Consider the following 72,089-nt stretch of genomic DNA (forward strand, 5'->3'; position numbering starts at 1 on the left):
ATCCCTCCCACCGCCGGCTCCCTCAGGGCCCTTACTGCATGAACCTCCCCATGACCCAGGCCAGTGATCCCGCCGACCGGGATGATGAAGACCGAGGATCGACTCTCTATGTCATGGACCTGTCAAGCGACGCCAGGATCCACGACCGCTTCCAGGTCCTCGCCTGCCACCAGGGCGACGGGTGGCGCTGGCATGCTCTGCCGGCGCCGCCATTCGTCTCTAGCTACCCTTACAGCTACGGAAGCACGACTTGCTACACAGTGGTCGACAGCTCCACCATCTGCATATCATCCATGAAAGGGGACTTGGGCACATACGCCTTCGACACGGCGAGGCACGTGTGGAGGCAGGTCGGCAAATGGGCGCTGCCCTGGTGTGGCAAAGCTGAGTACGTCCCTGAGCTCAAGCTCTGGCTGGGCCTCTCGCTCCCGGCCGGCAGCCCCCCTTTGGGCCACTTGCTCCCGGTCTGCAGCCCCCACTTTCCCAGGTTATGCGCCTTGGACCTCTCCGCCATGGACGCCGCCGAGCAGCCACCGACGCCGCAGGGTACTTGGGATTATCTTGACCTGCCCGAGGATGACAAGAGGAGGATGATAGCCGAGCTCCATCTGGTTAACTTGGGCTCTGGCATGTTCTGCGTCGCCACGGTCCTTAGGGACCTGGTGCGCCTACCTAGAGTATGCGACCCATGGACCAATGATGAGGACGGCTCTCCTTGCACTTCAAATGAGGACGATATGATGGATCTCCTTGGCGACGAGATTGTTATCTTAACTGGAGTGAAGGTGGAGAGATGCTGCAACGACGGCGAGGCTCCTCTTCGGATCATCAAGCACAAGTCTAGACGTTACGATTTAAAAGAGTATACCATGAAGTCCGTGCTATAAGGCCCCTATTCCTTTTGTGTCAAATGAATGCTATTAAGTTACAGACAGTCCTAACTTCCACACGTACTGAAGTAACAGATCGGCACTATTCCTCCCTTGCTTGCATGCATGCATTAGCTTCATCTTTTTTTTTTCTTTTTCTGTGCGTGTCCACCGTCCATTAGCAGTTAATTAGCAGCTACTAATCATATACATGCAGAAAAAACGAAATTGATGATGTCATCAAAGATTCTTTCCAATGCAAAAATTTAAAATATTTTGTAGCTCAAACCGTTGGTCCGATTAAAATACTGTTTTCACATAAAGATTTGCCGCGATGAGACCTTCAAAAATAGATCCCATGTTTGTATTTCGACGATATTTTTTCGGGTCAAAAGTTATCACACGTGTGCTACACAAGTTATCATGCGGTTGTATATAAGTTATCATGTTATTTACATAGAAATTACTGGGACATAAAAGATAGTTCTTGTAATTTTCTCTTCACATGCACATGGATGCATGCATTAGAAGGGAAAAAAATGGATGCATCCTTAATTCTATATATTTCAAAATTTTAGAATGTATTATAGGTTAAAGCATCCATCTGATCAAAAAATCGTTTTCACATAAAAAATCAGTTGCGACGAGACTTACGAAAGTAGATCCCATATTGATATGTTCTGACGACTTTTTTTCGTGCAAATAGTTACCATGCCTGGGCTAAGTAAATCAGCTCGGATGTGTGTCTATTATCATGTTATTTACACATGAGTTACCGTGGTACATTTTCAACAACTATTTTTTTGGGACAAATTTACCGCGGTATTTGTGCGCGAGTTACCATGTCTATGGTTCATACATTACCATGTTATTTATGCATAAGTTATCGAGATTATGTTTTCAAACAACTTCCTCCCCAAGGTCAAAGTTATCACGGTGTTTGTACATGAATTATCAAGTCTATGGTACGTACATTATTGTGACATTTGTACGGAAGTTATCGGGAGGGGTATGTTTTCAAACTACTTTCTCCCCTCCCACCACCCCGGATCAAAGTTGCCGTGGTATTTATGCATAAGTTATCACGTATAAGGTGCGTACAGTACCAAGCTATTTACACGAAAGTTCCCGGGGGTGTTTTTAAACACCTTCCCACATCCCACACCCGTCGCCAAAGTTACTAAGACTAGGGTACAAAGGTTGCCAGGTTTGTGCTGTGTGAGTTACCCGCGGGGTATATTCATCAACCCCCTGCCACCCCCCCCCCCCACCTGGTCGCCAAAGTTACCAGGACTGGGGTACATAAGTTATCATGTCTGCAACGTGTGAGTTACCGTGGGTATATTTCATCACCCCCTTCCTCCCCTGCCCCCCAAAGCTACCAGGACCGAGGCACATAAGTTATCAGGTCTGCAACGTGTGAGTTATCATGCTATCCACACAAAAGTTACCGGGGGGTATATTTCATCAACCCACTCCCCACCCCCCCTCCCCGGTCGCCAAAGTTACCAGGACTGGGGTCATAAGTTATCATGTATGCGACGTGTGAGTGCACATAAGTTATCACGTCTGCAATGTGTGAGTTATCATGCTAATCACACAAAAGTTACCGGGGGGATATTTAATCAACCCCCACCCCCCATGCCAAAGTTATCAGGACGCGATACATAAGTTATTAGGTTTGTGGTGTGTGAGTCACCAACTTAACATGCTATTCACATAAAAGTTACCACGGGGATATTTTATCACCCCCCAGCGCCACAGTTACCAGGACCGGGGTACATAAGTTATCAGGTACGCGATGTGTGAGTTACCGTGCTATTAAGCTTTGCTAACTTCCGATCGTTCCGCTTGTAGTAAACGGATCTGAACGATATGCAGTCAAACAATGCGTATATTGCCATGTTATTTACACGAAAATTATCGGGAGATGTTATCAACATTTTTTCATTGGATCAAAGTTACCGCGGTGTTTGTACAAAACTTATAAGGTCTACGGTTCATAAATTAGCATGCTATATGCACAAAAGTTACTGGAAGGTCTATTTTCGGGTCTGCGATGTGTAAGTTAGCATATTATTTACACATAAGTTCCTCAGATCAAAGTTACCACGATGTATGTAAGTCAATTAACAGGCATGGGGTACATAAATTGCCGTGCTATTTACACACAAATTACCGAGGGTGTGTTGTTTCAACAGAAAAATCCCATGTGAAAAATCATGTACATATGAGTTTTCCGTTTACGTGTATATTATATAGCCAGAAGGGTCAATGAAAACCTAGGTTGATGTGTTTTTTTTTCAAGTTCGTATCTATGTAGTTACTGAGCTCCCATGATTTTCCTGGCCTCTGGTGGCTCGGGGGTTGTGGAGGGCATTTCTTGGCCCGTTTGTCATTGTGTACCTCCCTTTTTCGTTTTTTTTTGTTTGACACTAGCGGCAGGACGTGTAGCAACCTTACAACGCTCCTTCTCACTACACCACATACTGCATAGTCAATAATTAACAACTCAATTTACTGCATGAACCACTTAATGCTGCTATTAATGCTTAATTAAAATAGCAAAAACAATAGATTATCTTATGCTTATAAGTGAATTTATAAACCGGTCAAGAGATGCCTCACCAGACAAAATCTCTTCGTCTGCGTACTATACCAGTAGGATCGTGCCTTGTGTTTTTAGAACATCTTCAATAGAAGATGCAGATGAAAAAACAACTAACTTTTGCATCTTCGAGGCTCAAAAAGCCACCTCCAACAGATGATGTAGATGTCAAAAAATTACATCATCTGGCCCAAGTGATGTAAAATACAGCACCTGAAGATAAATGACTGGTCACGTGCCAACCACTATTCACTTATTTTCCTCCACCGCGCATCTTGTTCCTCCCGCCACCCGTCGCACTGTCGCCACTGCTCGCCCACCCACCGCCATCGCCCCACGCTAGATCCGGCTGCCAACCACCCCGTTGCCGGTTCCGTGACTTCGCCGCCGCCGCCCGCCTCGAATCGGGTTTGATTCGCCACCACAAAGCCCCCTTCCTGAGCCCCCACCCCACCGCTACCCGCGACCAGGCCCCCGCCCTGAGCCCCTACCCGACCGCCGCTCGCCACAAAGCCCCCGGCCCGAGCCCACGCCCCACAGCCGCTGCCCAGATTTGACCATCGGCAGCCCCCCTCCCCCCCCCTCCCCGGGTTGTCGCCATGCCACCAAAGAAGATCCCGAAGGCAAGACGGGGTTATTCAGCGTGCGGGCGAAGCCGTCCGACAACTTAGGCATGGAGTTCTACGACGAGGGACACCACTTCTGGCTTGGCACGTACCCCACCGCCGACGAGGTCGCGCGTGCTTACATTGGAAGCAAGGAGTCTATGGGAAATATGCAAAGTTAGCAATTTACTCTCTTGCATCCAACGAGAGTGTAACTATGATTAGATTTACCATTCTATTCTTTCATTTTTCTATATTCTGCGTCTAATAAGCATTGAGCAAGAAATTAATCTCGGTCGTATTGAACGAAGCTCACACAACAATTGTTATTAATTCAGCTAGACGGATACTTTTATAAAAATGTTTAAACATGATTGTCACTACTATATAGCACAATTAAATGACAATCACATACAAAATAGTTTGGCCTAGGACTTCCAAACACGTCATAAGCTAAACCCGTACTGACAAATAACCAACCCGCAATGAATAGGGAAGGTATAGTAATGCTATGAATAACCTAGTATCGAATACTGGTAATAATATCAGCAAAAGAACATTCTCCCGTGCTTCCAGACATGCTGAACTCCTAAAAATTTTGTACATTCAAAAAAGGAATTGATTCCGTAAAAGATGGGATCGACCAGTAAATAGAAAATTACTGATATTTCATCCTTGTGAGATTGTCAATTTTATACCAAAGGTGTATTCTGAGTATACCGAATTAGTATAGCTATCCTTCCAGAACTTAACCCACGACCGAAAAATAGGCGCAGCAAAGCGCGCGTCATGCTCTAGTTTGAAATGATGTACAAAAAGTACCTATACCTAGTCATAAGAGAGAATTAGTCAAGCTGGTCGCGATCCTGGAACGTCATCTAGTATGCTCAAATCCCACTAGCTGTTTTTTTCCTTTTCTTTTTCACTCGCATTTAGTATTGATACAAGGTCAAATAAAGTACTCCCTTCGTCCCGTAATATCACTAGTGTCAAAAACGTTCTTATATTATTGGACGGAGGGTTACTTGCCTTTAATAAGACACAAATGAATCGTTGGCCGGGTTGTTATTGACCTCGTGTACGGCGAATCGGCCACAGTTCGAATCCTATGGGGCCCATTTATTTTTTGCAGACGAGGAGATGTGTTCTGTTCCTTGACGATGGAAACCACTCAGGACGTGCGCTCGATATCTGACCGCTATGAGATCCTTCGCGCCTGTTACTAAAATACAGTCGACTGGAAAATAGCTTTCCCCTTAAGTTATTTTCATATCCAGACACCTCTGGTTTATCAACGATCTGGATATCTTCGAAGCGGGGGTGACGCAAAACTGTATCGATAGAGTATAGACTATGTTCCTGCTGGGTTTTCGGCGATTCTGGCATCTACTATATACTTCGATTGTAAGTATGTTATTAGCACGTGTTTTGCAAGAGTTGTTCTCCGGTAACCTCTAATGGTCCACATCTATCCGAAAATTCTACATCTACGAAAGAAAGCTATGAAAATTGACCTACATGACTACGTGTCCTGGCCTCGCTCGGGCGACTCGGGTGGGATCGCAACCCTAGTCGCCGGGGGCTTCCCGCCCTTCCATCCCTCCCTCCGCCACCGTCGAAGGACGCCGCCGGCCTATAGCCCGGGGGCTGACGTCGGTGGCGGGGGCCTTCTCTCTCTCCTGCGCCATGGGGGCGGTGCGGAGCCCCGCTGCGTGTGGTGACACGGCCGATCTGGCCTTGGTGGCGTGGCGGGGCTGCCTTGACCGGCGGCGGCGCGGCGGCCGCCTCGGCCTAGGGCGGCGATGGTGGCGGGTGCGGCGGCCGGCCCTGCTTCGGGCAGCGGCCTTGGTTGTGTTCGACGGGGGCAGCCGGGTCTGTGACGACGGACCATCTGACCTGGGATCGGTGGTGGCGGCATTGGAGGGCCTGGTGGTTGGGTCGACGCCATGCATGGTTTGCCCTCCAGACAGATCTGATCTGGCCGGTGCGGCCTGCTCTATGTGCGGTGGCTTAGATCGGCGGTGACCCGTGCACACGATGCTTGATGGAGGTTTTTCGAGCGGATCCGGGTGAAAACCTCATTCTCGGCTTGATGCCAAGACCGGCGTTGGCGGCACTCTTTTGTGTCTTTGCCTTCTTGAAGGCATCGCCGTGGAGAAACTCCAGACCTCTATCCTCTACCTCCGGGGGAAACCCTAGATCAGTAGATCGGATGACGGCGACGCGTTGGTGTCGTTCCCTCCTTGGGGGCGTCATTCTTGGAGGCGTACACGGGATCAAGGGACCAGTGGGCGTTTTTTTGGTGGAGCGATGCTTCATCCTACACATTGATGACAGCGGATCACGGCGGCGTGGCGCAGTGAAGACTCGGCGCCCGATGCGCGGTGATGGACTCGCGCAGGAGGATGTAGTTGTCAGGCGTCATGGTGGCTTCGATGGCAGAGTGGCCTGACAAGGTAGAAGCCTCAATATCTGCTTGGAAGACGGACTTGTGGATGATGGCGGCGACGACACATGTGAGTGCGTCATACCAGTTTATGCCCCAGATCCGGTATGTGGCTCGGCTGGGGCTTATGGCTTTTGATGATAGGCTTAGGTGAGTGGTCTGGGTATTTGGCCCAGCTAGCACCCCTTCATCATATGGATAAGAGTAATGACATATATTGCCAAGATGGTGGATTCAGACATATTGTTGCAATACTTTGTAAAGTCCTCGAGAATAATTAATAAAGTAGCCGCATCCATCTTCGAGATGCAGAGGCCGAGGATTATCCTCCTTTTCTAAAAAAAACATGACTACGTGTCCAACTCTTCTTAACTATTGTTCATAGGTGCAGTAAAGCTCAGATCTATCAATACTGCGGTAAACCCTCTACAGTATTGGTCGCTGGTTTATAGCATTCAAAGGGCTAAGTTGAAAATTGAAAAATAAAACCCCAAAAGCGAAAGGGCAATGTAGTTTTTCAGGTATGATCGAATGGTGTATCTGATTTAAGTAAATATTGTAAAGTTATCTGAGTTTAAAAAGAATATGTTCCGTGTTGCCTCGGAGTTTATCATGGAAATGGGAAATCATCTACTCCTAAAGGCAACTCCAACGCGCTTCACCAAACGGACGACATCAAATGTCCACGAACACGTCTGAACGTGTCTATGGACTGTGGTAGGGGAGCTGGCCATCCAATCCGGTGCACCAAATAAAGAAAACGGACACTGAATTTCATTAATATTCGGATTTCTTTTACACAGCAAAAGGATCTGACCTTAGTCCACTCTTCGCGGAACGTGGGCACGTGTCGCACGTCCTACTCTTTGTCGGAGTCCATCACCTGGCCGTCGACGTTGTTGGTGGAGAGCCCAAATCCAAGCCGCACGCTTCCTCTTCGTGGACTCCGGCATGGTGCTAACGTCCCGACCCAAGCACCTTCCTCCCGTGCCGCGTGCTTGACCGGCGACGTCGGGGAGCAAGCTCCCGTGCTTCATGACATGTGCCCATCTCCTCCGTGTCTCACCCCCTTTATCTCCCAAGCCATAGCCGCCACCAGAGCTCCATGGACAGAGTGTGGATTTAGACGACTGAGAGGTAGGCGGTGCAAGAGCGGAGTTTGTCCGTACCACAATGTCAGTGACAGCGGGTTGGGGGTATGCGTCGGCGACTGGATCCGGTTCGATGGTTGTCTACAACACGAAAAAACCAGCAAAACCAGATAAACTGAAAAACCACGAATGTGGCATGTCCAGTCAACATCAAAATTGAGAAAAACACTAAACGAGGTATAATGTAGCGTGCATACGTTTGCTTAAATAGGGTATAAGTCTGCGTTCGGTTTCTCTTGGCTCCTTTAACTCCGCTCTCGAAGCGGACCATACTTTAGCTTAATTAGACGGAGCTGCCAAAACCCAGCTCCCCAACTCCGCGGAGCGGGGAAGTTTCGAACAGGGCCTAAATAAGGGATGCTATCTGCCACAAACCGAAAATTAAGGGGGGGGGGGGATGGAATTAACTCACACATAAAAAATGGAATTGTCATTTACTCTGCGGCAAAGGACAGATATTTTGCTACCCTACAAAAACAGCATCTCCACCCTATAGGTGGAAGAGCGCCGACCATCAGGACGTCTTTATACGCAGACGATGCTGCCATCTTTGTTAGACCCATGAGGGAGGATATCCATTTTCTTGCTTCCTCCTTGGCCGCTTTCGGAGAAGTGACCGGTCTGGTTACTAACTGTGCTAAAAGTTTGGTGGCTCCCATCCGGTGTGACAACAAAAATCTAGACGACATTCTACAAGCCTTTCCGGCGGTGCATACCTTTGGGCGGGTACAGGCAAAGTTTCAGGTGGAAAATGCAAGATTAATTGGAATCTCGTCTGCAAACCTAAACAGTTTGGTGGCCTAGGCGTGCTCAATCTGGACAAATTCGCTAAGGCCCTCCGTCTTCGATGGCTTTGGTTTGAGTGGGTGGACAAAAGCAAGCCTTGGATAGGCATGGGATCTCCATGCACCGGAGACGACCGTATCTTTTTTGGTGCTGCTACAACAGTTACAGTTGGAAACGGGCGCACAACAAGATTCTGGAACTCGCCATGGTTAAATGGTTTGTGCCCCCGTGACTTAGCACCAAGCATCTTTGCCATTTCACGCAACAAGAATTCCTCCGTCCAGCAAGCCCTTGCCAACAACAACTGGATTTCTCTCATTGACACCTCCAATGGCTTGTCGCTCATGTTCAACAGTTTGCTAACCTCTGGGAGAATATTTCCATGACCTCTTTGACTGATGACATAGAAGATTCCACTATTTGGAAGTTCACCAAGGATGGGGTGTACTCTACTTCCTCAGCCTACAGGGCTCAGTTCGAGGGTCTCACTTCGTCGGATCTTGTTCACCCGGTGTGGAAGGTTTGGGCCCCCCCCGCGGTGCAAGTTCTTTGCGTGGCTTGTCCTTCAAAATAGGATTTGGACATCGGATCGACTAATACGTCGCGGCTGGCCAAACTGTGGTCTCTGTCCTCTTTGTAAGCAATGTCAAGAGTCGGCCGCCCATCTCCTTTTTCAATGCCGCTACACCACCCGCATTTGGAATCATATTCTTCCGTGGCTTGGAATGCATCACATCTCTATGGCAGCTTGGCAAACAGTGACTTCGGTGAGAGCATGGTGGAACGGCAACCTTCAGATTTGCCTTGGATCCCCTAAGGCGCTTGCCTCCCTGATGATGCTTATCTCATGGGAGATATGGACGGAGCATAATGCCAGGGTCTTCAGAAACATGGCCATCCCTTCCACGGTTCTTATCAGTAAGATCAAAGCGGAGGTGTCTCTTTGGGCGATGGCTGGCGCGAAACACATGAGTGTTGTAATGCCGCGAGAGTAGACCACTTATTGTTTTTTCTTTTAGCCGCTTTGAGGCATTTGTTTGAAACTTCCTTCTTAATCAATGAAATGGCAAATCTTTTGCCTTGTTTCAAAAAAAGAAAAAACCAGGGAGAATGGCGTGACCTAGGATTGCATCCGAATAATCTTACTGCGGCTCCGCCGCCTGTTTTGCCAGACTCTCCAAATTATCTGCTCGTGCTCGCCGCTGCCGAACGCAGCCGGCCGGATCTTCCGCTGTCTATCTGCGTGCCTGCTGTAAAACATATGGTCGTGGTTGCCGGCCCCCTCGCCCTATCCAGGCGCATCGGAGATCAGACTAGATCCGCCGATCGTCTGTAAATCAGCAGATTCAGTTATTGTTCGGTGAAAGCCCCCATCCGGTTCGGTTGTAAAATTTGCTTGATTTACATGTTTGACTGCACACGACTGCCCAGGGGTCATTAGGAATTTTCTTGTTCAGTTTGGAGTTCGGAGAGGATGAATCCTCCTCGGTTCGTGAATCTGATAGTGCAAGACTACAACCATAGCATGTACTCGCTGCACCGCCTGGACCCGTTGAAGTACCTCTTCCACCCGTCAGCACAAGCACGAGAAGCAGCAGCACAAGCTGCAAAAACGAAGAAAAAGAAGAGTAGTAAACCAGGAGGTGAAAGCCTAGGTCTGATCCGAGCTGGTTATACCTGGCAATGGCGATGTCTTCACGTCGTTATCTTGTTGAAGGCATTGCTTGGATATGCTCAGAGTGATTCTTCAGGATGAAAATCTCGATTGTAGCCATGGTGGTTGGATCCGGTGATGGCGAATTTCGTCGTCTATGTGGTGTCATGAGATTGCTGGTGTGGATATGGTCATTGTTGTAGTTTGTCGATAATAGATCTGATCACTTTGGACTTATTTTCTTTTTCGTCGCCCACGCATAGCTTTGGTCTTATATGACTTTGCTATTGCCGGCGTGTTTTTGTGTGCGTGTGTTGATGTTGGCTGTGTGCATCTTAGTTATGGAGAGGCCGGGTGTGTGCTCCCAAGGTGTGTATTCTCTTGATGCTTCTTTTTGAGCCAATAAAATCCACCTTTTGTCGAAAAAGTAAACCAGGAGGTTGTCATTTGTCAATGATTGAGCGATTGAGGGTTCTGCCTAAGCCGGAAATCAGTTTTCATCCGACGTCTAGCACAACACCTTGTCTCTCTATGGGCCACGATTCGTTCTCTCTACTTGGAAGAGACAACATCGTTTTCAGCGACGACTCCCGTAAGACGCCGCTCTACAACACTGACGAGGGCACCTTCGCGGCCATTGCTCCCATGAATTCACGCAAGTATTATTTGGGATTTGGCATGAGCCTCTCCATGATCCAGCCCGATCCCGCCGCCGATCGTACCGAACAGGGCCGGAGATCGTCTCTCTACGTCCTTGACCTGTCAGGCAACGCCAACGTCAACGGCTCCTTCGAAGTCCTCGCCCGCCACCAAGACGGCGGCTGGAGGTGGCGTGACCTGCCGGGGCCGCCGTTCCTAACGTCCATCACCAAGAGTTGCTACGCAGTGGTCGACAGCTCCACCATCTGCATATCGTCTGCGGAACATGGCATAGGCACGTACGCCTTCGACACGGCGAGCCATGTGTGGAGGCAGGTCGGAAGATGGGCGCTGCCCTTGCGTGGAAAAGTGGAGTACGCCCCCGAGTTCAAGCTCTGGCTGGGCCTCTCGGACTGCAACCCCGAGAGCTCCTCTCCCAGGCTGTGCGCCATGGACCTCTCTGCCATGATTAACACCGCCGAGCAGTCGCCGATGCCGCAGCATGCTTGGGATTATCTTGACCCGCCCGATGATAACAAGACGGTGATACACGGGTTCCATCTTCTTAACTTGGGCTCCGGCATGTTTTGCATCGCCACACAGATTAGGACCATGCTGCGCGTTTCAGAGGAGGACACATCTAGCCGACACTCCTCATGTACTACTTCAGATGGGGACACGTCTAGCCCAGACTATTCAGATGTGGAGATGATCACGGATATTATTGAGGAGGATTTTGTTATCTTAACTGGAGTGAAGGTTGAGAGATGCCGCAACGATGCTGAGGCTCCTCTTCAGATGATCACGCACAAGTCCAAACGTTATGACTTTATACAACATATGATGAAGACCGTGCTTTAGCCCATAATATATTTGAATGCCAAGGGAATGAACTTCATACGAGACTTATCTTTTTTATATATTCGTAACCGTGCAAACGTCTTTACTCATATAAAGAAGTTAAATCAAGCATACCGTTTATATAGGAAATATTTAAAACATTTTTAGTTCATACAAATGAAAACAAAAATGTCCCTTCGGGGACATCTGACAATGAAAACTAAACTAATCTAGGTGGCATGGATAATTCAAGGATTAAAACCGTTGCTTCTGGCAACAAAGGGAAAATCGTTCTAAAGAAAAGTGCACAAGAGAAACCATACATCAATCTCTAAGGCCAAACAAAAAGGAACAACACATGCATGATGAGTTAGCACTATAGGCTCCATCACCATGGTGAGTGCATGTGCAACCACCCAACCCCTTCTCCTTCCTCCTGCCTTGGTACTGGAACCAAATAGGAGGGAGATAATGGGAGACAACTAGAAGTTACATGCCTCTTATAATGATCTAAGACCCATGTTGATCTATCAAGAATCAAGCAATCACAACACGAGCATGGCACTGGTATTTGTTAATAAGGTTTAACGACATGGCTACATCACCAGGACACATGTCATTCGATTTTTTATTTTTTAAGGAACTAGCAGGAGCACTGTCTTTTCATTAAGTAGAGGAAAATATGTACAGTGTGGCATGTTTTAAAGGGGACATGCTGGAAACCCCAAGATCCGAAGGATCACACTAAGTACCCCATGCTAACTACTCATGAATTTGGATCACTCTTGGCCAGAAGGCCAGACCACGTTGCATGATTTCCTCAAAGGTAGGTGAGCCACCTCGATGTAAGTCAATCTTGCGCCTTCGAAGATTCGTCGGTTCCTCTCCTTCCAGGCATTCCACATTATATGGATGAGGTAGCCGCTGCGTCGCCTTCTCAAGTTGTTGTCGGTATTCTTGAGGCCATCATCCCACGAGGCGTCGATTTAGGGGCCCAAATCATGATCTTCACCAACTTGGATTTGGTTCTCTCGCGAAAATCGCGAGTTGCAGAGATGAGAACCATGAAAAGCAAGATCCCGAATAAAAAAACAGAAACCAAGGAAGAGGAAACCACAAGAGTGAAGACTAGTAGAGTCTCGTCTTTTGTCATTCTTTGCTCCTTTTTCACTCAATGATTCCTTCGAATTTGCCGACCAAAAATTCTATATGTCTATTCTATCTATGATATTTCTATATATATAGAATATGATATCTAATATGACATCCGATTTGTCAACGGGATTGGATTGGTGACTTACCCATTCAGTGACTTTGGCATTGGACGTTCCAAAAACGGGTACTATCGGATCGGGTGAATTAGAGAATAGACAGAGGTCCGTTGGCATTTCAGCCTTTCTTCTCCTTTCAGGGTCTATCCGAAAGAGAATCCAGTACCTCTTCACTAGTAGAAAAAGGGGCTTTTGTCCCGGTTGGTAAGGACCTTTAGTCCCGGTTTTCAAACCGGGACTAAAGGGTCGTTACTAATGCCTCTCCCCTTTAGTCCCGGTTCTTACACGAACCGGGACTAAAGGGCGCGGCCACGTGGAGCTCCACCTTTAGTCCCGGTTGGTAACACCAACCGGGACTAAAGGAAATTTTATGATTTTTTTTTGAAAAAAAAATTGAATTTTTTTTTTGAATTTCAAATTTCTGAATTATTTTAACCTCTAGTTGAAGGAAATATGCCCTAGAGGCAATAATAAAGTATTATTTATTTCCTTGTATCATGATAAATGTTTATTATTCATGCTAGAATTGTATTAACCGGAAACATAATACATGTGTGAATATATAGACAAACAGAGTGTCACTAGTATGCCTCTACTTGACTAGCTCGTTAATCAAAGATGGTTATGTTTCCTAGCCACAGACATAAGTTGTCATTTGATTAACGAGATCACCTCATTAGGAGAATGACGTGATTGACTTGACCCATTCCGTTAGCTTAGCACCCGATCGTTTAGTATGTTGCTATTGCTTTCTTCATGACTTATACATGTTCCTCTCACTATGAGATTATGCAACTCCCGTTTACCGGAGGAACACTTTGTGTGCTACCAAACGTCACAACGTAAATGGGTGATTATAAAGGTGCTCTACAGGTGTCTCCAAAGGTACTTGTTGGGTTGGCGTATTTCGAGATTAGGATTTGTCACTCCGATTGTCGGAGAGGTATCTCTGGGCCCACTCGGTAATGCACATCACTATAAGCCTTGCAAGCATTGTGACTAATGAGTTAGTTGCGGGATGATGTGTTACGGAACGAGTAAAGAGACTTGCCGATAACGAGATTGAACTAGGTATCGAGATACCGACGATCAAATCTCGGGCAAGTAACATACCGGTGACAAAGGGAACAACGTATGTTGTTATGCGGTCTGACCAATAAAGATCTTCGTAGAATATGTGGGAGCCAATATGGGCATCCAGGTCCCGCTATTGGTTATTGACCGGAGACGTGTCTCGGTCATGTCTACATAGTTCTCGAACCCGTAGGGTCCGCACGCTTAACGTTACGATGACAGTTTTATTGAGTTTTGATGTACCGAAGGAGTTCGGAGTCCCGGATGAGATCGGGGACATGACGAGGAGTCTCGAAATGGCCGAGATGTAAAGATCGATATATTGGACGACTATATTCGGACTTCGGAAAGGTTCCGATTGATTCGGGTATTTTTCGGAGTACCGGAGAGTTACGGGAATACGTATTGGGCCTTATTGGGCCATACGGGAAAGAAGAAAAAGGGCCTCAAGGGTGGCCGCACCCCTCCCCTTGGTCTGGTCCGAATTGGACTAGGGAAGGGGGGCGCCCCCTTCCTTCCTTCTCTTTTTCCCTTCCTCTTTTCCTATTACATATGGGAGGTGGAATCCTACTAGGACTAGGGAGTCCTAGTAGGACTCCACACTTGGTGCGCCCCCTCCTAGGGCCGGCCTCCTCCTCCCTTGCTCCTTTATATACGGGGGCAGGGGGGCACCCCAGAGACACAACAATTGATCCTGAGATCTCTTAGCCGTGTGCGGTGCCCCCTTCCACCATATTACACCTCGATAATACCGTTGCGGAGCTTAGGCAAAGCCCTGCGTCGGTGGAACATCATCATCGTCACCACGCCGTCGTGCTGACGAAACTCTCCCTCAACACTCGGCTGGATCGGAGTTCGAGGGACGTCATCGAGCTGAACGTGTGTAGAACTCGGAGGTGCCGTGCGTTCGGTACTTGATCGGTCGGATCGTGAAGACGTACGACTACATCAACCGCATTGTGTTAACGCTTCCGCTATCGGTCTACGAGGGTACGTGGACAACACTCTCCCCTCTCGTTGCTATGCATCACCATGATCTTGCGTGTGCGTAGGAAATTTTTTGAAATTACTACGTTCCCTAACACTAGTCTCTAATCACCACCCGTCATCACTGCTCAATTTATCCTCTAATCACCCCTCATCATTCCAAATCATCTAACTTCCCGAACGGTCACCCATCCTCCCACTCCCCCAGCCTGAGCATGCTTAACTTCCGGGTTCTGTTCTCCCTCGTTTCCAAGTCTGCACTTGTTGTTTTCCTGACAATAGTAAGTTGTCAATCCTATTAACCCTCAGGAATTTAGCTTGAGCATTAAGTGACACATTTCACTGTTTGAGTTTGAAACTATAGTTTTAAAAAACAATAATTATTTAGTAACACTAATATTTCTTGAATAATTAGTTTGACCATTGTTTGACCACAGTTTGACCAGATTTGACCAAAATTCAAAATAACTGAAATAAATATTTAGTAACACTAATATTCTAGAATAATTAGTTTGACCATTGTTTGACCACTGTTTGACCACTGTTTGACCAGATTTGACCACATTTTTTCCAAAAAAAAATTGAAACTATATTTTTTTCTGTTACTAGTGGCGCACCTAGCAAATGGTGCGCCACTAGTAAGTTTGAATTTTTTTTTCCACTCTAGATCTTAAAAGCCCAGTAACTTTTTTCTGTTAGGTTTTTGAGGATTTTGAAAATATTTACCAGGGTTCCCCCAGTTAAATTCTTATGTAACTTTTCGAGTAGATGATTTTTCATATAAAAAACTTTTTAATCCGAGTTCGTATGCAAAAGTTATGCCCATTTTACAAATTCCAGAGAGATTTTGCAAATAAAGTCGAAATTCATATTTGTAAATTTTCCCAACAACTAGACCACATATCACATGGGAAACTTATTTTATTTTATTTTTTTGACATTTCCATCATTTTCTTTTGTTTTTTCTAAAACTGAAAAGGCGGTCCACGGGGGGGGAGAGAGTTTGAAGATGGGACCTTTAGTACCGGTTGGTGGCATCAACCGGGACTAAAGGTCTAACCTTTAGTCCCGGTTGGTGCCACCAACCGGGACTAATGGGCATCGCACCCTTTAGTCCCGGTTCGTGACACGAACCAGGACTAAAGGGCCCAGGTGAATCGGGACTAATGCCTTAGCCGCACGAACCAGGATAAATGCTCACATTAGTCCCGGTTCGTGACTGAACCGGGACTAATGTGAAAACTGCCCTGTGACCAAAGCCTCGTTTTCTACTAGTGCTTGGTCCTGAATATCAGAATAGGACGAATGAACCGGCCTTCGCGGATATCTTTGCTTCGGAACAAAACCCTGCAATCAAATAGATTGTCTCAAGGGCGCCATATTCTAGGAGCCCAAGTTATGCTATTGAAAATTCGTTCCTCTAGCAGGGGGGGGAGGCGGCAGTCGGAGCGAATGCCAACGGCTCTCCCACCCAAGTCAGGACAAGGTTGCGGATTGCTGACGTGAACGGACAGGCCTTGCATAGGTGTTCTGCGTTCTCGAGGCGGTTATGCGGCCCGCCGCGCGTGGCAAGTCAATCAGCCGTTAGGATCCTGTTGTGGACCAGCCAGGAGAAAAGCTTGCACTTTGGCTCTGCATGCGCCTTCCAGATTTTGTCGCTCGTGAACCTCGGATATGATCTGAGGAATTGCGCCTGATAGGCCGAGCTAGCTGAATATTCACCGCTGGGGTTCCAGTTCCAAGAGATGGCGTCAGATGTGTTACAGTCGAGATTGGCCGAGGTAACAGTAGAAGCCAACTCAATGAATTCCCGTAGTTGGCCCAATGTATTCATCTTGGCCACATCGCAGAACCAAGCCTCATTTAGGAGCTCATCATGCATTGATCTGTTTTTCTAGTTGCAATGGCAAACAACCCATGACACTGCTGCCGTAGTTCCCCCTTTCCTGACGAGTTGTCGTGCTAGAAAGAGGCCTTATGCCCGTCACCGACGGTGATTGCCGTGGAGGCTCTAAACAGGGCGAAATCGCAAGCATCACAAGGCAGTTGGGACTTGGCCCATGGCCACTCAGGGTCGTTCCATTGAAGCCATATCGAGCCAAATCTGAGCGCCCTCTCGAAGCGTTCCAGGTCAACGATACCGAGCCCACCAAGCCCTTTGGGGCGGCAGACCATCTTCCAGTTTACAAGCGAATGCCCCCCCACTAGCATTGTCACTGTTATCCCTGGCCCAAATGAAATTGTGCGTGATCCGATCCACCTTGGCATTGGCCCACTTCGGCAGAGGGATGAACGTCTTGTGAAAGGTGCCGACTGAGGTTAGGGAGGACTTGGCTAGAGCCACAATCTACCTGCTCTGGCAATGTTGTTGCCCTTCCATCCAGGTAGTTTGCCATGAACCTTGTCGATTAGCGGTTGAAGGTGGACCTTACGTAGCTGGCGGAAGTGAAGGGGGAGACCTAGATATTTTCCTTGGAAGGAAGAAATTTTTGCCGGAAACACCGTGAAGAGGTCAGGCAGGTCGATGTCATCGCATCGGATAGGGAAGATCTCTGTCTTTAGGATGTCATCGGCATGTTATTTCATTTTTTATGACTTCTGCTTCTATGATTTTTCTATCACGTTGAAACAAAGGAGGCGTTAATGTTGGGGTGAGCCTTTTTGATTGGCAAAGCAAACAAAACGCTGAGATAATGCTGACGCGACACCACGACATCACTTGGGAGTACCACAATAACTTGGGGAGGAAGTGCCTGGTTTGCCGTTGTGAGGAACTGACAGCTCCTACACGCCTACATGCATCTCCACCGAGGAGGACTCCCTCTTTTACCTTTTCCAATTTCCATGCATGGGTATAGCCGTGTAGGCAGGAGAATGCATCGAAGAAAGGCACAGAGGCAATGATGCACGAACGCCGGGTTCTCCCGCTAGCCGTCAGCGCTTGGTTCTTTCGTAGCCAGTGGCGGGGCTTAGTGAGGGCCAAAGGGGGCAATGCTCCCCCCCCCCCCCCCCCCCCCCCCTCATCACCAAATTTATTTCTTTGTATAAACACGTAGTAATATCTATACACCTATATAATGTACCAATAATAAGTAACATGGACCGTTGGATCTTTGTAATCAGACGGCTCACATTCGATGGCTTTAGTTGAAGGCCTATGTAGCTGTATATACACCTTTGGATGTGATAATCTAACGGCCCATGTGGGAGGGATTCGCAGTGGAACATCATGTGCTGCCAGCCTGCCACGCCGACAGAAAGTACAGGCTCGTGATTCTCCCACAACTTTCTAGAAATTTATGGCAGGCTCCTGTGGCAGTTATATGCAGCCTAAAGTTGTTAGCTAATAGCAAACGACTAACAATAACAAGACTACAAGAAAGAAAATGCATGCAGCGGTGCAACCTCGGTACGAGCCCATAAATCAGTGTATCAGATTAGAGAATGACAGCCTCTCAAAAACAAGATTATAGAATGACAAGTAAAATAAAAATGTAATTTACGTTGTAACAAAATAGTTTTCACTTTGTCATATAAATCCGTTTTACTCCCTCTGTCCCAAAATATAAGAACGTTTTTGACACTACACTAGTATCAAAAACGTTCTTATATTATGGGACGGAGGGAGTAATATATTACGATCCCAGCTCTCCCTTTATTTTTACCAATATTTTTTTAATCATTCAGAAGGTCATAATCGTTGTAGGCTGCACGTGTATATACTTCACTTAAACAAGGAGTTAATATTAACAATTTGATTAGATATTAAATAAATTTTCGTCAATCTATGCCACATACAACATTTCACCTCTTTAAATATATACGTGCATGGCACGTGCCACTTACTAGTATTTAATAATACTTGAGCAAATTTAATAGAATACACTAGATTAGGCACCTCAACTCTATTTAAGACTCATTTAGCCCCCTCACAAATCACAGTAAAGCTTCGGCACTGCTCGTAGCATAGCATCTGCCTTCTTGAAGCGGGGTGCTTGTGTTGGCCTTGTTGGTTTCCGTCGTCTCGTTTTCCAGGAGCAGGACGCCTGCAGATTTTTTTCACGGGCGTTACCCCGTCACATACATATCCCGACGGCCAACTTGTCGCTGTCGACCAAACACTGGCTGTCACGACGGGCACGGATCATGCACGCTACTGGGAGGAATTTCCTTTCCCGCTAGGGAGGCGGTCTGCTGCACGACGACCGCAGCCCATTTCCTACAAAAGTAAGTAGTGCACGCATCCAGCAATCCATAGACCTGACCCCCCTAGAACCAGAGCGTTTGGTACCCCGTTATGTCCATTTCTGGTATGGTGCACAGCACTGCTGTACCAACTCTGCCTCACTAGCAAACAGTGCTCATCCGCCTATATAGCTAGTGGAACACTCTTCAAGTGCCACTCACTCGCAACTCGCAAGCACAGCACGCGCGTACAAATTTGAACTCGTTCGGACTCGGAAGCGAGATCATGGGCAGCTCGTTCGGGCTCGTGGATTTCAGGGGGAGGCCGGTTGACACCAGTAGGCATGGAGGAGTCAGAGCTTCCATGTTCATTTACAGTAAGTGAACTGCTCATCTGCTTTCCTTCATCAGCAGTGTGAGATGGGATTGCTGGCTTCATATGCTCTGACTTCAGACTAGCTCGCTCGCACACTTCTTAGAGAAGATAAGTCTGAACTTGTAACAATGCTGTTGTATGTACATATACAGTCATGGTGTGGCTCGGCAACGTGGTCAACATCGCCAACAGCATGAACATGGTGAGCTACCTCCGCGGGACGATGAACATGGGCGTCGCCGCGGCGGCGACCACCAGCACCAACTTCGTCGCCGCGCTGCAGATGTTCACCATCCCGGCGGCTTTCCTCGCCGACTCCTACGTCAAGCGCTTCTACACCGTCCTCATATTCGCCCCCGTTGAGATTTTGGTAACTGACCAACTCGCCCATGCATATTCGCTACTCTACGCGTCTAGTTTTATTTTTCGGGTAGCGTCTAGTTTGTTTTCAAGGAAAAAATGGTACGTACTTCAGAGTCTCTAAAGTAACTAACCGTCAAAAAATAGAAAATTACCACCATATAGCTTTCTATGACACTTCGAGGAACAAAGCTAAATGCATAATACAGCTGCATGCAGCTAGCTGGTGTTACAATAATTATAGCGTTTCTTTCCTCTTATCTTAATAGTGGATAATGCAGTACAGTGCAAAACTCTTGCCTCTTCGAAAAAAAAGCAGGCAAGAATGAGATTCTCTACCTGTTTGCTTTTCAGTTGTTCGGTTGTTGCACCGTCTCCATTTCTATTATTAGGTTAGTGGAATATTATTGGGGGGCATGAGCTAATGTTATGTAGTGTCTATTATGTCGATAATATTGTTTATTATTATTCATTTTCTTTAAAGGAGCCAAAGTTTTGCCTCAACCATTAGTTAAGAAAAAGAGAGTTGCCCGATTAATCGATGGAAAACAGGACGAAAACCGTCACAAACTCGCCCACATGCGAACTACTCTCAAACAATGGAGTCACACAACCCCTCAACAAATATATCCAACATAGAATCAATACCGCCCCCAAATACTTGGGTCACGCCAACAACTTGAGAAGGATATAATGATAGAGACAATAGACACATCCGAGCCCAGGTTTGCAACCAAGACAACTGTATCATGAAAGCACAATCGTCCCCCTATTATTGCTCTTGCCATTGCATTTGCTAGCTTTCTTCTTCTTGTGGATGCCTGATTGAGGGTGAGCACCATCCTGCTTGTATTTGTCCCTCGATGCCATCTGCCTCAAGAGGCGTGCAATCATTTTTCCGGATTTATTCAACAAGCTGCAACATATTGGTTCAAGTGATCCATTCAACTTTCAACAGATTGGCTTGATGCGTTGACATATATTTCCCGCCATTTTCCTTCTGTTTGAACTTTTGAAGTAACTAACTACTTCCTCCATTTGAAAATAATTGTCGCTCAAACAGATGTATCTAGCACTACAATATGTCTAGATACATTATTAATTTGGTATGGTATCAAAACCAATTGATCTTAAGTTCAACACCCGGTAGTGTACTATTAAAAAAAAGTAGTTATGGCCTACACCACCAACATGCTTAAGTTTCGGAAACATGCTTGTCCCGGTGCTTCGAGATCATCTACTAGGGCACGAGCAGGGTAGCAGATGCCATTGTTGCACTCGTTGGCAGGATCAAAGACGAGGCATCGTCCTACGCTACGGCAGGTGCTCTAGGACTAAGGGGTGTCCACTAAATTTGCTACCCCCTTTTTGTACCTTGCGCCTTCTAGGAGGATTGTAACTGAACTTCTACCTTTTCGATGAAGGTCTTTTGTGTTTTCTCGAAGAAAAAAAACTACCATTCTTTTTTTTCGACCATAAAAACTACCATCCTTGTTGCTATTCAAGAACTGAATATATAGTTGTTGAGTTTCAAGATTGAAATACATATCTAAGTTTCAATATAAATCATTTCTATTACAGGGTTACATCCTGCTAGCCATCCAAGCACACGTCCCCTCGCTTCACCCGCCGGCGTGCAGCGTCAACGAGCCACATAACTGCGAGCCGGTGCACGGCACCAACCTAAGTCTGCTTCTCCTTGGCATGTACATGATCTGCATCGGTGAGGGAGCCATCCGGGCATGCCTACCAGCGCTCGGTGGCGACCAGTTCGACAATGCTGACGCCGTTGAACGGCGGTTGGAGTCGAGCTTCTTCAACTGGTCCACCTTCTTTGTGTCAATGGGAACCTTCTTCGGGCTCATCTTCGTCGTGTGGCTGGAGAACAACAAAGGATGGGGTGTTGGCTTTGGTGTCTGCGCTGCGATTGTGCTGCTTGGGTTGCTCATTTGGGCTGCTGGGTTCCCCTTCTATCGCAACCAGGTGCCAACTGGGAGCCCCATCACTAGGATTATGCAGGTAATCAATTAATACATGAGCTTTGATCCACGCGGTCAGCGTTTGAATTATTTTAATTGTTCTGAAAGAAACATATTCGAATCATTTTTGTCCGAGGCGGTACAATAGTACTATAAGTTCTACCATGCAAGGGATATATGGTGCGTACATACACCGCCTGTCTTTGCTCTGAAATTTGAGCCATTTTTTGATTCATTTGAAACAATTGCACTCTTGATTGTGTGTACAAGATGAAAAAAAACAATGAAACATTATGTAACACCTTTTTTTTAATAAAAGGGCGGCCTTCCTCTTCCATTTTCATTAACAAAAACTATCTGGTTCATTATGTAACACTATGAAACGGGACCAAATTTTGTCACTGTGGCATGGATCTCAAAACAGCGATCGAACGGTTGATATACGTGCATGAAGTATCCCATGCATGATAGAATATCATTTCCCTAATCTTTTTACTAATAATGCCGGCAAGTCCTCTTTCAGGTAATTATAGTAGCATGCAAGAAAAGGAATCTTAAGCTACCTGGGAGCCCTGAAGACTTAAACCAGATGAGTGACGATAATGCTAAAGGCCTCGAGGTGCTACACAGAACAGAAGGCTTGCAGTACGTCAAAATCAGACCTAAATATTATGTCCTGTTGTCAGCTTAATTATGGTTCCAAAACAGAATTGTGTTGTGTCAGTCTGACTCGTCTCACCATCTTTCAGGTTTCTGGACAAAGCAGCAATAAAAATAGAGAACGGGGCAAGAGGGCCATTGATGCGGAGCATCCCTCGCCTACCCGCACCGACACTACTTCACCACCGCAAGCACCGCGAGGATCGATGGCAAGAGCACGTGCACGCGCCATCGAGAACGAGGTTGATTCTCTCCTCTTCGAGTTTCGTTCGGAATCGCATGAGAATTGGGTTCTACCTCATAAAGACATGTTATGCATTCTAGGATACCAAGGAGATGATCGTGAGAAGGAGAAGATGAAGCTGCGAGCATCCATGGAGCAAGAGAAGGAAGGAGAGATCGAGAAGAGTGAAGAAGGAGGAGGAGGGGAAAACCCCCTGGACACCCCGGGTGCCCGGCACCTGCAGCCCCCGGGTGCCCAGGCTCCTGCCCGCCTCCAGCCGCGCCCCCGGGTGCCCGGGCCTTGGCCGGCCGGGTGCCCGGCCCCCGCACCTCCAGCCGCTGGGCGCTGCCCCGGGTGCCCGGCCACCCCACCTGGCGACCTCCAGCGCTCCCCCGGGTGCCCGGGCTTGAGGCCCCGGGTGCCCGGCCACCCCACCTGGCGACCTCCAGCGCTCCCCCGGGTGCCCGGGCTTGAGGCCCCGGGTGCCCGGCCACCCCACCTGGCGACCTCCAGCGCTCCCCCGGGTGCCCGGGCTTGAGGCCCCGGGTGCCCGGCCACCCCACCTGGCGACCTCCAACGCTCCCCCGGGTGCCCGGCCACCCGCCAGCCGCCCCCTGAGCAGGCCGGGTGCCCGGCCCAAGTTGCCTGGGTGCCCGGACCCCTCCGGTCCAGCCACGTGTATTTGGCCTTTTGGCCTTTGTACCCCCCTCTCTTAACTTGTTTCGTCCCTAGACTATATAAGGGCACCTCCTAGGTCATTTGGAGGGTTAGCAAAGTATTTTAGAACACCAAAGTGAGCTTTGCTCCTTGTATCCTCCTCCTCTTGGAGATCAAGACCCCTCTTTGGGAAGAATCCTTGGGATTATCAAGCCCTCCTCTTGAAGGAGATTAAGATCAAGACCTCACCTAGTGGGAAGAACTTACCTAGTGCTATTTTCCTTGAATTGTTCATGTAATCTTGTGGATCTCTTGTGTGCTACCCTAGTGGATGTGATATTGGGTTTGTTTGAGTGATTTGTGCCTTGTGTTCTTGACTGTTCTTCCTCCTTTTTCCCCCTCCAAGTGTGAAAAGATCCCCTCTAGGGTTTCACCCTATAACATCTTGGTATCATGAGCAAGGTTGATTCACATCTTGGAGTCCCATCCCCCCATTTGCTGGCTTGATTTTGTTGTTTTTTGTCCAAATTCGAAAATTCCCCAAAAAAATAGCCCCAAATTTTTTTCTTGCAATTTGTTGGATCTTGTGAGATTTGGTTGTTTTGGTCCATGGATTTGATGTTTGGCAAGTGGATCTAGCTCCTCCCCAACAATCCCCACCCTTCCCACCACGAAATCCTCCGAATTTTGCATTTCCCCCAAATTTTCAACCCAAATCGGAGACCACCGGGTGCCCGCACCTCGAACCACTGGGCACCCGCACCCCCGGGCCACTTTCCCCTGACCACCCCGGGCACCCGCACCTCCCAGCCCCGTGTGCCCGCACCCCCCCCTCCCCCGAATCAGCCCAACTACAACACCAAATTGACCATAACTTCCACCTCCCAAGTCCGTTTTTCGTGTTCTTTAGCTTGTTTGGAAGCTCTTGACACCCCCCCATCACCATATATCATTACCACCACCATTAGCCTCCATCCAAAAATCAACACAAAAACACCCACCTTCCGCATTTGACCGATTTTGAGTTGCGGTTTTCGTTTTCTAAGGTGTTTCGGCTACTTAGGAACGTGTGACATCGACATCACCGCCATTCATCATCACCTCGTAGTCATCTTCACCGCTAACCGTAAGAAAGGACGGTAACTTCGACGTCACTTACCTTTGCTTTTGCATTGATAGCCCGAGCCTTTTGCGTTGCTTACCCATCGAGACTAGCGAGTTGAGAATTGTCGGGCCACGCTATTGTGCACCGTAGTGATCTTGTTATCATCTTAGTGCCATAAGTCTCTCCCGTGCATACCTTACATACTTGTCTCATATCATACTTGGCTCGAGCATCAAGCATAGTGAAAAAAAAGAGAAAGAAAGAAAAGCTTTTAAGCAAAAGAGGAGAAACAAAGAGCTTATAAGCAATAGCATTCAGCCATTTTGCATATCATCTTGAACACCTCATACATAGCATAGTTGGAATTGAAGACGGCACGTTTCTCTTATAGGTTGGTGCACATGCGTATCTCGCCCATTTGAGCAATCGAGCTAGCGTCTCTCTAGCATTCGCACAACAAGAGCATTTTCCGTGGTCACACATTTTGAGCTCACCCCTTGGTTGTGCGGATCCCATCTATCTTCCGTGTGTGTGTTCCTAGTGATACTCTTGGCTTTGATCTATTTGCTTTACTTGCATTTTTGTGAACCTTCTCAACCTTATCGATATCTTGACTAACATTTGCTTGAATTTTTTGCCACCATCCTAACCAAGCTCCTCCATAAGCCTTTTACTTGTAGGTGTGAGAAACAAACCCGGTTCCAATTCTACTATTGTGGCATTACATTGAGTGGCACTTGTTACATCCTCAATCCTCGAAAAAGGTAACTTCGGTATTGTTCTCTCATTTTCCTACTCACCCCACTTGGTTATGATGGATAGGCCAAGTTCGTCGGTGAACCCACCTTTCGAGGAGCAAGGTGATGATAACGGCTACGTCACCAAGAACCACTTCTTCATCGCACAATGAGCGTTACATCAAGAAAGTGTAGCATTGGGTGAATGCTTGGAGCAACTCGCCTCCGACCTTCATCAATCGATCGACGACAAGTTCACTACACAAATGGAAGAACTTCGCAACATGATCGTGCGACGCCCGTCTTCCTCATCATCGTCAGCAAGACGGCGCCACTCAAGCCGCTGTTCAAGTCGGCCACCTTCGGACTACTCATCTTATGATACAAGTCCTCCACGAGCTCAAGTCCCTCGACGTCAAGCACCTCAAGATCGCCAAGCTCAAGAAAATCCATTCTATGGCAATGGCTTACAAGACCGAGTACGAGCACGTGAAAGGGCGCGACAACAAGCGCAAGAACCAAGGGAGCAAGAGCAAATGCCTCCACAAGTGCCACGGCAACAACCTCAAGACGAAGATGACATCCGTCAAGAACAAGAGGAACGAGCGCGTCTACACCAAGAGGAGCAAGATGCCGAAGCACTTCGACAACAACAACTACGGCGCGAAGTTCAAGCTCAAGCGGCCCTAGATTCACTCCGAGATTCCACACGTGCCATTGCCCAACGCGGTCGGGAAGCACGAGAACAAGAGGAAGCTCTTCATCGAGAGATACAAGAAGAAGCCGCGAGACGTGAAGAGCAACAAGAAAGGCGCAACCAAGCGCATATCCCTCGTCCTCCTCCAAGACAAGAACGACTCCAAGCGGAACAAGTACTTCAAGATCCTCCTCCACGCCAAGAGCGACATCTCGAGGAACGAGCATTTGAGGACCTCCCTCCACGGCAAGAGCGACATCAAAACCGCTACTTCGATGAAGAACTCCGCTTCGGCAAGCTCAAGTTCACCATGCCCAAGTTCTCCGGAAGCAATGATCCCGAAGAGTATCTCTCATGGGCCTTGAAGGTGGATAAAACATTCCGTCTTCACAACTACGACGAGGAAAAGAAGATCTCCATGGCCTCCCTCGAGTTCCAAGACTACGTTCTCATTTGGTGGGAACAAGTGATCGAGCGACGACATACAAGAGGCGAACCACCAATCACAACGTGGACGGAAATGAAGGATGTCATGAGAGCTCGCTTCGTGCCTACACACTACACCCGTGATCTCTTCAAGAAGTTGCAACTCCTCAAACAAGGCATGAAGACGGTGGAAGAATACTACCAAGAAATGGAGATTGCCATGATACGAGCCAATGTCAAGGAAGACGACGAGCAAACAATGGCACACTTCTTGAACGGCCTCAACCACCCAATCAAGTGGATTGCCGACTTCCAACCATACTCAAACCATCTCGAGCTAGTTCATCAAGTGACCAAGGCCGAGCGACAAGTCCAAGATGACTTCAAATACGCCAAGTACTCGTCCAAGACCTACGGCTCCTACTCTCAAGCTCCCGCGACTTCGGCAACTGCTACCTCAACTAGAGCATCACCAAGTACCGGCGACAAGTCAAGTTCCAAGCAAGCTACGCCTTACTCGACTTGTTCTCCGGCAAGCAACTACAAATCCAAGACTCCCTCATCTTCGGCGCCACCGAACAACCCCGTCAAGACAAGTTCTCTCAAGTGCTTCACATGTGGTGGCCGGGGACACAAGTCCTTCGAGTGCACAAACAAGTGAACCATGATCTTCAACGATGATGGCACATATGACTCGATGAGTGAAGAAGAAATGGAAGCCCTTGAGCACGTGGCCATGCACCGGCGCGTCAATGAAGATGAAGATGACCAAGTGTTTTGTGACAATGATTCAAGTCCCTCTCTTGTGGTCTCCAAGGTCTTGACGCTCCAACACCATCAAGATGAAGACCAACGGTGCCACATCTTCCACACAAAGGCCGGCATCAACGGGCGTTCCGTGAAGGTCATCATCGACAGAGGAAGTTGTCACAACTTGGCAAGCGACGAGCTATGTTCCAAGCTCCAATTGGTCAAGAAGAAGCACCCTCGTCCCTACAAGGTGCAATGGCTAAGCGACTCCGGCACCATTCAAGTGGAGCATACGGTGCAAGTTTCTTTCAAGATTGGCGCTTACGAGGACAGCTTGGAGTGTGATTTAGTTCCTTTGTCGGTGTGCCACCTTCTCTTGGGACGACCTTGGCAATTTGACCGTGGAGTCATCCACAACGGACGAACCAACTACTATAGCTTCAAGATGAAAGGCAAGGAATATGTGCTTTGACCAATGTCACCAAGCCAAGTGATCGCCAATAAGCAAGCATCCACCCATCGTGGAAATCCTAGTGAGAGAGTGATCCACCAAAAAGAAAGTGAGAGCCACAAGCCAAAATTGAGCGCCTCTTCGCCAAGAGAGAAAAACTTAGTCCTCCTAGCCACAAAAAGAGAGATGAGAGAAGTGTGTGAGAACCCATCGAGTGTCATCCACTTTGTCCTCCTATGCAAAGATGAGGTGGCAAAAACTAACACTCCTAATCCTCTTCCTCTAGTGTTTTCTAACTTGTTGCAGGAATTCGAGGATGTCTTCCCCGATGAGCTACCTCCCGATCTTCCTCCTCTACGTGGCATTGGACATAGGATCGACCTCATCCCCGGAGCACCTCTTTCGAACAAGGCTCCCTACCGCGTCAACCCCGAAGAAACTAAGGAGATCCAACGGCAAGTACAACAACTCATCGACAACGGTCATGTACGTGAAAGCTTAAGCCCTTGTGCCGTTCCGGTTATACTTGTACCCAAGAAAGATGGTAGTTTTCGCATGTGCTCCGATTGTAGACCCATCAATGCTATCACCGTTCATTATAGGCATCCCATACCTCGACTTGACGATATGCTAGATGAACTTAGCGGTGCTACTATTTTCTCAAAAGTTGATCTTAAAAGTGGCTACTATCAAATCCGCATACAAGAAGGTGATGAATGGAAAACCGCTTTCAAAACTAAATTTGGCTTGTACGAGTGGTTGGTTATGCCTATGGGTTTATCGGAAGCTCCCGGTACTTTCATGCATCTTATGCATTTTGTGCTTCGTCCTTACATTGGAGTGTTTGTTGTGGTCTACTTAGATGACATACTTGTTTTTAGCAAATCCATCAAAGATCATATAAAGCATGTTAGGGCTGTTTTGCAAACTCTTCGCAAAGAACGTCTTTATGTGAACATGAAAAAGTGCACTTTTTGTGTTGACAAGCTTGTTTTCTTGGGTTTCGTTGTTTCCTCAAAGGGTGTCCATGTTGATGAGTCTAAAATTGAAGCAATTAAAACTTGGCCACAACCCACCAATTTGGAACAAGTGCGAAGTTTTCTTGGCCTTGCGGGTTTCTATCGTCGCTTTGTGAAAGATTTTAGCACTATTGCCGCACTGTTGCATGCCTTGAGTAAGAAAAATGCTCCTTTTGTTTGGGGACCTTTGCAATCTACCGCTTTTAATGAGCTCAAATCTTTGCTTACTCATGCTCCGATTCTTGCTTTACCTAACTTTGACAAAACTTTTGAGGTTCATTGCGATGCAAGTGGTAATGGAATTGGTGGAGTTTTGGTGCAAGAAAAACGAGCTATTGCATATTTTAGTGAAAAACTCTCCGGTGCTCAACTTAACTATCCCATCTATGACAAAGAATTGTATGCTTTAGTGCGTGTGTTACATGTTTGGGAACATTACCTTAGACCGCATGAGTTTTTCATACATACCGATCATGAGACACTTAAGTACCTTAAAGGTCAAACCAAGTTGAATAAACGACATGCTAAATGGAGTGAATTTATTGAATCTTTCCCCTATGTGATCAAATACATTAAGGGCAAATAGAACGTTGTGGCGGATGCCCTTTCCCGCAAATGCATGTTACTTACTCAACTTGAATTGAATGTTGTTGGATTTGATCATATCAAAGATTTATATGAGCACGATGTGACTTTTGCTACTCCTTATGCTAAGTGTGTGACGCATACTTCTTGGGAATGATACTATATCAAAGATGGTTATCTTATGAGAGCTAACAAACTATGCATTCCCGAGTCTTCTCTTCGTTTGTTACTTTCGCAAGAGGCTCATGGAGGTGGACTCATGGGACATTTTGGATGCGACAAGACTTTTGCCACGCTCTCCAAGAACTATTTTTGGCCCATGATGTTTCGCGATGTCGCCCGCTTCACCAACCGGTGCTCTACATGTTGCAAAGCTAACTCACAATCTCAATCCCATGGTTTACATATGCCTTTACCTATTCCGCACCAACCTTGGGAAGACATTAGCATGGATTTTGTGCTTGGATTACCAAGGACTCAAAATGGCAAGGACTCTGTATCTGTTGTTGTGGACCGATTCTCTAAAATGGCTCATTTTATACCATGCAACAAGATAGACGATGCTTCACATGTTGCCAATCTCTTTTCTAGGGAAATATTGAGGTTGCACGGTGTGCCAAAGACAATTGTGTCGGATCGAGACGTCAAGTTCTTAAGCTACTTTTGGAAGACGCTATGCGCCAAGCTCGGAATCAAGCTACTCTTATCCACGGCGTACCACCCTCAAACCGATGGCCAAACGGAAGTCACCAACCGGACGCTTGCAACTCTCCTACGCGTGTTGATAAAGAAGAACATCAAGGAGTGGGAGGAGTGCCTACCCATTGCCGAGTACGCCTACAACCGCGCAAGACATTCTACAACCGGCAAGTCCCCCTTCGAGGTTGTCCACGGCTTCAACCCTTTGTCGCCATTGGACATTCTCCCTCTACCGCTTCAAGAACGAGCAAACTTGGACGCAAGCGCAAGAGCCACCTACCTCAAGAAGATGCATGAAGAAACACGTTCCACGATCGAGCGCCAAGTACAACGACTAGCCTCCAAGCTCAACATCAACAAGTCTCCGATGGTGTTCCAACCGGGTGATCAAGTATGGATACATCTCCGCAAGGACCGCTTCCCCAAGGAACGCAAGTCCAAGCTACTCCCGAGAGCCGACGGACCATTCAAGGTGCTAGCACGCTACAACGACAACGCCTACAAGGTCGACATCCCACGTGACAAGTACAACGTAAGCGACATCTTCAACGTCCAAGAGTTGGCCAAGTACCATGGTGATGAAGAGCACGATCCGTGGACGGATCTCTCCCAAGGGGGGGAGATGATGCGGAGCATCCCTCGCCTACCCGCACCGACACTACTTCACCACCAAGCACCGCGAGGACCGATGACAAGAGTGTTGGGGAACGTAGTAATTTCAAAAAAATTCCTATGCACACACAGGATCATGGTGATGCATAGCAACGAGAGGGGAGAGTGTGTCCACGTACCCTTGTAGACCGAAAGCAGAAGCGTTAGCACAACGTGGTTGATGTAGTCGTACGTCTTCACGATCCGACCGATCAAGTACCGAACGCACGTCACCTCCGAGTTCTGTACACGTTCAACTCGATGACGTCCCTCGAACTCCAATCCAGCCGAGCTTTGAGGGAGAGTTCCGTCAGCACGACGGTGTGGTGATGATGATGATGTTGCTACCGACGCAGGGCTTCGCCTAAGCACCGCTACAATATTATCGAGGTGGACTATGGTGGAGAGGGGCACCGCACACGGCTAAGAGATCCAAGAGATCAATTGTTGTGTCTATGGGGTGCCCCTCTCCTCCGTATATAAAGGGGGGAGGAGAGGGCCGGCCAAGGGGAGGAGGCGCGCGCAAGGGGGGAGTCCTACTCCCACCGGGAGTAGGACTCCTCATTTTCCTATTTGGAGAGGGAGAGGGAAGGAAGAGGAAGGAGGGAGGAAGGAAAGGGGGGCCGGCCCCCCTCCCAATTTGGATTGGGCTTGGGGGGCGCCCCCTCCCTTGCTCCTTTCCCCTCCTTTCCACTAAAGCCCATTAAGGCCCATATACCCCCGGGGGGGTTTCGATAACCTCCCGGTGCTCCGGTATTATCCCGATCTCACCCGGAACCATTCCGGTATCCAAATATAGTCGTCCAATATATCGATCTTTACGTCTTGACCATTTAGAGACTCCTCGTCATGTCCGTGATCACATCCGGGACTCCGAACTACCTTCGGTACATCAAAACACATAAACTCATAATATAACCGTCATCGAACTTTAAGCGTGCGGACCCTACGGGTTCGAGAACTATGTAGACATGACCGAGACACGTCTCCGGTCAATAACCTATAGCGGAACCTGGATGCTCATATTGGCGCCTACATATTCTACGAAGATCTTTATCGGTCAAACCGCATAACAACATACGTTGTTCCCTTTGTCATCGGTATGTTACTTGCCCGAGATTCGATCGTCGGTATCTCAATACCTAGTTCAATCTCGTTACCGGCAAGTCTCTTTACTCGTTTCGTAATACATCATCCCGCAACTAACTCATTAGTCACATTGCTTGCAAGGATTATAGTGATGTGCATTACCGAGAGGGCCCAGAGATACCTCTCCGACAATCGGAGTGACAAATCCTAATCTCGAAATACGCCAACCCAACAAGTACCTTTGGAGACACCTATAGAGCACCTTTATGATCACCCAGTTACGTTGTGACGTTTGGTAGCACACAAAGTGTTCCTCCGGTAAACGGGAGTTGCATAATCTCATAGTCATAGGAACATGTATAAGTCATGAAGAAAGCAATAGCAGAATACTAAACGATCAAGTGCTAAGCTAACGGAATGGGTCAAGTCAATCACATCATTCTCCTAATGATGTGATCCCATTAATCAAATGACAACTCATGTCCATGGCTAGGAAACATAACCATCTTTGATTAACGAGCTAGTCAAGTAGAGGCATACTAGTGACACTCTGTTTGTCTATGTATTCACACAAGTATTATGTTTCCGGTTAATACAATTCTAGCATGAATAATAAACATTTATCATGATATAAGGAAATAAATAATAACTTTATTATTGCCTCTAGGGCATATTTCCTTCAGTCTCCCACTTGCACTAGAGTCAATAATCTAGATTACACAGTAATGATTCTAACACCCATGGAGCCTTGGTGCTGATCATGTTTTGCTCGTGGAAGAGGCTTAGTCAACGGGTCTGCAATATTCAGATCCGTATGTATCTTGCAAATTTCTATGTCTCCCACCTGGACTTGATCCCGGATGGAGTTGAAGCATCTCTTGATGTGCTTGGTTCTCTTGTGAAATCTGGATTCCTTTGCCAAGGCAATTGCACCAGTATTGTCACAAAAGATTTTCATTGGACCCGATGCCCTAGGTATGACACCTAGATCGGATATGAACTCCTTCATCCAAACTCCTTCATTTGCTGCTTCTGAAGCAGCTATGTACTCCGCTTCACACGTAGATCCCGCCACAACGCTTTGTTTAGAACTGCACCAACTGACAGCTCCACCGTTCAATGTAAACACGTATCCGGTTTGCAATTTAGAATCGTCCGGATCAGTGTCAAAGCTTGCATCGACGTAACCTTTTACGACTAGCTCTTTGTCACCTCCATAAACGAGAAACATATCCGTAGTCCTTTTCAGGTATTTCAGGATGTTCTTGACCGCTGTCCAGTGATCCACTCCTGGATTACTTTGGTACCTCCCTGCTAAACTTATAGCAAGGCACACATCAGGCCTGGTACGTAGCATTGCATACATTATAGAGCCTATGGCTGAAGCATAGGGAACATCTTTCATTTTCTCTCTATCTTCTGCAGTGGTCGGGCATTGAGTCTGACTCAACTTCACACCTTGTAACACAGGCAAGAACCCTTTCTTTGCTTGATCCATTTTGAACCTCTTCAAAACTTTGTCAAGGTATGTGCTTTGTGAAAGTCCAATTAAGCGTCTTGATCTATCTCTATAGATCTTGATGCCCAATATATAAGCAGCTTCACCGAGGTCCTTCATTGAAAAACTCTTATTCAAATATCCTTTTATGCTATCCAGAAATTCTATATCATTCCCAATCAACAATATGTCATCCACATATAATATTAGAAATGCTACAGAGCTCCCACTCACTTTCTTGTAAATACAGACTTCTCCAAAAGTATGTATAAAACCATATGCTTTGATCACACTATCAAAACGTTTATTCCAACTCCGACAGGCTTGCACCAGTCCATAAATGGATCGCTGGAGCTTGCATACTTTGTTAGCTCCCTTTGGATCGACAAAACCTTCCGATTGCATCATATACAACTCTTCTTCCAGAAATCCATTCAGGAATGCAGTTTTGACATCCATTTGCCAAATTTCATAATCATAAAATGCGGCAATTGCTAACATGATTCGGACAGACTTAAGCATCGCTACGGGTGAGAAAGTCTCATCGTAGTCAATCCCTTGAACTTGTCGAAAACCTTTTGCAACAAGTCGAGCTTTGTAGACAGTAACATTACCGTCAGCGCCAGTCTTCTTCTTGAAGATCCATTTATTCTCAATGGCTTGCCGATCATTGGGCAAGTCAACCAAAGTCCACACTTTGTTCTCATACATGGATCCCATCTCAGATTTCATGGCCTCAAGCCATTTCGCGGAATCTGGGCTCACCATCGCTTCTTCATAGTTCGTAGGTTCGTCATGGTCTAGTAACATAACCTCCAGAACAGGATTACCGTACCACTTTGGTGCGGATCTTACTCTGGTTGACCTACGAGGTTCGGTAGTAACTTGATCTAAAGCTTCATGATCAATATCATTAACTTCCTCACTAATAGGTGTAGGTGTCACAGGAACCGGTTTCTGTGATGAACTACTTTCCAACAAGGGAGCAGGTACAGTTACCTCATCAAGTTCTACTTTCTTCCCACTCACTTCTTTCGAGAGAAACTCCTTCTCTAGAAAGGATCCAAATTTAGCAACAAAAGTCTTGCCTTCAGATCTGTGATAGAAGGTGTACCCAACAATTTCCTTTGGGTATCCTATGAAGACACATTTCTCCGATTTGGGTTCGAGCTTATCAGGTTGAAGCTTTTTCACATAAGCATCGCAGCCCCAAACTTTAAGAAACGAAAACTTTGGTTTCTTGCCAAACCACAGTTCATAAGGCGTTGTCTCAACGGATTTTGATGGTGCCCTATTTAACGTGAATGCAGCCGTCTCTAAAGCATAACCCCAAAATGATAGCGGTAAATCAGTAAGAGACATCATAGATCGCACCATATCTAGTAAATTACGATTACGACGTTCGGACACACCATTACGCTGTGGTGTTCTGGGTGGCATGAGTTGCGAAACTATTCCGCATTGTTTCAAATGTAGACCAAACTCGTAACTCAAATATTCTCCTCCACGATCAGATCGTAGAACCTTTATTTTCTTGTTACGATGATTTTCCACTTCACTCTGAAATTCTTTGTACTTTTCAAATGTTTCAGACTTATGTTTCATTAAGTAGATATACCCATATCTGCTTAAATCATCTGTGAAGGTGAGAAAATAATGATACCCGCCGCGAGCTTCAACATTCATCGGACCACATACATCTGTATGTATGATTTCCAACAAATCGGTTGCTCGCTCCATAGTTCCGGAGAACGGCGTTTTAGTCATCTTGCCCATGAGGCACGGTTCGCAAGTACCAAGTGATTCATAATCAAGTGGTTCCAAAAGTCCATCAGTATGGAGTTTCTTCATGCGCTTTACACCAATATGACCTAAACGGCAGTGCCACAAATAAGTTGGTTATCAACTCTGCATCTTTTGGCTTCAATATTATGAATATGTGTATCACTACTATCGAGATTCAACAAAAATAGACCACTCTTCAAGGGTGCATGACCATAAAAGATATTACTCATATAATAGATCAACCATTATTCTCTGATTTAAATGAATAACCGTCTTGCATCAAACAAGATCCAGATATAATGTTCATGCTCAACGCTGGCACCAAATAACAATTATTCAGGTCTAAAACTAATCCCGAAGGTAGATGTAGAGGTAGCGTGCCGACCGCGGTCACATCGACTTTGGAACCATTTCCCATGCGCATCGTCACCTCGTCCTTAGCCAATCTTCGCTTAATCCGTAGTCCCTGTTTCGAGTTGCAAATATTAGCAACAGAACCAGTATCAAATACCCAGGTGCTACTGCGAGCATTAGTAAGGTACACATCAATAACATGTATATCACATATACCTTTGTTCACCTTGCCATCCTTCTTATCCGCCAAATACTTGGGGCAGTTCCGCTTCTAGTGACCAGTCTGTTTGCAGTAGAAGCACTCAGCCTCAGGCTTAGGTCCGGACTTGGGTTTCTTCTCCTGAGCAGCAACTTGCTTGTTGTTCTTCTTGAAGTTCCCCTTCTTCTTTCCTTTGCCCTTTTTCTTGAAACTGGTGGTCTTGTTGACCATCAACACTTGATGCTCCTTTCTGATTTCTACCTCCGCGGCCTTTAGCATTGCGAAGAGCTCGGGAATCGTCTTATCCATCCCTTGCGCGTTATAGTTCATCACAAAGCTCTTGTAGCTTGGTGGCAGTGATTGAAGAATTCTGTCAATGACGCTATCATCCGGAAGATTAACTCCCAGTTGAATCAAGTGATTGTTATACCCAGACATTCTGAGTATATGCTCACTGACAAAACTATTCTCCTCCATCTTGCAGCTGTAGAACTTATTGTAGACTTCATATCTCTCAATCCGGGCATTTGCTTGAAATATTAACTTCAACTCCTGGAACATCTCATATGCTCCATGACGTCAAAACGTCGTTGAAGTCCCGGTTCTAAGCCGTAAAGCATGGCACACTGAACTATCGAGTAGTCATCAACTTTGCTCTGCCAGACGTTCATAACATCTGGTGTTGCTCCTGCAGCAGGTCTGGCACCTAGCGGTGCTTCCAGGACGTAATTCTTCTGTGCAACAATGAGGATAATCCTCAAGTTACGGACCCAGTCCGTGTAATTGCTACCATCATCTTTCAACTTTGCTTTCTCAAGGAACGCATTAAAATTCAACGGAACAACAGCACGGGCCATCTATCTACAATCAACATAGACAAGCAAAATACTATCAGGTACTAAGTTCATGATAAATTTAAGTTCAATTAATCATATTACTTAAGAACTCCCACTTAGATAGACATCCCTCTAATCATCTAAGTGATCACGTGATCCAAATCAACTAAACCATGTCCGATCATCACGTGAGATGGAGTAGTTTCAATGGTGAACATCACTATGTTGATCATATCTACTATATGATTCACGCTCGACCTTTCGGTCTCGGTGTTCCGAGGCCATATCTGCATATGCTAGGCTCGTCAAGTTTAACCTGAGTATTCCGCGTGTGCAACTGTTTTGCACCCGTTGTATTTGAACGTAGAGCCTATCACACCCGATCATCACGTGGTGTCTCAGCACGAAGAACTTTCGCAACGGTGCATACTCAGGGAGAACACTTTTATCTTGAAATTTTAGTGAGAGATCATCTTATAATGCTACTATCAAACAAAGCAAGATAAGATGCATAAAAGATAAACATCACATGCAATCAATATAAGTGATATGATATGGCCAACATCATCTTGTGCTTGTGATCTCCATCTCCGAAGCACCGTCATGATCACCATCGTCACCGGCGCGACACCTTGATCTCCATCGTAGCATCGTTGTCGTCTCACCAACTATTGCTTTTACGACTATCGCTACCGCTTAGTGATAAAGTAAAACAATTACATGGCGATTGCATTTCATACAATAAAGCGACAACCATATGGCTCCTGCCAGTTGCCGATAACTCGGTTACAAAACATGATCATCTCATACAATAAAATATAGCATCATGTCTTGACCATATCACATCACAACATGCCCTGCAAAAACAAGTTAGACGTCCTCTACTTTGTTGTTGCAAGTTTTACGTGGCTGCTACGGGCTTAGCAAGAACCGTTCTTACCTACGCATCAAAACCACAACGATAGTTTGTCAAGTTGGTGTTGTTTTAACCTTCGCAAGGACCGGGCGTAGCCATACTCGGTTCAACTAAAGTGACAGAGACAGACACCCGCCAGTCACCTTTAAGCAACGAGTGCTCGCAACGGTGAAACCAGTCTCGCGTATGCGTACGCGTAATGTCGGTCTGGGCCGCTTCATCTCACAATACCGCCGAACCAAAATATGACATGCTGGTAAGCAGTATGACTTGTATCGCCCATAACTCACTTGTGTTCTACTCGTGCATATAACATCAACGCATAAAACCAGGCTCGGATGCCACTGTTGGGGAACGTAGTAATTTCAAAAAAATTCCTACGCACACGCAAGATCATGGTGATGCATAGCAACGAGAGGGGAGAGTGTTGTCTACGTACCCTCGTAGACCGAAAGCGGAAGCGTTAACACAACGCGGTTGATGTAGTCGTACGTCTTCACGATCCGACCGATCAAGTACCGAACGCACGGCACCACCGAGTTCAGCACACGTTCAGCTCGATGACGTCCCTCGAACTCCGATCCAGCCGAGTGTTGAGGGAGAGTTTCGTCAGCACGACGGCATGGTGACGATGATGATGTTCTACCGACGCAGGGCTTCGCCTAAGCACCGCTACGATATTATCGAGGTGTAATATGGTGGAGGGGGGCACCGCACACGGCTAAAAGATCGTTGATCAATTGTGTGTCTAGAGGTGCCCCCTGCCCCCGTATATAAAGGTGCAAGGGGGGGTTCGGCCAGCCTAAGGGAGAGGCTCTCCAGGAGGAGTCCTACTCCTACCGGGAGTAGGACTCCCCCTCTTTTCCATGTTGGACTAGGAGAGAGAGGGGGAAGAGGTGGAGGGGAGGAAGGAAGGGGGGGCGCCGCCCCCCTCTCCTTGTCCTATTCGGACTGGGGGGAGGGGCACGCGGCCCTGCCCTGGCCTCCTCTCCTCTCTTCCACCTAGGCCCACTAAGGCCCATTAAGTTACCGGGGGGTTCCGGTAACCTCCCGGTACTCCGGAAAAATCCCGATTTCACCCGGAACACTTCCGATGTCCAAACATAGGCTTCGTTGTCGTCTCGCCAACTTATGCTTCTACGACTATCGCTACCGCTTAGTGATAAAGTAATGCATTACAGGGCGATTGCATTGCATACAATAAAGCGACAACCATATGGCTCCTGCCAGTTGCCGATAACTCGGTTACAAAACATGATCATCTCATACAATAAAATTTAGCATCATGCCTTGACCATATCACATCACAACATGCCCTGCAAAAACAAGTTAGACGTCCTCTACTTTGTTGTCGCAAGTTTTACGTGGCTGTTACGGGCTGAGCAAGAACCGTTCTTACCTACGCATCAAAACCACAACGATAGTTCGTCAAGTTAGTGTTGTTTTAACCTTCTCAAGGACCGGGCTTAGCCACACTCGGTTCAACTAAAGTTGGAGAAACTGACACCTGCCAGCCACCTGTGTGCAAAGCACGTCGGTAGAACAAGTCTCACGTAAGCGTACGCGTAATGTCGGTCCGGGCCGCTTCATCCAACAATACCGCCGAACCAAAGTATGACATGCTGGTAAGCAGTATGACTTGTATCGCCGACAACTCACTTGTGTTCTACTCGTGCATATAACATCTACGCATAAAACCAGGCTCGGATACCACTGTTGGGGAACGTAGTGATTTCAAAAAAATTCCTATGCACACACAGGATCATGATGATGCATAGCAACGAGAGGGGAGAGTGTGTCCACGTACCCTCGTAGACCGAAAGCGGAAGCGTTAGCACAACGCGGTTGATGTAGTCGTACGTCTTCACGATCCGACCGATCAAGTACCGAACGCACGGCACCTCCGAGTTCTGCACTCGTTCAACTCGATGACGTCCCTCGAACTCCGATCCAGCCGAGCTTTGAGGGAGAGTTCCGTCAGCACGACGGCGTGGTGACGATGATGATGTTGCTACCGACGCATGGCTTCGCCTAAGCACCGCTACGATATTATCGAGGAGGACTATGGTGGAGAGGGGCACCGCACACGGCTAAGAGATCCAAGAGATCAATTGTTGTGTCTATGGGGTGCCCCTCTCCTCCGTATATAAAGGGGGGAGGAGAGGGCCGGCAAGGGGAGGAGAGGGCCGGCAAGGGGAGGAGGCGCGCCCAAGGGGGGAGTCCTACTCCCACCGGGAGTAGGACTCCTCCTTTTCCTATTTGGAGAGGGAGAGGGAAGGAAGAGGAAGGAGGGAGGAAGGAAAGGGGGGCCGCCCCCCCCCCCCCCTCCCAATTCGGATTGGGCTTGGGGGGCGCCCCTCCCTTGCTCCTTTCCCCTCCTTTCCACTAAAGCCCATTAAGGCCCATATACCTCCCGGGGGATTCCGATAACCTCCCGGTGCTCCGGTATTATCCCGATCTCATCCGGAACCATTCCGGTATCCAAATATAGTCGTCCAATATATCGATCTTTACGTCTCGGCCATTTCGAGACTCCTCGTCATGTCAGTGATCATATCCGGGACTCTGAACTACCTTCGGTACATCAAAACACATAAACTCATAATATAACCGTCATCGAACTTTAAGCGTGCGGACCCTACGGGTTCGAGAACTATGTAGACATGACCGAGACACGTCTCCGGTCAATAACTAATAGCGGAACCTGGATACTCATATTGGCTCCTACATATTCTACGAAGATCTTTATCGGTCAAACTGCATAACAACATACGTTGTTCCCTTTGTCATCGGTATGTTACTTGCCCGAGATTCGATCGTCGGTATCTCAATACCTAGTTCAATCTCGTTACCGGCAAGTCTCTTTACTTATTCCGTAATACATCATCCCGCAACTAACTCATTAGTCACATTGCTTGCAAGGCTTATAGTGATGTGCATTACCGAGAGGGCCCAGAGATACCTCTCCAACAATAGGAGTGACAAATCCTAATCTCGAAATACGCCAACCCAACAAGTACCTTTGGAGACACCTGTAGAGCACCTTTATGATCACCCAATTATGTTGTGACGTTTGGTAGCACACAAAGTGTTCCTCCGGTAAACGAGAGTTGCATAATCTCATAGTCATAGGAACATGTATAAGTCATGAAGAAAGCAATAGCAGAATACTAAACGATCAAGTGCTAAGCTAACGGAATGGGTCAAGTCAATCACATCATTCTCCTAATGATGTGATCCCGTTAATCAAATGACAACTCATGTCCATGGCTAGGAAACATAACCATCTTTGATTAACGAGCTAGTCAAGTAGAGGCATACTAGTGACACTCTGTTTGTCTATGTATTCACACAAGTATTATGTTTCCGGTTAATACAATTCTAGCATGAATAATAAACATTTATCATGATATAAGGAAATAAACAATAACTTTATTATTGCCTCTAGGGCATATTTCCTTCAAAGAGCACGTGCACGCGCCATCGAGAACGAGGTTGATTCTCTCCTCTTCGAGTTTCGTTCGGAATCGCATGAGAATTGGGTTCTACCTCATAAAGACATGTTATGCATTCTAGGATACCAAGGAGATGATCGTGGGAAGGAGAAGGTGAAGCTGCGAGCATCCATGGAGCAAGAGAAGGAAGGAGAGATCGAGAAGAGTGAAGAAGGAGGAGGAGGAGGGGCAAACCCCCCCTGGACACCCCGGGTGCCCGGCACCTGCAACCCCCAGGTGCCCGGGCTCCTGCCCGCCTCCAGCCGCGCCCCGGGTACCCGGGCCTTGGCCGGCCGGGTGCCCGGCCCCCGCACCTCCAGCCGCTGGGCGCTACCCCGGGTGCCCGGCCACCCCACCTGGCGACCTCCAGCGCTCCCCCGGGTGCCCGGGTCTTGGGCCCCCGGGTGCCCGGCCACCCGCCAGCCGCCCCCTGAGCAGGTCGGGTGCCCGTCCCAAGTTGCCCGGGTGCCCGGACCCCTCCGGTCCAGCCGCGTGTATTTGGCCTTTTGGCCTTTGTACCCCCGTCTCTTAACTTGTTTCGTCCCTAGACTATATAAGGGCACCTCCTAGGTCATTGGAGGGTTAGCAAAGTATTTTAGAACACCAAAGTGAGCTTTGCTCCTTGTATCCTCCTCCTCTTGGAGATCAAGACCCCTCTTTGGGAAGAATCCTTGGGATTATCAAGCCCTCCTATTGAAGGAGATCAAGATCAAGACCTCACCTAGTGGGAAGAACTTGCCTAGTGCTATTTTCCTTGAATTGTTCATGTAATCTTGTGGATCTCTTGTGTGCTACCCTAGTGGATGTGATATTGTGTTTGTTTGAGTGATTTATGCCTTGTGTTCTTGAGTGGTCTTCCTCCTTTTCCCCCTCCAAGTGTGAAAAGATCCCCTCTAGGGTTTCACCCTATAACAGCCATGGTCGCTCTACAACGTGACCCAGGTGGAGGAGACCAAGATCATGTGCCGCATGATCCCGATCTTCGTTACCTCAGCGCTCGGCTACATGCCCGTGTCCATCATCCTCAACCTCACCGTCCAGCGGGGCAACACCATGGACACCAGGCTGGGCGCGATCGTCGTGTCCCCCGCGACGCTCTTCGTCATCCCGACGGTCTTCCAGCTGGTGATCCTGGTCGTGTACGACCGCCTGCTCGTCCCGCTCCTGCGTAGGGCCACCGGCTACGTCGGCGGCGTCACGCACCTCCAGCGCATCGGCGTGGGCTTCGTGGCCGCGGTGCTGGCCAGCGCCGTCGCGGCGCTCGTGGAGACGAGGAGGAAGGGGGTGGCGCGCAGGAGCAGCTTCGTGGACTCGCCCGCTGGCGGGGAACCGATGTCGGTCTTCTGGCTGACGCCGCAGTTCTTTCTCCTCAGGGTGGTGGACGTCACCTCCTTCGTCGGCCTCCTCGAGTTCTTCTACAGCGAGGCCTTCGCCGGGATGAAGTCCATCGGGAGCTCCGTGTTCTACTGCATGTTGGGGCTGGCCGCCTGGTTCTCGACCTTACTGATCCAGCTGGTGAACCGTGCCATGAGGCGCGGTGGTGGGGCGGCAGGGTGGCTGGATGGAGCCAACCTCAACAGGAGTAGGCTTGATTCCTTCTACTGGTTGGTCTGTGTTCCTGAGCTGGTGTCCTTCATGGTCTACCTGTTCTGGGCGAGGAGGTACGTCTACCGGAATGACCAAAGGGTCGCCGCTGAAGATGACAAGAAGACTATTCCATCAGCTGCTTATGTGGATGGGATCTAAATCAATATGTTGTGTACTATCGGTCGAGCTGGTAAAGTTGCTTTGCCAAGACGGATTGGTTGCCATGCATTCTCCTTTGCGTATTAGCAAAGAGAGAATTTCTACGCGGAAGGAAAAGATCGGGAACAAGAAAAGTAGCAATAATTGCAAAATTCACTCTATCTTCCTCTTGTAGGGGGATTGTAGTGTTGATACAAAGAAATTGGAGATAGATTGTCTAAAGGGAAATACAGACAATTATTTGTTCCTAGAAATAGATAACAAAAATTTGAGACGTAAGAACAATTATGGTGGAAAAAAAGTGATGTGTGGTATGATAGAGAGCATATGTGTGAGGGAAATTTCCCGACCATCCTTGATTTTTTGTCACAGGATGTGCTAGTTTTGGGGGATTTGGTTGTTGATAATTGCAGAGTTGCAAATCCGGTGTCCGATACTAAACAAAATTTAGATATTGTGGATGGTCCTTTCTTTTAGAGTATGCAATCGCGTACCATATTTTTATAGAAGGCAGAAAAAGATTTACAAGAGTCCTCCCCATGATGTGAACATCTTCGTAGGTACACCCACACCAAAAGTCCTAATTAACCTACTCTCTCAGATATTGTGGATGCTCCTGATGTTTAAGAAAAACAATCACAGAGACTCGGCCATCCAGGGGGCTGGGCTATACTAGAGGAGTATTTCATAATTCACTTTCTAGCTCTTTTTGTTGTATAAATAACCTCCTCTTACCCTAGATTAGGGTCGAGGGTGAGCTCTCTGTAGAATTAGGGTTCCCTGTGCAACGCCAGCGAGCCTTGAGGTAGAAATGGAAGTGAATTTTGGTAGATTCAGAGGGCCTGGAAGATTCAATAGTGGTGGTAGAGATAATTTTTAGTACCGTAGAAAGGAGTATGAGGGTGACAGATTCAGAGATGACAACCCTCGGGAGGGAGGATTGATAATGGCTTTAGGGCTGGTGAGATGAATATGAATAAGAATTTTCATGATCTGAGGGGTCCCAATCCTTCCGGCGGAAGTGCTGACGTTGGAGGTTCCAGTTTGTTGATCATAGGAAAGGCTTTGAGGGAAGCTTTTTGCAGCAAGGAGATAAGGTAATTCCTGGACCACCCGATCAGATCAATAGTAACTTTGCTCGTGATCAAATTCAACAACAACAACGGTTTGGGGCACTACTGGCTCAGCTGAAAGCAGTCATCAACTGAATGCTCCTGCTTTGGCCAGTTTCTCCAATCCTGGTGGCCAAGGGCTCAAAAGTGGTAGTGATTTGAAGAAAGCAATGAGTAGTGGTGACAGTATTGCTGGGGGTGCGCCTGGTAATTAGAACAAAGGAACTTATCATGGAATCATAAATCAAAGGGCATTCTTTGGATTCTGATAAATTTGGTGGTAGATCTGGGCAAGATGGTGGAAAATGGGATCGGGAATTTGGGATATAAGCATGTGTGTGCCACCTTTGTGAGGACTAAAACCGTACTTATCTACTAGCAGGAGCCGAGGCACCAGGATTCTCCTCCCCACCATCGGCCGCTGGAGCAGTAGGTGGAGGGGAGACGAATTCACAGGCTCACCGACGGAGATCTAGGAGAAAAGGCTTTCCCTAGTCGCAGGGAAAGGAAAAGACGTTGTATAGAAGTAAACAGGCTCACCGATAGAGATCAAGGAGAAAAGGCTTCCCTAGTCGCAGGGAAAGGAAAAGACGTTGTATAGAAGTAAATACCATAAATGTGCGTAAGCCAAATCCTATACTACCACTATTATCAATAACTCATAGTGAAGCTAGATGATGCATGCATGGACAGACGCACACAAGAAGCAAGCCAAAGCAACGAGAACAACTCCAAATCAACATGATGCAAGCCCAAATCAACGAGATGCAAGCCAAGAGAAGGAAATTTAAATAGCTTGATACATCTCCAACGTATCTATAATTTTTTATTTTTCCATGCTATTATATTATCTCTTTTGGATGTTTAATGGGCTTTACTAAGCACTTTTATATTATTTTTTGGACTAACCTATTAACCGAAGGCCCAGTGCAAATTGCTGTTTTTTTGCCTATCTTAGTGTTTCGCAGAAAAGGAATATCAAACGGAGTCCAAACGGAATGAAACCTTCGCGAGAGTTATTTTTGAAACAAACGTGATCCAGACGACTTCGAATGGACGTTAAGAAAGAAGCAAGGAGGCCACGAGGCAGGGAGGCGCGCCTCCCACCCTCGTGAGCCCCTCGCAGCTCCACCGACCTACTTCTTCCTCCTATATATACCCATATACCCCGAAAACATCCAGGAGCACCACGAAACCCTATTTCCACCGCCGCAACCTTCTGTACCCGTGAGATCCCATCTTGGGGCCTTTTCCGGCGCTCCGCCGGAGGGGGAATCGATCACGGAGGGCTTCTACATCAACACCATAGCCTCTCTGATGATGTGTGAGTAGTTTACCATAGACCTTCGGGTCCATAGTTATTAGCTAGATGGCTTCTTCTCTCTCTTTGAATCTCAATACAAAGTTCTCCTCGATCTTCTTGGATATCTATTCGATGTAATTATTTTTGTGGTGTGTTTGTCGAGATCCGATGAATTGTGGGTTTATGATCAAGATTATCTATGAACAATATTTGAATCTCCTCTGAATTCTTTTATGTATGATTTGTTATCTTTGCAAGTCTCTTCGAATTATCAGTTTGGTTTGGCCTACTAGATTGATCTTTCTTGCAATGGGAGAAGTGCTTAGCTTTGGGTTCAATCTTGCGGTGTCCTTTCCCAGTGACAGCAGGGGCAGCAAGGCACGTATTGTATTGTTGCCATCGAGGGTAAAAAGATGGGGTTTATATCATATTGCTTGAGTTTATCCCTCTACATCATGTCATCTTGCCTAATGCGTTACTCTGTTCTTATGAACTTAATACTCTAGATGCATGCTGGATAGCGGTCGATGTGTGGAGTAATAGTAGTAGATGCGGAATCGTTTCGGTCTACTTGTTGCGGACGTGATGCCTATATACATGATCATGCCTAGATATTCTCATAATTATGCACTTTTCTATCAATTGCTCGACAGTAATTTGTTCACCCACCGTAATACTTATGCTATCTTGAGAGAAGCCACTAGTGAAACCTATGGCCCCCGGGTCTATTTTCCATCATATAAGTTTCCAATCTATTTTATTTTGCAATCTTTACTTTCCAATCTATATCATAAAATACCAAAAATATTTATCTTATTATCTCTATCAGATCTCACTTTTGCAAGTGGCCATGAAGGGATTGACAACCCCTTTATCGCATTGGTTGCAAGGTTCTTATTTGTTTGTGTAGGTACGAGGCAACTTGTGGGTGTAGTCTCCTACTGGATTGATACCTTGGTTCTCAAAAACTGAGGGAAATACTTACGCTACTTTGCTGCATCACCCTTTCCTCTTCAAGGGAAAATCAACGCATGCTCAAGAGGTAGCAAGAAGGATTTCTGGCGCCGTTGCCGGGGAGGCTTACACCAAGTCAAGTCAAGATTTGATCTCCCGCCAACGTGCGATTTCTAGCGCCGTTGCCGGGGAGATCTACGCCAAGTCAAGTCAAGTCAAGACATACCAAGTACCCATCACAAACTCTTATCCCTCGCATTACATTATTTGTCATTTGCCTCTCGTTTTCCTCTCCCCCACTCCACCCTTGCCGTTTTATTCGCCCTCTTTTTCGTTCATCTCTTTTCGCTTGCTTCTTGTGTGCTTGTGTGTTGGATTGTTTGTCACGATGGCTCAAGACAATACCAAATTGTGTGAATTTTCCAATACCAACAACAATGATTTCCTTAGCACTCCAATTGCTCCTCTTACCGATGCTGAATCTTGTGAAATTAATGCTGCTTTATTGAATCTTGTCATGAAAGATCAATTCTCTGGCCTTCCTAGTGAAGATGCCGCTACCCATCTAAACAACTTTGTTGATTTGTGTGATATGCAAAAGAAGAAAGATGTGGATAATGATATTGTTAAATTGAAGCTATTTCCGTTTTCGTTGAGAGATCGCGCTAAAACTTGGTTTTTGTCTTTGCCTAAAAATAGTATTGATTCTTGGAATAAGTGCAAAGATGCTTTTATCTCTAAGTATTTTCCTCCCGCTAAGATCATCTCTCTTAGAAACGATATTATGAATTTTAAGCAACTTGATCATGAGCATGTTGCACAATCTTGGGAGAGGATGAAATTAATGATACGTAATTGCCCTACACATGGTTTGAATTTATGGATGATTATACAAAAAAAATATGCCGGATTGAATTTTGCTTCTAGAAATCTTTTAGATTCAGCCGCGGGAGGCATTTTTATGGAAATCACTTTAGGAGAAGCTACTATACTCCTAGATAATATTATGGTTAATTATTCTCAATGGCACACCGAAAGATCTACTAGTAAAAAGGTTCATGCGATAGAAGAGATTAATGTTTTGAGTGGAAAGATGGATGAACTTATGAAGTTGTTTGCTAATAAGAGTGCTCCTATTGATCCTAATGATATGCCTTTGTCTACTTTGATTGAGAATAATAATGAATCTATGGATTTGAATTTTCTTGGTAGGACAATTTTGGTAATAACACTTATAGAGGAAACGTTAATCCTAGGCCGTATCCTAGTAATTCCTCTAATAATTATGGTAATTCCTACAACAACTCTTATGAAAAATTTAATAAGATGCCCTCTGATTTTGAGACTAGTGTTAAAGAGTTTATGATATCTGAAAAGAATTTCAATGCTTTGCTTGAAGAAAAATTGCCTAAGATTGATGAGTTGGCTAGGAACGTGGATAGAATTTCTCTTGATGTTGATTCTTTGAAACTTAGATCTATTCCACCTAAGCATGATATCAATGAGTCTCTCAAAGCCATGAGAATTTCCATTGATGAGTGCAAAGAAAGAACCGCTAGGGTGCGTGCTAAGAAAGATTGCTTTGTAAAAGCGTGTTCTTCCAGTTTTCATGATAATAGGGATGAACATCTAAAAGTGATTGATGTGTCTCCTATTAAATCTTTGTTTTGCAACATGAATCTTGATAATGATGGGACTAGAGATGAGTCAACTTTAGTTAAAAGGCATCCCAATGATTCGGAGTTTTTAGATCTTGATGCAAAATTTGGTAAAAGTGGGATTGAAGAGGTCAAAACTTTACATAGCAATGAACCCACTATTTTGGATTTCAAGGAATTTAATTATGATAATTGTTCTTTAATAGATTGTATTTCCTTGTTGCAATCCGTGCTAAATTCTCCTCATGCTTATAGTCAAAATAAATCTTTTACTAAACATATCGTTGATGCTTTAATGCAATCTTATGAAGAAAAGCTTGAATTGGAAATTTATATCCCTAGAAAACTTTATGATGAGTGTGAACCTACTATTAAAATTAAGATTAAAGATCATGAATGCTATGCTTTGTGTGATTTGGGTGCTAGTGTTTCCACGATTCCAAAAACTTTGTGTGATGTGTTAGGTTTCCGTGAATTTGATGATTGTTCTTTAAATTTGCACCTTGCGGATTCCACCATTAAGAAACCTATGGGAAGAATTAATGATGTTCTTATTGTTGCAAATAGGAATTATGTGCCCGTAGATTTCATTGTTCTTGATATAGATTGCAATCCTACATGTCCTATTATTCTTGGTAGACCTTTCCTTAGAACGATTGGTGCAATTATTGATATGAAAGAAGGAAATATTAGATTCCAATTTTCGTTAGGGAAAGGCATGGAACACTTTCCTAGAAAGAAAATTAAATTACCTTATGAATCTATTATGAGAGCCACTTATGGATTGCCTACCAAAGATGATAATACCTAGATCTGTTCTTGCCTTTATGCCTAGCTAGGAGCGTTAAACGATAGCGCTTGTTGGGAGGCAAACCAATTTTATTTTTGTTTCTTGCTTTTTGGTTATGTTTAGTAATAAATGTGTTTTCATGTTTTAATTAGTGTTTGTGCCGAGTAGAACCAATAGGATCTTCTTGGGTGATAGTTGTTTGATCTTGCTGAAGAAGACAGAAACTTTTCGCTCACGAAAATAATTTTTAAAATTCACCAGAACGTGATAAAATACCAATTCTTTTTCAGTAGATCAATATATAAATTTTCCAGGTTTTCCTAGTTTTTCAGGACTTTTGGAGTTCCAGAAGTATTCGAACAAATCTGATTGCTACAGACTGTTCTGTTTTTGACAGATTCTGTTTTTCGTGTGTTGTTTGCTTATTTTGATGAATCTATGGCTAGTATCGGAGGGTATAAACCATAGAGAAGTTGGAATACAGTAGGTTTAACACCAATATAAATATAATGAGTTCATTACAGTACCTTATGGTGGTGATTTGTTTTCTTATACTAACGGAGCTCATAAGATTTTCTGTTGAGTTTTGTGTTGTGAAGTTTTCAAGTTTTGGGTGAAGATTTGATGGATTATGGAATAAGGAGTGGCAAGAGCCTAAGCTTGGGGATGCCCAAGGCACCCCAAGGTAAAATTCAAGGACAACCAAAAGCATAAGCTTGGGGATGCCCCGGAAGGCATCCCCTCTTTCGTCTTTGTCCATCGGTAACTTTACTTGAGGCTATATTTTTATTCATCACATGATATGTGTTTTTCTTGGAGCGTCTTGTATGATTTGAGTCTTTGCTTTTTAGTTTACCACAATCATCCTTGTTGTACACACCTTTTGGGAGAGACACACATGAATCGGAATTTATTAGAATACTCTATGCGCTTCACTTATATCTTTTGAGCTAGATAATTTTGCTCTAGTGCTTCACTTATATCTTTTTAGAGCACGGTGGTGGTTTTATTTTATAGAAATTATTGATCTCTCATGCTTCACTTATATTATTTTGAGAGTCTTTTAGAATAGCATGGTAGTTTGCTTTGGCTATAAAATTAGTCCTAATATGATGAACATCCAAGATGGGTATAATAAAAACTATCATATAAAGTGCATCGAATACTATGAGAAGTTTGATACTTGATAATTGTTTTGAGATATGAAGATGGTGATATTAGAGTCATGCTAGTTGAGTAGTTGTGAATTTGATAAATACTTGTTCTAAAGTTTGTGATTCCCGTAGCATGCACGTATGGTGAACCGTTATGTGATGAAGTCGGAGCATGATTTATTTCTTGATTGTCTTCCTTATGAGTGGCGGTCGGGGACGAGCGATGGTCTTTTCCTACCAATCTATCCCCCTAGGAGCATGCGCGTAGTACTTCATTTCGATAACTAATAGATTTTTTCAATAAGTATGTGAGTTCTTTATGACTAATGTTGAGTCCATGGATTATACGCACTCTCACCCTTCCACCATTGCTAGCCTCTCTAATACCCCGCACCTTTCGCCGGTATCATACACCCACCATATACCTTCCTCAAAACAGCCACCATACCTGCCTATTATGGCACTTTCATAGCCATTCCGAGATATATTGCCATGCAACTTACCACCGTTCCGTTTATTATGACACGTTTCATCATTGTCATATTGCTTTGCATGATCATGTAGTTGACATCGTATTTGTGGCAAAGCCACCTTTATAATTCTTTCATACATGTCACTCTTGATTCATTGCATATCCCGGTGCACCGCCGGAGGCATTCACATAGAGTCATATTTTATTCTAAGTATTGAGTTGTAAGTAAATCAAAGTGTGATGATCATCATTATTAGAGCATTGTCCCAAGTGAGGGAAGGATGATGGATACTATGATTCCCCCACAAGTCGGGATGAGACTCCGAACGAAAGAAAAAAAGAAAGAAAAAGAGGCCATAAAGAAAGGGGAGAAAAAGGCCCAAATAAAAAAATGAGAGAAAAAGAGAGAAGGGACAATGTTACTATCCTTTTGCCACACTTGTGCTTCAAAGTAGCACCATGATCTTCATGATAGAGAGTCTCCTATGTTGTCACTTTCATATACTAGTGGGAATTTTACATTATAGAACTTGGCTTGTATATTCCAATGATGGGCTTCCTCAAAATGCCCTAGGTCTTCATGAGCAAGCAAGTTGGATGCACACCCACTTAGTTTCTTTTTTTTGAGCTTTCATACACTTATAGCTCTAGTGCATCTGTTGCATGGCAATCCCTACTCACTCACATTGATATCTATTGATGGGCATCTCCATAGCCCGTTGATACGCCTAGTTGATGTGAGACTATCTTCTCCTTTTTGTCTTCTCCACAACCACCATTCTATTCCAGATATAGTGCTATGTCCATGGCTCACGCTCATGTATTGCGTGAAGATTGAAAAAGTTTGAGAACATCAAAAGTATGAAACAATTTCTTGGCTTGTCATCGGGGTTGTGCATGATTAAATACTTTGTGTGATGAAGATAGAGCATAGCCAGACTATATGATTTTGTAGGGATAACTTTCTTTGGCCATGTTATTTTGAGAAGACATGATTGCTTTGTTAGTATGCTTGAAGTATTATTATTTTTATGTCAATATTAAACTTTTGTCTTGAATCTTTCAGATCTGAACATTCATGCCACAATAAAGGAAATTACATTGAGAAATATGCTAGGTAGCATTCCACATCAAAAATTCCGTTTTATCATTTATCTACTCGAGGACGAGCAGGAATTAAGCTTGGGGATGCTTGATACGTCTCCAACGTGTCTATAATTTTTGATTGTTCCATGATATTATATTATCTGTTTTGGATGTTTAATGGGCTTTACTAAGCACTTTTATATTATTTTTGGGACTAACCTATTAACCGAAGGCTCAGTGCAAATTGCTGTTTTTTTGCCTATTTCAGTGTTTCGCAGAAAAGGAATATCAAACGGAGTACAAACGGAATGAAACCTTCGAGAGAGGTATTTTTGGAACAAACGTGATCCAAAGGACTTGGAGTGGACGTCAAGAAAGAAGCGAGGAGGCCACGAGGCAGGGAGGCACGCCTGCCCCCTGGGCGCGCCCCCACCCTTGTGGGCCCCTCGCAGATCCACCGACCTACTTTCTTCCTCCTATATATACCCATATACCCCGAAAACATCCAGGAGCACCACGAAACCCTATTTCCACCGCCGCAACCTTCTGTACCCGTGAGATCCCATCTTGGGGCCTTTTCCGGCGCTCCGCCGGAGGGGGAATCGATCACGGAGGGCTTCTACATCAACTCCATAGCCTCTCCGATGATGTGCGAGTAGTTTACCACAAACCTTTGGGTCCATAGTTATTAGCTAGATGGCTTCTTCTCTCTCTTTGAATCTCAATACAAAGTTCTCCTCGATCTTCTTGGAGATCTATTCGATGTAATTCTTTTCGCGGTGTGTTTGTCGAGATCCGATGAATTGTGGGTTTATGATCAAGATTATCTATGAACAATATTTGAATCTCCTCTAAATTCTTTTATGTATGATTTGTTATCTTTGCACGTCTCTTCGAATTATCAGTTTGGTTTAGCCTACTAGATTGATCTTTCTTGCAATGGGAGAAGTGCTTAGCTTTAGGTTCAATCTTGCGGTGTCCTTTCCCAGTGACAGCAGGGGCAGCAAGGCACATATTGTATTGTTGCCATCGAGGGTAAAAAGATGGGGTTTATATCATATTGCTTGAGTTTATCCCTCTACATCATGTCATCTTGCCTAATGCGTTACTCTGTTCTTATGAACTTAATACTCTAGATATGCTGGATAGCGGTCAATGTGTGGAGTAATGGTACTAGATGCAGAATTGTTTCGGTCTACTTGTTGCGGACGTGATGCCTATATACATGATCATGCCAAGATATTCTCATAATTATGCACTTTTCTATCAATTGCTCGACAGTAATTTGTTCACCCACCGTAATACTTATGCTATCTTGAGAGAAGCCACTAGTGAAACCTATGGCCCCCAGGTCTATTTTCCATCATATAAGTTTCCAATCTATTTTATTTTGCAATCTTTACTTTCCAATCTTTATCATAAAATACCAAAAATATTTATCTTATTATCTCTATCAGATCTCACTTTTGCAAGTGGCCATGAAGGGATTGACAACCCCTTTATCGCGTTGGTTGCAAGGTTCTTATTTGTTTGTGTAGGTACGAGGCGACTTGTGTGTAGTCTCCTACTGGATTGATACCTTGGTTCTCAAAAACTGAGGGAAATACTTACACTACTTTGCTGCATCACCCTTTCCTCTTCAAGGGAAAACCAACGCATGCTCAAGAGGTAGCATAGCTTCACCTTGCACTCCTAACCGCTGTAATAATTTGGTTCATACTCTCTGGATCAACATTAGTTGTTCTTTTTTGGGCGCCATTGCATTGATAATGTTGTTTGTTTAGACGACGAGTAGAGTTATCTACTATGTAGTTTTTATACGTTTTATATTGATGCTTAACTTAGTTCAATATTGATATAGTGTTAATATAGTAGGCAAATGGTCGGTTTAATTATGCTATGTATGATGTTAATGTATACGTAAATCAAATTGTGTGATGAACTAGTTTAAATGTGTGTTTCAAATGAGTTTGTGTGCGAAATTTGTGCTTAGTTTTTTTTTGAGGGATTAAGTTTTGGGTGATTTGCTAGACGAATAAAAGTTTAAACCCCCTAAAAGTTGGCCAGGGACTGAGATAATAGATACAGTTAGAACTTTCAGGATAGGGGATCCTTTTATTTGGCATGGTTTCAGGATAGGGGATCTGCTGCTAAAGATTATTCTTGTTGTGCTTTTTTTGGCACAGTACAGTCACAAACATTCGTATATATGCGCGCATACAACCACCCCTATGAATGCACAAGATGATTTTACAAAGTCACCGTAGGCGTCTCGTAGTCAACGGGGACATCTCCTCCCCTCGAGCACAAGGACTTGAACTCTAGTGGGCTGGGGATACCACAGTCCACCTAACTATCCCCATCACGGGTTGGTTCACTTTTTGCATGGTTCTTGTTGTTTGTTGATGTGTGCATCAGAAAAAGCTAGCAATATTGCAAAGTGCAAAGGTAGAGAGCAACTAACCTCCAGAAAAGAGCAGAAGATTCAGGCACAGAACACACATGCACAACGGAATCTCGTCCTTCAGAAAGTATCTCAAGAATCTGCGCGGCTTCCCCCACCGGCTTCTCCCCCCTCGGACCTCTTCCACCACGTACTTCCCTCGCGAACGTGACGCGGATCTTGTCACGCGAGCACACTCTGCATCATGGACTGCAATCGCCGGTGCGCGCGTGGCAGCTGGCAGCGGCGACGCTAGTGGGGCTGCAGAGCGTGCCGGGCCTGGTCATCCTCTACAGCAGCATCGTCAAGAAGATGTGGGCCGTCAACTCCGCCTTTCATCGCACTCTACGCCTTTGCCGCTACCATGGTGTTAGTCCAGACGCGGCTTTGTATTTCAATTTAGATCAGGCTCTTATGCTCTGTGGTTGTAATGTGTGCTCTCGTGTGGAGTTTGTTTTGCTTCTCACCGTGTTGTGGTGGGAGAGGCTCTGCCTTTTTGTAACTTTCCCTCTGCCTTCTGTACGTAATTTGCGTGCTCTCGATTTTTTTTAGTGTATAGTAGTATCATAGATGATCTAATTTATTGCCAATGCATGACACATACAAAGTACAGTATTAGTAATATTTTATTATGATACAAATATCTACCTATGTTACTCTAACTCTTCATCTTTCTTAAATACCTGCCACATCAGTATGTTTGCTAATTCAAAATGCATGATACCGACTAAGATACTATTATCTATGTCCTGGTTTATTGGTCTCTTTTCACATTTTGTGCTAAATTTTGATCTTAGATTGAACTAACAAAATGTTAATGTATGTAATCAAAAATAATATCACAAGAAACTATGTTTAAATACAAGTCCACCGATATAATTTTTGATGGCATGCAATATTATTATTTTAGTTAAATCTATGATCAAAGTTTGGCACAAAATAGTAATATGAAGACTAATAAACCAAGACTACTACCATTATGGCCAGCCTAATAAATTCAAGGAGTATTTTAACCAATATATAACAAGTCTCTGCAATCACGTGGCTGTTATACTAGGATTTCTCAACGCTAGCAAGATTAAAATAAAATCCCCTAGTTGACCTCCACATGAGAGTTCTGGTCAGATCTCACTCGCGACGCCGTGCCGGAGCAGTCGAGCAGAGTACCAAATGATTTGAGCCACCCGCCGGCGGCTACATGGCTTCGCTGCTCACAGCGTTGCTGGGCCGTGTGGTGGCTAAGGCCGGCGACGCGCTGGTGTCCGAGCTGCTGCGGGCGTGGGGGCTGGACAAGTCCCGCCGGAAGCTGGAGCGCTACCTCGCCGCCGTCCAGTGCATCCTGCTGGACGCCGATGCCAAGAGCCGCACTAACCCCGCCGTCCTCCGCTGGATGACGGACCTCAAGACTGCCGCCTATCAGGCCGACGACGTCCTCGACGACTTCCGCTACGAGGCGCTGCGCCTCCGTGCCGACGCCCAGATTCGCCCCCGCTCCAAGGCACGCAAGGTTCGTCCTATCTGTAATCTTCCCACTCTGGCTGGTTCTGTTCTCAGATGAGGACCCGTTTGGGTGCTCTGTAATCTGTAAATACACTGTATAGAAGTGAATGCATTTCCTCGTTTGGCTGCATTGGTGATGAGCTAGCTCTGTTTTCATTTTAAGTCACTCTGTCAGGTGTCAACAAACACTTGAATATATTTTGGGCCCGTTCTTGTATAATTTCACAAACATTGCAGACAATTTCTTGCTCAGGCTAGATCTGTTTTCAGTTTAGGGCCTTAATTTGGAAACCGAGCCTTTTAATTTCAGTTTAAGTTTTTAATTTGGAAACGGAGCCTTTTAATTTCAGTTTGAGTTTGTAACTTGGAAATTTAAGCTTTTCAATTTCAGTTTTGAGTTTTAATTTGGAAATGCAGGCCTTTTGATTTCTGTTCTATTTGTTTCATTGCAGGTGTTGAGCTACTTCACTGCCAATAGCCCAGTTGTTTTCCGGCTCTCCATGAGCAGGAAAATGAAGGACGCCCTTGAAATGATAGATGAATTGGTTGTGGAGATGAACAATTTTCACTTCATACAACATGCAGAGACACTAAGCGTCGATAATCCGCAAACACACTCTCAAGTCGATGAATCAGAGATTGTGGGCAGACAAAATGAGAAGGAACAAGTGGTGAAGATGTTGCTCGATCACTCTGACAGCGACACTAAGAATAATGTCATGGTGCTTCCCATAGTTGGTATGGGCGGAATTGGTAAGACCACCCTGGCCCAACTTGTGCACAATGATCGGAGGATGAAGCATCATTTTGAGTTGGTCATATGGGCTTGTGTCTCTGACAAGTTCGTTATCGAAGAAATTATCCGATCTGTAATAGAAGTGACCACGATGAACAAGTGTGATTTAACTCAAATGGAAGCATTGCAAAAGAAACTTGGTGAAGTGCTGGGTAAGAAAAGGTACCTCCTAATGCTAGATGATGTTTGGAGTGAAGATAGACAGAAGTGGGATGACATGAGATCATTACTATGCTCACATGCTGGCTCAGGTAGTGCTATAATTGTGACAAGCCGCAGCAATCAAGTTGCTTCTATCATGGGAACACTTCCTCCACATCAGATATCACTTCTAAGTGAAGATCAATCATGGGAGCTTTTTCAGAGGAACACATTTGGAAGGGCAGTGGAAAAGCAGGAGGAATTGATTTCAATGGCTAAGAGTATTGTCCAGAAGTGTAAGGGGTTGCCTCTTGCTATCAAGACCGTAGCAGCTTTGCTTCGCTCGAAGCATCACAGGCAATGGTTTTCTTTTCTGGATAGTGATGTTTGGAAGGATGACATCCTTAGAACTACTGGAATTGTACCTGCACTACAACTGAGCTATGATCACTTGTCATCAGACGCACAAATATGCTTTTCCTTCTGTGCTATTTTCCCCATGGATAGCCCGATGAACAAGGACATGTTAATCCAGCTATGGATGGCAAATGACTTTATTGCATCAGAAACAAGAGGCCAACAAATTTTTGATTTGCTAGTTTGGAGATGTTTCCTACAAGAGGTCGAGATTCAAAAGAATCCGCTCTCCGGATTTCGAAATGGGTTCGATCAGTACATACGTAATGATGATTTCATGCACCGACCAACTACTTGCAAGATGCACGATCTCATGCATGATCTTGCTGACTCCGTAAGTGGAAATGATTGCTCCATCCTGCAAGAATCTTCACCACATCAAGAAATTCTACAAGGATCCACAAATGCTAGTTCATTACAGCATGATGTTCGACATTTGTCACTTGATAATGTCAGTTATCATACTATTGCCACCATGGAGGAAGTTCTAGCTCCCCGGCCCCGCACGATATTAGTCCGAAAGTCGACCAAGACTCCGCTGGATGAGAGAGAGTCCCTGAGTATAGGCAAATCAAAATTCATGTCCTTGCGAGCATTGAAGACCATCTCAATCAAGATAAATATGACGAACTTGAAGCATCTTCGCTATCTGGACTGCTCTTATTCTCGTATGTCTGCACTGCCTGAAGCCACTACCATATTGTATAGCTTGCAAACATTGAAGCTTTTTTGTTGTGCAAACCTTAGGAGATTACCAGAAGGCATGCGATACATGAGCAGTCTTCGCCACATCTTCCTCGTTGGGTGTTATCGTTTGGAGCGCATGCCACAAGGTACTGGTCAGCTGAGTTCTCTGCAGACATTGACGAATTATGTCATTGATAGTGATCCAGGTCGTGGAATTGATCAACTGAAAGATTTGGATCTAGGTGGTGCTCTTTCTTTGACTGAGCTGAGAAAAGTGCATAGTGTAGAAAATGCTAAACAAGGCAATATGTCCGCGAAGCACAATTTGAAAAGATTATCACTCAGTTGGGCGAATAGACCTCCTTATGGATATGAAGTAGACACTAATGCAGAAGGAATATTAGAGGCCCTTTGTCCTAACAAAAGGCTTGAAGTTTTACTGTTATCTAATTATACTGGTGCTAAACTGTCATCATGGATGCACAACTCTACAGTGTTAGAACATCTCAGTGAACTTTGTCTGAGTAGCTGCAAGAACTGCAAGGATCTTCCACCATTATGGCAGCTACCCTCTCTTAGGTACTTGAGTTTGAATGGTTTGCATAGCTTGACAAGTATATGTGCTGGTAATGATCATACAAACATTGGGGAATCCTGTATTTCTCTACCACCCTTCTTTCCTAAATTGGAAATCATGATAGTTTCTGACATGATTAAGCTAGAGAGATGGCACCAGGAGGTGCCAGGACAAGTACCAGCTATATCATTCCCTCAGCTCAAGAAGCTAGATGTTTCTGCATGTCCAATGCTCGCAAGCATGCCCAAGACGCTCCCTTTGATTGAAGATCTGCTGGTGACTGGGGCAAATGACATCCCTCTTTACCATCTGATGAATATGTCTGTGCAATCTAATCTTGAGTGCAAAGGCTACATTGAAGTTGGTTGGCGGCTTATTCACCTTCATTTCTCGAGGCTTGGTGACTCTAACGTGAGACTGGGACTCCGAGGTTTGAGGGAAAATGTAGAGCACTTTGAAGAGGAGTTGAGCAGAATACCTTGCAGGTTTATTAAGGTGCTTGATATAACAAATTACGACTGTCTTTTCTCGTTCGAACTGTCCCAAGTACAACAGAATATATGGGACCATTTTGGTTTTGTTGAAAAACTGTCAATTGAAAACTGCAATAATATAGTACAATGGCCAGCGGTAGAATTCAGGAACATGAATTGCCTTCGAGTTCTAAACTTGATTGATTGTTCCAACTTAACTGGATCACTTCCATTAGCAATATCTGATGAAGAAAATGACCACCTTCCTCGACTCCAGAATCTTAGTATATCATGTTGCAATAATTTGGTGGAGGTACCAAAGTTGCCTGCATCTCTTGAAAGTTTGTCGATCCGTTGTTGTCCCAAGCTGGTTTCCATGCCAAGAAATCTTGGGAGCGTAAAAAAATTGAGAGAACTCTCTCTGATTAGGTGCGATGCCCTGACGGCATTTCCAGATGGAACGTATGGAGTCACTGCACTCAGGACGCTGGTGATGGAGTGGTGCCCAAGGGTAGAGACACTACCAGAGGGACTCTTGCAGCAGCTCCCAACCCTCGGGAGGCTACGGATCACAGGCTGCCCTAACTTGGAGGAGGCCTTCTCAAGCAGAGGCACTCACTGGAATTTTGTTGAAGCAATTCCAAATAGATCAGTTGGCAAATCCATGCGCTGACTGCTTGGGTTACCTTCAATTGGGATGCCTGTGCCTCGTGGGTTACCCGTTCGAATGAGGTATATGTACCCTCTTCTGTTTAACTTGTTCTCTCATTCTTGCAAAATGATACCTTGATCCAAAACTCTGCACAACAATTAGTAACCCAAAGGCACTTGTATGTATCAAAATTCTAAAGATTGTTCTTTTTTTGTTTCAGGTATCTGTTATCACGCCCAAATGAATCGCATTGGGTACTTGCATTGCAACAGTAAGGGAGAGGCCTTCCTTGTACAAATCCAGTGAAGTTTATACTTGCTAGTAGGCGAGTTCATGACATGTTGATCTGCAAACGCAACTGTTAGGTACACACTACTTTTGATTCATGAATACGAGATTGGACGACGATGCCGATCTGCAAACGGAACTGCTTGCTCCTGCTATGCTGATTAGCAGGATTTTTGTAAAATACAACATCTTCCTGATTAAATGTTTGTTCTCCAACTCAGCTGCTTGCTTAAATTAGATACATAGTGCACCAGAGGAGTATTTGTGATTACTTCGGGCAGGGATACATACATGTGTTTTGGAGTTAGTATTGTTTTATGAGGCTAGGAGTTTGTCCTATTGGAAATTAAAGAGGCCGCGTGGATAGTACATTTGAGAGCATCGCGGAGAGTAAAAGGCCTCCGGACGCATGCAGTTCCACGGCAGTTTGAGAAACAGCTGTCCAGGAAAAACAGAGGAGCACACACACACGGGTTTCAGGCACCTTTTTTTTGTTCTTCTTTCTATGTTCTGATGTATAGCAGTTCTTGTACAGGGTATTAGCCCAGTTCAATAAGAGTCGTTATATGGGGAATGGTACACTGTAATAGCTACAAAGTTAGTATAAAGTTGGGTCATCTATTTAGGAACGGAGGGAGTACAATATAGTATTTGTTTGAAATAGTCAGTAAGGATGTCCAGGCATCATTATTTCCATGGTCTTTATGGACAGAAATGAGTAGGCGTATATCATCTATACATATGTTGCAGGGTGCATTGTATATACTGAGTATGTTTGTTCAAAAAGGCAGTGAGGATGTCTTGAAAAGTTGCTTGTTTCTCAGGCACATAGCTTATTCAGTTACGCGGACGCTCCTTGTACCCTGTTTTAGATTGACATTATTAAGATTGTGGCGAGGAAGAATCGCATATTGATATTGCAGTTGATCTTGAAGCAATTGCGGTTACTATATGAAAGATTTCATTGACTGAGATTTTCTTCAAGTATATGAAGAATGCAATTGACTGAATCTGCTGCCTGTTGGAATCCCAGGACCAAAATTGTAGTGCAGCTTGCATTGGTAGCTTGAGCAGCACGCTTGCAGTTCCAGAGCATACAGATACAGTGTGCACTTATGTGTTGTCAAACATAGTACACATAAGATGGATCATTTGATCTCAATTATTAATACCTGCTGTAGTTGCTTGGCCAGAAAAGGCACATGGGCACTTCTTTGACAAGATTGACACAAATTACACGAAATTGGTAGGAGAGTAAAGGTGCTGTTTTTGTCGTCATGAAAAGACAAGTAAGCACCTGCGTATTTTTTTTTACCACAAGTTGCCCTATTGTTAATTTGCAGTACAATATAGTACTATAGTTTAGTTTTGTATTGAGCCTTTATGCTTATGTTGGATACAAATGGCGCTTGCAACAATGGTGTTTGACTAAATCCACCTCACTGTAACCGATTAGCCGGCTGATCCATGATGCACGCATGATTCCAAAACTGGAGACCGATCAGACAATTGAAGGACCGGGAATGCTCTGATGCTCATAAGAAAGTCCGCCATTTGATTTAATTGGAGCTTGTGCCTTCTGATTTGTACTCCTTTTGTTTATAACACAAGAAGAAATCATATAACTTCGTTAGATTCTTTGCGCCGTTCAGTTTGCTGCATGCAGAAATCGCCGCTCTGAACACACGGCTCAGACGCTAATTACGCTAGGCCGCGGCCGGCTTGTCACTGCAAAGTGCAGACGTAGAAAGGAACTAACTCCCCAGAAAACAGCAGAAGATTCAGCCACAGAACACACATGCACAACTGAATCTCGTCCTTCAGAAAGTACCTCAGGAATCTGCGCGGCTTCTCCCCCCTCGGACCTCTTCCACCCCGCCCCTCCTATATAGCCCTCGCCCCCTCCACTTGGCACCGCGTACTCGCCTCGCGAACGCGACGCCGGATCTTGTCGCGCGCGCGCACACACTCGCATCGTCGACTGCGTGCCATCGATCGCCGGCCGGCGAGTAGGTAGATTAGATCATGGCGACGGAGGCGGCGCCGGAGTGGCTGGAGAAGGGCGACAACGCGTGGCAGCTGGCGGCGGCGGCGCTGGTGGGGCTGCAGAGCGTGCCGGGCCTGGTCATCCTCTACGGCAGCATCGTCAAGAAGAAGTGGGCCGTCAACTCCGCCCTCATGGCGCTCTACGCCTTCGCCGCCACCATGCTCTGCTGGTGCCTCTGGGGCTTCCGCATGTCCTTCGGCGACCGCCTCCTCCCCTTCGTCGGCCGCCCCGACTTCGCTGGCCTCGACGCCGCCGGCTTCCTTTCCGCCCAGGGCTTCGCCGGCGCCTACCCGGCCGCCACGCTCCTCTTCTTCCAGTTCGTCTTCGCCGCCATCACGCTCATCCTCGTCGCCGGCTCGCTCCTGGGACGGATGAACTTCCGGGCATGGATGATCTTCGTGCCCCTCTGGCTCACCTTCTCCTACACCGTCGGCGCCTTCAGCATCTGGAGCCCCAACGGGTTCCTCTTCAAGGCCGGCGTCATGGACTTCGCCGGCGGCTACGTCATCCACCTCTCCTCCGGCATCGCCGGCTTCACCGCCGCCTTCTGGGTCGGCCCGAGGACGGCCAAGGACAGGGAGGCCTTCCCGCCCAACAACATCCTCCTGACTCTCGCCGGCGCGGGGCTGCTGTGGATGGGGTGGACGGGGTTCAACGGCGGCGCGCCCTACGCCGCCAACATCGACGCGTCCGTCGCCGTCGTCAACACGCACCTCTGCACGGCCACGAGCCTCCTGGTGTGGCTCATCCTCGACTGCTTCGTCTTCGGCCGCCCCTCGGCCTTCGGCGCCGTCCAGGGCATGATCACCGGCCTCGTCTGCATCACCCCGGCCGCCGGGCTGGTGCAGGGCTGGGCGGCGATGCTGATGGGGCTCGTCTCCGGGAGCGTGCCGTGGTTCACCATGATGGTGCTGCACAAGCGGTGCCGGGTCCTGAGGCACGTGGACGACACGCTCGCCATCCTCCACACGCACGGGGTGGCCGGCAGCCTCGGCGGCCTCATGACGGGCCTCCTGGCCGAGCCGCGGCTCTGCCGGCTCTTCTTCGGCGACGACCCGCGGTACGTGGGCTTCGTGTACGCGGTCAGGGGCGGGCGCGTCTCCGCGGGGTTTCGGCAGATGGGCGTGCAGCTGGCCGGGATCGGATTCATCGTGGCGCTAAACGTCGTCGTCACCAGCATCGTGTGCCTGCTCGTCCGGGTGGCCGTGCCGCTCCGGCTCAGCGAGGAGCAGCTGGCGGCCGGCGACGACGCCATACACGGCGAGGACGCGTACGCGGTGTGGGGCGACGGCGAGACGTACGAGCAGTCCGTGCATGGCAGCCGGCGATACCAAATGACGGCCAATCCCATGTCGTCCAAGGTTGATGAGATCATCTGAGCAGTCCTATGCATTGTAAGATCGATACTAGTGCATTGTGGAGTATGTTTCACGGATTTGCTGTTTAGGAGTAGATCCTATAGTCCACCAACGAATGTCCAAGGAAAGTAGGAACAGCCTCCTCTACTGGTCAAACCCACAAGATGTAGTTTTCGATCGTTGAAGCAGTCCAAAGGGGCTGAGCCCTTGGATCAACATATAGCTAGCGATCCTCATCCCCAAGTTAATTGCATATAAGTATCATATTTGTGTCTAGGGTAACAAATTGGCACCAGTTTTCGCATTTTTTGTTTGCAGATCAGTACCGAATTTAGGGCAGGCCGCAACAAATCACACCGATTTGTGTTTGAACCGGTTTTGACAACGGAACTAATGACGCGTTGTGTGCATGTTCTTTTGTAGAAAACCCCCTTGCTCTATATTTGACTCGTGGCGCGTCGTGGGGAGTGCACCCCCACGTAGACACGAATCTCACACGAGCCCTTTTTTGCAAATGAGGTGCATGATTAAATATAAAGCAATGGATTTTTCTACAAATGAACATGCACATGATGCGCCACGTCGGCCCCTAACAAGTGGGCCCCACTCATTGGGCTGTCAAAACCGGTTCAAACGTGAATCAGTGCGATTTGTTGTGACCTGCCCCAAACTCAATACTGATCTACAAAAAAATTGAAAAATGGAAACAATTCGTTACCCTAGCCACAAATGTGTACTTGTATGCAATTAGCTCTCACCTCCTAGGGCTTCTACTGTGAATCGGTTCGTCTGTCCGATTCCCTGCTAAACTCTTCGGCATGTCATGCTTCCCAGCTCGGCCGCTCCCCCCTCCCACACACACCTCCTCCGGCGGCTTGCGGTCTTGTAGTTCCCTCCACCGTCGTTGTGTTGGTGGTGCACCACGTAGACCCTGCTTTTCGCCCTGCTCCCGCGCAGTGGGCAATAGTCCATGATAAACGCCTTCTCGCTCAACAACAGAATCAGCTGGACAAACCCAGAGCTCTGTTTGCCTCGTCCAGATGCCGACCTCATGCCTGATGTTTTTGTAGGCAGCCGGGGCACGTATCATCCATGTGCACCAACGAGATGGTGTGCATTCGCTGCCTGGGGAGTCTGGCGCCTGCAAGCGGCCCCGCTCCCCTCTTGCGCCCTTGACGGCCTATGTTCAGCGTCGACGACTCGCTTCTCCCCCGTTGACGCCTCCCCATTGTGTAAGTGAGTAATGTAACCATTCAATCGACATTAACATTTTAGGAATTTATGATGCATTCAAATTGGCAAACAATTCTAGATTTTGTCATTTCAAACATACTTCATATATAAATTCTAGCTGATAACCGCTGATGCTTTTTCACGTTCCACTAGGCATTTAACTCGAAGGGGGTGCCCCGCAAATAAATTATCGAAAGGGTCATTAGGACCATCCACTTCTTGTGGTCGTTTTTATCAATGCCAATCCAAAGAAGCCTACTTTGAATCATCTTAACACTGAGCTGAAGAGAATCCGTGACTACTTAGACCCGCCTGACTGCTGGTGCTGATGGTTAGGCGTGAACTTCTTGAAAACTGGTCGTTGAGGAGAATTAGTTCCCTCCCAATGACTCTTCTTCTGGTCGAGGAGCTCAGGTCCATCTTGTGCTAACAATACATCTTATTTAGCGGGACATCTCGAGTCTTTAGAGAAAGGCAAAGTCTCTACTTATTAACTATATATGTATGCCCGTTATTAACTTATAGAGTAAAGAAAAAGCCCACTACATATCCCTATCTTCTGGATGGTCAATTGCCTCATTCTTGTTTGGAAAGTAAAGGCATTTGACCATTGTGTTTTTCCAACTACGTAGTATATCTGGGCCTGCATGGTTTTCACTATATAACCCAAGGCCTTCTTCGTTTCCGCGCGAGTATTCAATTCTCTTCAAGCTCGGGATTAGCGAAACATGGATCTGATGCCCATCTCCTTTCCCACTTTGCAAGGCAAAGAAACTTTACAAATTGGTAAACAAAAGCACAAGCAGGATAAACAGAGGCAAAATAAAATGACTACACCTTTCCGTGGTAGGCAACGAACCTCACGGAATGTGGGGATCTTTTACATATTCAAATTCCCGCTTTAATGCTTCGATAACATATCTAGAATCAGGTATCTTTGAGACTGGCACTCCCTCAACATATATTGTGTTTGCTTCGCTGTTTTCGCGTCAGTTGCCCAGGGGGCAGCTTACTGTAGGACACAATGTACATGCCCGTCGCATCTCAGATAATTGTTTCGGTTGCACCAATTCCAGCGGACAGAAATCGACATCCATGTTAACATTAATTGTTCATAATATGGGGAATTCCACAATGAAGGATGCCTGTTGAAGTCATCATATCACTGTTCCAACCTATGTTACACCAAATCTGAATCCTGACTACTTAGTGAATCGTGTGCTCTATGCAAATGTTTTTATTGAATAGAGTATTTATTAAATACATATACACAACAGAATGAAAATTTGCATGCATGTTTGCATGTTCAGGTGGATCTTTTCTTATGCATGTTGCACGTTGAGAAAATACTTATGTTAGTGGAAACTAGCTATTTAGATATGAAAAAAGAGGCTCTTATTATATTCACCTCTTTCTTCATAATATCTTGACAAGGGAGTCAGTTTTTTTTTTCAACTTCAACATTGTCAATTTGCAAAACGCTCTCTTAATTAGCAAACATGGAAAATCATTGCTAAAAGTAAGCAAGAAGATTTGTTTACAAAGAAACAATTATAAGAGTTATATAGAAATCGTAATAGTCTTCATTTATTTCCTAAAAAGAAAAAGTATCCTTTAGAAAAGTTCAGGTGATGGTGAATGCATAAAAGATAGGAATGGACCAGAAATCAGCAAATCCATCTATACAAGACAACAAAAAACAAAATTAATTACTAGAAAATAAAAAAGCCACCCACAGCGTGTCGTGTGGTCATATATCCAAGGTGCCTATGAAGTATGATTGCATATATCAATTTCAAGGTATGAGACAGCTAACCGGGCTTGCTGCTCGGTGATAGCTTTCTGGCCGAATAAGATTATAAACATATCCGATCAACCTTACTTTAGCGATGTGGTGCTAATAAACGTACAAGAAGCGGAGCCGGGACTCGAATGCGCGCCTAAGTGAATCGGGCTGTATTAAAGTCTCGCGATGTGCGTCGATCGCCAGGCCCATCCGCTGAACGGTGCCGCGGGACCCTCGCTCTGCTCGATCAGTTACAACTTACAACACCCCTAAAAAAAGAGTTACAACTTACAACAGCCTAGATGCGCACTGCTCGCTACGTACTGGAGTGGAACCAGTCATACGTCAAAAAAAATAAAAAATACTGGAGTGGAACCAGTCCATCGAGCTGATCGCTCCCCGTGTTATAAATTCGTCAACTCCGTCCTCACCCCTCTCACCCACACTGCTCGAGTTTGAAACGGCGGCGGCCAGGGCCGCGCGCCGCCTCCTCCTCATCCTCATGGTCGTGGCGGGCACGTCGGTGGCCGGGGCGACGTACGTCAGGTACAAGGATCCGAAGCAGCCGACCCAGATGCCAACGCCTCCTCCGCCGTCATAAAAACTTCAAGAATATTTTTTAAACTGCATGAACATTTGTTTTGAAATTACATAAAAAATTAGCATATTTTTCAAAAATAAAATATTTTTAATGAATGGAGAAAACTAAATTTAGAAAAAGGAAAACATGTGAGTATATGATACTTTTATGAAACACGTTATTTTTTTTTATGAAAAGAGCGAGCGAGGAAAACTCTGGGCACACCCACTTATGGTGCGTTCTAGGTAGGCGTACCATATGCCATGCAACACGCGCGATATGGATGGGAGCTCCTAACTGGCGAATTCTACATCGGTTAGGAGAACGGGCACTCATGCACCTCTCATTGTGTGCCGGCCCAAATAAACGTCGGAGCGCTTCTTTCGGTTCCCTTGATAGCTCGTTATAAACAAGGTGTTGGTCCGTTTGGTTTTGTATTGACTGTTGACTTTTAAAATTCAAAACACACATGAAAATCGAAAAAAGTTTGCGAATTTAAAAAAACTCAAAAAAGTTCATAGATTTTCAGGAAAAAAGTTCAATTTTTTTTAAAAAAGCTCACGAATTTGGAAAAAAAAACTCATCAATTTCCAAAAAAGTTTCATCAATTTCGAAAAAAGTTCACCCATTTTGAAAAAAAGGTTCATGAATTTGAAAAAGAAAGATCATCGATTCCGAATAGTTCATGAATTTGAAAAAAGTTCATCGATTTTGTAAATACTTTATTGATTTAAAAAACATCAAAAAAAGGAAAAGGATGGTGAGCTTTTCAAAGAGGTTCATCAAATTTGAAAATAATGAAAAATGAAAAAGAAAATAGAGAATAAAACACAAGAAAAATGGTCCAGAAAACCAAATAACGAAAAGGGAAAAAACTGGCTGAAAGCCACAAGCTTTCCAAAACCGGCCTAGGAAACTTCTAGGAGCTTCCAAACCAGGGAGAAGATATTCCCCTGGTGCTTTGAAATGGGTCATCCCGTTTTGATCAAGAGAAGAGAGAGGGTGTGCACTGTGTACCAAAACACCTATAACGGGCGCAGAATGCGCCGTATAGGATTTGCCATATAGATGCTCCTTTTTCCGCTAGGGTGTGGGCACATGAAAAGTATTATTATAATTTGGACTCGTTTAATACAACGAAATCAATTGGACTGGTGCCAGGTAAAGTGGGACCCCTAGATGTTCCCTCTGCCCTTGCTGTCTATGCGACCAATTGCAATGAACGTATCAATGTGCACGGCTCGCCACAAGACAGAGCTAGTGATAAGTGAGTAGTTGAACCAGTCAATCGACCTTAAGGTTTTTAGAAATTTATTATATTAATTAACGTGTATAGTTTTCCATCACACTCAAAAGTTTACCCACACAATGTTGTCGTGAAATATGAGGATACATTCCAATTGGCACACAATTCTAGAATTTGTCATTTCAAACATGCTTCAAATAAATTCTAGATGATACCCCGCACTTTCTTCTAGGAGTGTTTTGCAGTATATTTCAATAAGATTTGGTTGCATGAAACATTAATATTTGGAATAATAATATGAGAACTAAAACTGAAAAACATATGATTTATTGTGTTTAACTATTTTGTAGTTCTAAGATATTTATTAAATACATATACATAATATGATGGAAATTTTTCATGCATGTTTGCATGTTGAGGTGGACTTTTTTCTATACATGATTGTATGTTGGGATGGACCTTCTCATGCATGTTGCATGCTGAGATGTCATGCTCTCATATTGAGATAAATAAATTAGCGGGCACTAGATATTTAGTATAGAAGATTATGTCAAGAGAGTAGACTTTTGTAATTTTCACCTCTATTCTTTGTAATATTATGACGAGAGAGTAGGTTGTTTCTTCACCTTCGACATTGTCAATTTGTTAAATTCTCTCTTAATTAACTACCATGGAAAATTAATGCTAATAGTGATGAGGACATCAATAGCATTGTTACACCCACAGCCCCTGCTGCTATACATACTGGACCAATTACTAGAGCTCGCGCACGCCAATTGAATACCATGTACTTTCGTTTCATGGTAACGATTCTAATGTTCATGAGAATATGATGCTGCCTAAATTGGATACATTTGTTTTTCTTACAAATGAAGGGTCTAGCTTTGACAAGAAAGATGAACCTTGAAGCAAGTTCAAGCATGGAGATGATGGCATGCGCAAGGGGAACAAGAACGGAGTTACAAGTGATGATTCCAGGACTTTGAAGCCACTATAATGAGTGCATGAAGCCTTGGACGAAATATACAAGATTCCACTTCATGAATTTCGTCCAGAGGCTATTCTAGGTGCTGCGTCACCTTATTATTGGGCTTGACCCATGTAATTTCGAAATACTTGATTATAGGATGATTTTAGAGTCCGTATGTGTGGGGAAACAAGAGTTAGGGTTGGTTTCGGACCCCTCCTCCAAGGGCCACGAAATTCCCCATCTATCCTCCATATATATAGCCCTTAGGGCATCGTTTAGACTTTGGGTTTTGTTTAGATTAAAAGTTCGCCATAGCTGCAACTTCGCGTACTTCGTTTGTGTTCAACGACCAGACAAATGCGTCACAGAATCCCACCTTCATTAATAAAGCTTTCCTCTTTTATTCGCAACAGATTGCAATCTTAGTTTCTTGCTTGTTCTTCATTTGCTCGCAGGAAATAGACCCTCATGGTCAGGTTGATCGTGCTCCGGCGTGGTCAATAACCCCTCGGAAGTTGATTTAGCGATTGCTAAGGTGCGACGTCTTCGCACGTTCGTAGTCGGATCGTCAAAGTCGACTCCCACAGATTTCCAGGTTGCTCAGTGAGATTTTCCAACTTTTCGTAGTTTAGATCGAGTATGTTCTTCATACCTACAGTCCACGAAAAAGCCAAAAAAATTAGGGTTAGTTCATCATATCCGAACCAGTCTGAGCCTTTGCATAGTCTTTTCAGTATTTTGCTTTGTTGAATTTGCGGTTGCATCGTCGTGTCTAGTTGCTGGTCTTAAAGTCTAGTCTTTTAGAGTTTCGAGTTCTGGTCATAAGTTGTCACGCCGTCGCCGCACCATCATCATCGGCCCTGCCATCTACCACCACCGCTTATGCGCTGCCGATCCATCTCCATATACCATCACCAATCCGTATCCATATACCACCACCAATCCGTATCCATGTACCACCACCAATCGTATCCATATACCACCACCGCTGCCATATCCTACCACCATATATCCACCACCAATCCGAGTTACTTTCATATTAGGTTTGTTTTCGAGATCCGTCTAATTTCCTTGCCTGAGTTAATTTCCGATTCGTGTTTCCTTGCCTGAGTAGGTTTCGGAAAAAAAAAAGTCTGGAGACCCCCGTGCAGTTTTTAGGCCAAAATTTTCGCAGGCAAAAATATTTTTTCCCTATCCTACTTTTAGATTTTTCTGAGTCTTTTGAGCCACGTGCCATCATAGTGATTTTTTGTCGCACTTTTTCGTCGTCGCTGCCCTGATTTCTGAAAAAAAAGTCAAAAAGAATTTCCGTGGCCATCCTGTCAGTTTGACCTAGGAAGAGTTTTGAGACACTCGCCATTATAGTGATTTTTCGCAAAAAAAAGAGGAGCGCAAAAAAAAGAAGCGAAAAAAAATCCAAAGTGTGCTTTTTCCTTGTTCACGTGCAGCGCCGTGATTTTGTTAGTGTTCTAGGCTCGCGTCTCTAGCACGGTCTAGCCTAGGACCAGCACAGTACTGTCGTTGAGTGTTTATTCAACTTTGCATCTCTGAATTGATTATTGCTGACCATTTTTGCTACCATATTATAAGCCTTCCCAGCTCCACATACATCTACGACATGCGTTTGACTCTCCCTGGTAATCGCTCTATCCAAGCTTTGAGAGTTTTAACTACAACGATTGCCGTTCACCACCTGCTGCTGGGTAAGAACTGGTAAGAATTTGAGATTTGCTTGACGAATTTGTGACACCCCACCACCGCCATTTTCTAGTAGTCTGTAGGATCATATTCTTGTGTGTTTCTATTGCTGCTAACCATGGCAGGATCACAACCCGGCGATATTGACTGGGAGAACATGACGAACAAAGAGTTACATGATAAGTTTCAGCAAATGATGAGTAGACAGGTGGAAGATGTGCTAAACAGATTTGAAGAGGCCATGGAGAAGATGGATGGCATTGACAAGGTTTCGAAACAAAGCTCGATAACAGGTTTAATGAATTGCTCACGCGTCTTCCACAACCACCAGCCGCTGCAGCTGTCGCGCCTCTACAACAACAACAACAACAACAACAACAACAACGTCGCCTTCCAAATCAAGTGGGACAAGCACAACGCGTTCCCATTGACCCTGGGCAAAATTCTGGTGCCGCTGTTGATGCTTCTGTAGCTCCTGCTGCTACTGCAAAGGTGGAGGACCATTACGAGGATGAGGTTGACCAAAATCAGAACTACGTGCAACCACCAGCACCACCACCACCAGGTCGTCCTCATGCATATCATCGCAGCAGTAGGGCTGCACCACCACCTGAGGTACATGACCATCTTCCTAAAGTAAAATTGAATATTCCACCATCTGAGGGTAGATATGTTCCTGATATATATCTTACACTAGTAGAAAACAGGGCTTAGGTCACAGGGCAGTTTTCACATTAGCCCCGGTTCAGTCACGAATCGGGACTAATGTGAGCATTGGTCCCGGTTCGTGCGGCCAGGGGCCTGCCGGGCCTCGTGGGGGCATTGGTCCCGGTTCGTCCGGACCCTTTGGTCCCGGTTGGTGGGACAAACCGGGACCAATGGGCCACGCTCCTGGCCCACCACCCTTTAGTCCCGGTTCATACCACAAACCGGGACTAAAGGGCTGGTCCTAGTTGCGGCCAGTGTTTAGTCCCACCTCGCCAACCGAAGGGCGCTCACACCAGTTTATAAGCCCGTCCCTCTATGCCTTGTTGAGCTTCTCTTAAAGTGAAAATAGATGCCCTTATACAGGGAATTTCACCTAAATTCACAGTAAATTGAAATTTACTGTGAATTTAGGTTTAATTTTCTCTATAAGCGCATCTATGTTCATTTTTTTATATTTATAAAATAAATAAACCTTAATAAAATAAATAAAACTAAATAAACCTTAATAAAATAAACTATAGTAACTACAATAAATAAACCTTAATAAATTAAGTAAAAATAGCAGCAGTAAAATAAATAAAAATAGCAGCAGTAAAATAAATAAAAATAAAATAATTAAAGTAAAATACATAAGTAATTAGAAATAAAATAAATAAGTTTTTTGTTGTAAGTAGAAACAAAACAAAATAAATAAAGCAAAAGAGAAAAAAAAACACGAGCCATCAACTCCATAACCGCCATATCTAGGATAGAGAAGGGCGATCCCTTGGAGTGGGATTCACATACAGTTGCCCGTAACATCTACCATTCGAGCCTAGCAGGTGGAACTCGGATCTGTCAACAGTGTCAAAGCGGCAAATAGCAGGCGGAGGAGAAGCCACCGATGTCATGTGTAGATCCCTTCTAGGTCTTGCGGATCGTGCTATTACAGCAATTTGGTTGGTTGATCCCAAAAAAAAGGAATTTGGTTGGTTTTCTTGAAGCCCTAGCTTGTTGTGCCGTCCTATTCTCTCAATGCAATTTAGCAAATGCTACTACAGTACAGTAAAGGGCACAAAGAAAAAGCACGCAGTGAAGGAAAATACCTCCATATCAAAGCTGCTACTTATCTTGTTGGTTATCAGGATGTGGATATGTAGAATTTTCTCTAGCCACGGCAACAGACATGCATTCATCGAGGGGGTTCACTACAGAACAAAATAAATGCTGACGTTAGTTGTTGAGGGTACGTTTGACATCCCTGAGAGACTAGATAATGAAAAGATGAATCGTCAAACCTGGATGAACAAAGACGCTACCAAGTGGATGAATCTGATGGCCTGTCCTCCCTTGAAGATCATGCGTCCTCCCTTGAAGGCGCCACCAGGGCCATGGACGCCTCATACACCGCCGCCGACGTGTTGTAGTGATGAGGTATCGTGCAGGATCTGACACAGGATCACCTTCAGGCAAGATGAATAGGTCTTCAGGGGCACGATGGCCGGCCACAGCAGGCCCCTGCCATGGACGGCACCGCCCGAGCCACAGCCGCTCGCCAGCTCGCCTCTGGAGCA

General features: G+C 45.6%; 3 protein-coding genes across 4 annotated transcripts; all 3 read left to right on the top strand.

The window, feature by feature from the left end:
- The first annotated feature begins 19,346 nt into the window (after positions 1-19,346).
- LOC123125554 (protein NRT1/ PTR FAMILY 4.5) lies at positions 19,347-42,407 on the top strand. Its single transcript, XM_044546026.1, has 6 exons — positions 19,347-19,492; positions 19,644-19,861; positions 21,433-21,870; positions 22,354-22,475; positions 22,580-22,624; positions 41,576-42,407. Exons 1-6 carry the CDS (start codon positions 19,402-19,404, stop codon positions 42,405-42,407), a joined length of 1,746 nt encoding a protein of 581 aa, XP_044401961.1. The 5' UTR covers positions 19,347-19,401.
- Positions 42,408-54,457: 12,050 nt separating this feature from the next.
- On the top strand, positions 54,458-59,625 carry LOC123122830 (putative disease resistance protein RGA3). 2 transcript variants are annotated; one of them, XM_044543186.1, is made up of 5 exons: positions 54,458-54,886; positions 55,332-56,567; positions 56,599-56,684; positions 56,981-58,702; positions 58,843-59,625. In XM_044543186.1, the coding sequence occupies exons 1-4, from the start codon at positions 54,578-54,580 to the stop codon at positions 58,641-58,643; spliced, it is 3,294 nt and encodes a 1,097-aa protein (XP_044399121.1). In that variant the 5' UTR covers positions 54,458-54,577; the 3' UTR covers positions 58,644-58,702; positions 58,843-59,625. The 2 variants fall into 2 exon arrangements, with proteins under 2 accessions (XP_044399121.1, XP_044399120.1); XM_044543185.1 differs by having other exon boundaries at positions 54,460-54,886; positions 55,332-58,702.
- A 1,173-nt stretch (positions 59,626-60,798) lies between these two features.
- LOC123125555 (ammonium transporter 2 member 5-like) lies at positions 60,799-62,729 on the top strand. The gene has a single exon (XM_044546028.1). The coding sequence runs from the start codon at positions 60,936-60,938 to the stop codon at positions 62,334-62,336; it is 1,401 nt and encodes a 466-aa protein (XP_044401963.1). The 5' UTR covers positions 60,799-60,935; the 3' UTR covers positions 62,337-62,729.
- Positions 62,730-72,089: the final 9,360 nt, after the last annotated feature.

The sequence above is a fragment of the Triticum aestivum genome, chromosome 5D (genome assembly GCF_018294505.1).
Source record: "Triticum aestivum cultivar Chinese Spring chromosome 5D, IWGSC CS RefSeq v2.1, whole genome shotgun sequence".
Taxonomy (NCBI): Eukaryota; Viridiplantae; Streptophyta; class Magnoliopsida; order Poales; family Poaceae; genus Triticum; species Triticum aestivum.

What these genes read in the sequence shown, in the direction of transcription:
- LOC123125555 (XM_044546028.1), top strand. Translation starts at nt 60,936, where the DNA reads ATGGCGACGGAGGCGGCGCCGGAGTGGCTGGAGAAGGGCGACAACGCG.
- LOC123122830 (XM_044543185.1), top strand. Translation starts at nt 54,578, where the DNA reads ATGGCTTCGCTGCTCACAGCGTTGCTGGGCCGTGTGGTGGCTAAGGCC. An exon ending in CCCGCTCCAAGGCACGCAAG is followed by an intron (nt 54,887 to 55,331) that starts GTTCGTCCTATC and finishes GTTTCATTGCAG; the next exon opens with GTGTTGAGCTACTTCACTGC.
- LOC123125554 (XM_044546026.1), top strand. Translation starts at nt 19,402, where the DNA reads ATGGGCAGCTCGTTCGGGCTCGTGGATTTCAGGGGGAGGCCGGTTGAC. An exon ending in TCGCCCCCGTTGAGATTTTG is followed by an intron (nt 19,862 to 21,432) that starts GTAACTGACCAA and finishes TTTCTATTACAG; the next exon opens with GGTTACATCCTGCTAGCCAT. An exon ending in ATAGAGAACGGGGCAAGAGG is followed by an intron (nt 22,625 to 41,575) that starts GCCATTGATGCG and finishes CACCCTATAACA; the next exon opens with GCCATGGTCGCTCTACAACG.